We start from the raw sequence: 72,089 nt of genomic DNA, 5'->3' as shown, positions 1-72,089 counted from the left end.
CCTTTATTCAAGATATAAAAAGCCTAATTTAACACTCGTTACTGCATCTTGAAATCCATTCAGTCTGCCTTTTAAAAATAAATCGCCTTTTCAATGCCTGCATTGCACTGTAGACAGGGAATTGTTTCTTTTTACTGTTCCTCCTCCTGAGCCAATATTTTGAGTCTGAAGTGATTACTAACTTGCCACACATTAGGAATTTCCAACCACAAGTAGCATTAATAACATTTGTAGGGTTTTTGCAGGGAAAGGCAGTGTTTGCTAGCAAGGACGACAAGGGTGGCACCTTTCTCACACAAGACAATAGAAACAGCTTTTGGAGAGAAAATTGTTACAATTCATTTTTATATCGATGCGCACTCATCACTTAGGATGCAACCGTTCACCCCAAAGACTCGCTAGGTACCACATGGAACACTGACCATGGTTTGCTTTACCGCGGTGACTGCTGTTGAGTTGTTAGGTACAAATTTCATGAGAATCTCTTGGCAAGTGTTATTCCTAAATCCTTCATCTGTAAAGTAAGAATGAAGATATTTCCCCACTTCCAATTCCCAGCCCACCCCAGGACTATAGATTATAGATAGATATAGGATTATAGATTAGGATGCATACAAAGCATGGCGCTCAACGCACCCGAAATATGGAGGATCTGCTACCTGTTGCAATAGCGAGTTTTTATTTTTTTATTTTTTTACTTTTTTATTTTTTTTGGTTTTCTCTCAAGACGTTTTAGCAGTAAGGAGTTCATGTCAAGAGCTAATCCTCTATGTGGTATCTATCGATTTAAGTTACGTAACTTAAATTATAATGGTGTAAGGATGGCAGCTAAAAAAGTCAAAGAGGGCCGAGGTAGAGTCCTTTCTACAGAGAAGGTCTAAAGAGAACTTTCTACAGTGACCATTTACAGATCCTGAGGACTGATTTCATCTGTGTCTGTGAAGATGTTGAGGAGTTTTTGGAGCAGGGAGATTTCTGAGTATTCTGTTGATTCTCAGTTCCCGAAGGCAACATCTCTACTGTGGTTGGAGGTACTGACTAGGTTTCAGGAGCTGAGATGCCCCCAGTCCAAGGAATAAAGGCTGCAAGTGACCACTCCTCACTATCCTTGATGGTCTAGCACCTTTCACTTCACTCCTTCTGCTGAAAGCAACTCCTCTGTGCTTGAAGTTCCGCTACTTAAACAATAATTAATGTGATTGTCAAAGTTGTATGTGTGTGTGTGTGTGGGGGGGGTGTTGCAGTATATTTAATCACTCCATGAACCTCTGAGACTGCTATTTACTGGAAAAACCAGTTTTTAGTTATAGTGTGACTCAGCCTTAGCACACACCTTTAATCCAAGAGCTTTCTGCTTGAATACTGTAAACAGGATTAAAAAAAGTCATCCATAGGTCAAGAGGCGGGGCCAGCAACCAGTTGACAGGAAGTGAACATAGGATCATTAAAGGGAACAATCATAGAGAGGAAGAGGAGTCGGAGGATGGATAGAGAGGCGGGAAGCAGAAGGGAGGGATTTGGTTTGACTGAGGTTTTTGGAGACACTTGAAAGAGGGGCATTCTAGGTGAGATGCCAGCTGAAGAGAAGGGTCAGCTGGGTGCTTTCTCTGCCTCTCTGAGCTAGCCAGCTTTCACACTAGTGTCCGAATCTCCAGTCTTAATTGGTAAAATGGAATGATAGAGATTTTGTTAGAAAACAACAGCGGCGGGGGTGGGGGGGGGCGGGAAGTTAAATATAACAATGGAACATTTGACTTCTGCAGTAAAAGGTTTGGAAATACCCAAACTGGGTGATCTCTTTCAGAAAATTATTAAGGTCAATGTGTCTGACACCAGAGATTACAGCACAGGCCTGGGCATATGGGCTGAGTAATATCCTTTTGTGGAAAAGATGTCCTTCATCAGTTTATTTAAAAACAAAACAAAACAAAGCAACAACAAAAACAAAAAACAAAAGAAAATCTCAGTTTTTAAAAGATTTTGTGAGGGTCTAGAGAAGTGGCTCGTCTGGTAAGGAAGCATACATATTACCTTTGTAGAGGACCTAAGTTCAGTTCTCAGCACCCATAGTGGACAGCTCACAACTGCCTCTAACCGCAGAGCTAGAGGACCCAACACCCTCTTCCTGCTTACAGATGCATTCATATGAACATGACCATGCATATAGTCACACACACATGTACATTAAGACTTTATAGAGAAATGATTTTCCTAACACAATATACGTATATTATATATTTTTCAGTATAAATTTCAGCACTTTTGTGGGTAAATTTGTCAAGTTATATTCCTACCACCAAAGTACAGTTTTAGGACATTTCAGAGTGTACTTTGCTAGCATATTGAAATGTAATTGATATTTTAGTATATAAGTTGCTAACATTGTACTGTACTTTTTAAAAAACCATAGTTGTTAAAGCTCTTCTACCCGTGTATCTATATCGTAAGATTTTCTGTAGATAGAAAACCTTGTCTGAGCACTAAGAAAGATTTACCTCTCGGCAACTTTCAATTCAAATACAGAATCAAATTTGTTCCCTTCATGAGAAGAAAACCCTGGGAGGAGACTCTGCTCTTAGTCCCCACAGCCCATTGGGTTGTCCACATGGCAGGCAATGAAAACCAAGAGTTTATTGCTTGGTTTCAAAAACAGGTTGTTCCTTCACAATTATCGGCTACTTTATTTCTGCAGTTATAATTGTACATTGTATTTATGGGCTTATGCATATTTCTTTACAACTGTAATTATTCATAATAGTTCATGAAAGCCCCATTCCCAGATTAGAAAAAAAGCAGGTATGTGGCTGTCTCTTCCAAGACCTCTTCGAAATGTAGACACACATTCTTCATGTCACATGCTGTAGTGTCTACTGGGTGCCCACAGCCATGGCTTCTCAGTTGCCCGTGGAGGAGTTACTTCCCTACCTCTGACCCATCTTCTCTCTTCCTCCTTAATTTCTCAGTAGCACTTTATTTTCTTATGTCCATGAACAGCCTTGAGTGCTAACTCATTTCTAAATCCCACTCCTCCTTTCTTATTCCATTGCCACAAACCCCTTATTTCCTTTAAAACAATTTTATTTGTTTTAGTATGTGGGTGCCTGGTGTCCACATATGTCCGTCTTTTTGTGTGCACTTTTAGAATTTTACTTTATAATAAGTAAAATTCAGTCAAAAGTGTAAGAAGTACAGAGAAGGAAGTTTATTTGTGATCTTGAGCACATTGTTATATTATATCCCACATAAGACACAGATGTTGTACTTTGGGACTGACCTCAAATTCCTCTCTGAGTTCGGGATGGGAGGGAGACAGATTCTAGAGTGCTAACTCTGAGTGGAGTCTCCTGTCTTCAGAGGGTGCTACAGTTTTCTGAGAAGCCATTGCTAGCTGTCACGATGATGTAGCATGGAAGCGAGTCTGGCATGAGGCACTGGCATTTCCTAGGTACACATGAGGCATCCCACCCAGCAACGTGCAAACCTCCCCACGCAAATGTGCGACTGCCCTGCAGTTCCTATGACTTCATATCTCACTGAACATTCATGTCGATTTAAAAATATCTCCCATTTATAGTATCTAAGTCTAGAGCCTAACTTTAAAAAAAGATATACATATTGAATATTCTGAATTTTTTTTTGATTTTAAGCTCTGTTTAGTTTAGAACTTTAACATGCACTATGCACCCTTTCTGAAAAATCACACTGCCAATAGCTATGCTGTTTGTAGTGTTTCCAGTGCAACAGCAGCCATTTGCACTGCTATTTCAGAGCTTCAAGGAAAATGGAAATATATTAATACTTTTTAGAATATTCATTTTCTTAAATGCAAATCTGTTCTGCGCAGACACCTGCTCCATTGTATCCTTGGTTGAAGCCATGCACAGACATATATGTACAGAGGTTAGTATACATTATTATTTTTTTATTGTTCATTTATATTTAATACAAAACATTTTCATCTGCATGAAAGTGGATGTAGGGCTATGAGTTGTATAGTAAAGAAGAGGCAAACAAATATTTGCCACATCAGCCAGTAGCTCTTATAGGGCTGAGACTTCTCGTTGGAAGATCTGGACCTTTCCCAGGTTAATCTGGATTTCTCCTTCATTATCTAATGACATTTGCCATTCTTTTTCTTCCTTACCTCTCTTTGGAGTTGGAAAGAGCTACTCAGAACCACCTTAACGGTTTCCTTTTTTTTTTTTTGGATCCAAAGGTGGTCCATGATGTAATATCCTTTGCCCACTAGTTTTGGCATCATTAAGTCTTTTCTGGAAAGAAATATAATTTTGTCTGTCTCAAAGTTCAAAAACTCCACATTTCCTGTAGAACTAGGCAGAAGAGGACAGCAGCTTTTCGGCACCCTCTTCCTGTGGCTGCTCCAAGGGTGAGACATCCGTCCTGCCTGGTGTGCGAGCCATGCTTCCCCCCACAGCCCCACAGCCCCACAGCCCCACCCCGTGTGTGCCTTCACCTGGGAGTGGGAGGGGGCACTCTATGCACTCCGCCTTCTGCCCTCATCGCTGCTAGTTCACCAACCTAATTAGTCTCGTTAAGGGCCAAGAAAGGCAGGAATCTGTTGGATTTTTGTCTCATTCATTTCTTTCAGAGGAACTTGCAAGGAAGATCCTGTCAGCATTTGGAATGGGAATGGAATCCCAAAAGCTTGGCATGAGAAACAGCTGAAGGCGCCAGCCTTCCAGGCCAAAGATTCTGGTCACAGAGTCCCAATTCAACTTTTTCCCTTGAGGCAAACTTCAAAGTATGCAGAAATCAAAAACTCATAGAATGAAAACAAATTGAGGGTATGATACCGCACTTAGCTGGGACTTGCTTGAAACACATTCTCCTGCTCTGTCTCCAGAATGGCCTCACGGCACTCATTCAAGAGACAGACAGGTGAGGGGGTATTGGATTGACTTTATTCCTCTATGTTGTTCTTGTTCAGTTTAATTACTCTAATTTTACAGATGGAGAAACATGGAAACATTGTTAGCTGTTTTCCTTCCTTGATTTTTTTTTTAAATTCGTATTTTTATTTTTCTTACAGCAGGCTTTTGGGACAATATGCAATTACACTTTACAATCAAGTTCTTTAATGATTGAGAAACTCTGGTAGGGGTCAGAGCAAAGAACATCTCAAAGCACAGTAGTCAGAGTTATGGCTTTTTTTTTTATATTGTTTCTGTAGGTGAGGTATGAGCTACCCAAGGAACCTCATAGAGGGGCATAGACTAAAACTGTGTAAGAATTTATTTAGTTGTTAGACTCAGTTGAGCAGAATAAAATGGCACCAGGGGCTTGGGGTCTTGAATTTCTCTTGTTTTCATGTGTTCTTGGCATTGGTGAATTTCTCCCCTGTGGGGAGTTGCTCACTTTCAGGGTTCTGGTCATGGCAAGAGAAGCGTGGTAGCCTTTTGCTAACACACCAATGCACACTTTCAGAGAGCCGTGCCCGGCCTTGGTGGCCGCTGCACTGGGCCACTCACACTCCTTGCTTGCATCTACACAGAACACTTTTGTGGGGATTTGGTAACGTTATTCCGTGATGCAGATTCAGCTAGTCAGTTTATAAGGATTATCAAACGGCTCTTGGAACCCGCTGTCTGTTAAATTGAGAACTCTCGGGCTGAAGCACTTTGGCTTTCACAAAGGGAAGAAAAATAGAAACGGTGATAATTGGATGGGCCTTGCCTCATATAATTTCTCTCAGGCATGACAATTTCACCACACTGTTTTGCAATTCTGAAGCCCATGCCATTTAGATTTGGACTATTGTCAACTATCAATTAGTGGAGAGAGGTGCAGAGCTGCTCTCCTTTTGAAGCATTTTCCCAGGCCACTGGAATCTCACAGCAAGTTTGCTATGAACTAGCATGTTTAGACAATGTGGGGGTCTGACTACTCGGGTAAGGGAGGAGTTCACGAACAGGCCCATTCTCTTCAAACTCTTGGGTTTCTTTGTAAAATCAATCAGTCCACTTAATGATCTTGGAAAACAATGGGTGTGTTGCTAATACCACTGAATCTCTCCTGCAACGAGGAAGATATTTCTGTGCTTAGTATCTCATTCTGGAAAATGTGTTATTACACAGAATGCTAGTTAGAGGGCAAAAGAGACGGGGCTGAACCTCCAGCCCTCCCAGGATCTATCTACCAAGGAATTCTCATCATTTATATTTCCAAACTACATTTCTTTTCTTACTAACTACACAGGTTCTGCAGCACCCTGCCAGAGTTCTAATTCTACTTTATTCACCGGGCAGTATCATGTTTCCAGGTCTCTCTAGGTCTGTAATGCAGGGAAACCAGTAAGATTTATCATGACCTTTAACGTTCATATTATTCATATTCATTATTCATTCATATACATATAATATTCATTATTCATACAAAGGCGCCAAAGAGAATGCTTGTACCTGGTGTTAGTCAGACTGCAAGAGCTCAAAAGCACAGTCCCCAAGACTGTCCTGAGGGCAGTCTTTGACACCTTCTGCAAACTAAACATTTTCCAAATCACTGCTGATTTGGATACTTTGCTGGAAAGGACCGAGAACTTAAAGCCGCCCCACCTCATTCATGGCCACTGATTATTACATGAAATGATGCCTCTACAGTAAGAACGCACTGAAGGTGGAATATCAGTATGTGGTAATAAGTGTAGGATGTGGCAACCTGGAATGCTCACCTGAGATTTAGTGTTCATTGAGACACATAGGCAGGGTGGATTGAAAGTCTCCTCGTCTCTGAGGCTAAGCTGATACTATATAACCTCAGAGGCTGCCCATGTATAACTAAGTTAGCACAAACTGTCAGTTATAGACAAAGACTAGACAGCTCCCTGAGGCCAACTTTATGCCCCCACCTTCTGTTTTTCTTTATTACCCCCCCACACACACTTTTAAGATAAGATCTCACATAACCTAGACTTCAAATTCTTTATATATCCAAGAATGACTTTGAACTTTTTATCTTCCTGCCTCTATCCTTTGAGTACTAGGATTGCAGGTGTGTATACTACCAGACCCTGCAGTGTGGGGATCCGATCTCTGACTTCATTTATGCTAGCCAAGCATTCTACCACTGAGCTACATCCCCGACCTGAGTTAGGCCTAAATCGTTAGCACAATAGCTGGCACAGAATACGCATTCTGTCACTGTTTATGATGACTATTTTAAGTGTTTTTTTCCTTCTATAAGAAGATCAAAACACGGCATTTTTCAGCTTCTTTTTATTATGCAAATGTACAAATATACAGAAAATAGTGTAAAAAATACCTTTTTACCCACTGGAGATCCAACAGTATGCTAAACTTTGCGTGTGTGTGTGTGTGTGTGTGTGTGTGTGTGTGTGTGTATACTTTTGTTCAAGTATTTGAAAATAAATAATAGCTCTTACAACCATTAATAATTTCAAATACTCTGGTATGCAGTTCATATTAATAACTGTGATGCCTTTAGCTGGACAGCTAACAATAATCTCCTAATATGCAATAGTCTAGATAGTCTGCATGCTAAATAAAGGGGAAATCTGAGCTAATTGAGGGACCCTGGTTAGTTGCTAGGGACCCTGGTTGGTTAGTTGCTAGACTCCTATTTCAAATGGAAGAAACTGGAATTCTTACTTCTTCCTCAATCAAGTCCAAACACTGATGGGTTGTCTAGGACTGTGTATGCCTCAATCCTTAGTCTACATACCCACATACACCTTTGTACCAGTCTGTGAGTTTTGGTGCATGTTGGTATGATATGGTGAATATTGTCATTTTCTTTATTTCTACTGTTTCTCAATATCAACACCATTCCCCCCATTCCAGTCATGGTATCTCCATGTCTTTCTGATCAGATTGTGCACTCTTGTTGTTGGGAGGAGCTTTTCTGCCACCTGAACTATTGGTGGTCCCCTGGTTCAATAGTTTTCAATATGTATGTAATTTGGATTCAACCAGTGAGCTCCAGGACTACCTCAAGGGCGAGGTGATGGCTAACAGGGTGAGTCACAGTCTACAATTACATGTCTCATTGCCATGACAATATATCTGACTTCAACATCTACATTGAGGAAAGATTTTGACTCATCGTTTCTGAGATTTCAGCCTGCAGTCCTTGGCTCTGTTGCTTCTCACCAGTGACACAGAGCAGCCTCTCCACAGGAGTGTGAGAAGGGAATTGCAAGGAAAGGTAGCCCACTGTTATTGATGGAAGTGATCGGGTTTGCCCTAACCCAGTGCAGGGCTCACTTAGGCGCTTGTTGATTGACAGGAGATTTCATACCGTCTCATCTCAGTTTTAGTGAGTTAATATCAAACTTTACTGTACAAAACACCCTGGGAAGGTCTATGACCAAAGACTTCTGCCTCCTCAGAGCAAAGCCAAAGAATTACGGCCTTTAGAGTTGTGGTTTCTCTGCAGTATAAGCCTCAATATAGCCATGACTTTATTGACAGATGGTCAAACTATCTTTTTGTTTGTTTGTTTTTCTGCAATGGAGACTGAATTTAGTACCTAACATGTGATTTTCTTTTGGGGCAGGGTCTCTCAAAGTTACCTGGATTACCCTATATTGTGATTTTCCTGCCTTAGTGTTCTGAATATGTTATGGTCATACTCTAACCGGTCCAAAGAGTAAACCAGTTTTTAAGAGTATCACTCATTTCCAATTCCCCATACTAAATTCCAGTAGAGTGAAAGAGTAATTTATTTTTTATTGTCGTTGTTGTTGTCATCGTTGTCATTACTGTCGTCGTCATCATCATCATCATCATCATCATCGAGGCAGGATGGCCTGGGATTCTCTCCATAGCTAAGGGACTTAGCTCTTGGACTCCTCATCTTCTTGCCTTTATCTTCTATGTGCTGGAAATATAGTGTGCCACCAAGCATAGCTGAATAGTTTTAGAAATCCCCTTATTCTGTCTTAGTTCCTACTCTAGAGGGACTCACAAACGTCTTAGGAAAAGGGAATTTTTGGAATCCAAAGGAGACTCATCTCTGAAACCAAAAATATATCCCATCATCTCCAAGGTCAGCCGTAGCTCTGTGATTTCTATACGTGAAGCCCCTCTCCTCTGATCCATTCACGGAAAAGCTCTATTGTATCTGTTTGGCTCTGCAGATTCCTGTGGTCATTTATATGGCAGGCCATAACCATCCAGTCCAAAAGACATTAGTAGACGAGTCATGTGAAATAGGGTTAATTATTTATTGGACATGCAACTGAACCTTTATCATGCCAGAACCAAATTGTCATTTTCTTGGCAGGTACTTTATGGCAACCAGATGAATAATACTTTAAAAAATGCTACTCCGAAAGTTAACTTAGTTTCTGTGGGTTTGTTTATGGCTAACATCTGTTAGGGCCATGAGATAATAGTCCTGGAAATAAAGTCCATTAGAGGAATGTCAGAGTTTAGTGTGGAAGGGGTTAGGATTCTATAATGGCTCCTGCAAATGTGTGTTAGTTGTGTTACTATGTAATGAATGTTGGCTTCCCCATTAGAATCTAAGCCCCCACAGTTCTTGGAGACTGACCTCACTATTGTATGTAGCCCTGGTATCTTGCAAAATTCCTGGTATTTAGACATTATATTTTTATTAACATTATGAAAGACAGATTCTGATGTAATCATGGAGTGCTCTGCCCAGAATAATGTTTTATCTAGAGTTTGGGATAAACTAACAGAAGATAGGATACAATTGTGAGGCAGGGTTGGGATAGAGGATGGAGGGTGGAGAAAAGTTTTCATATAGACACTTGGAAGCCAGTTTTTACAGACTCAAAATAAGAAAATGTGCATTTCCTGTGTTTAACCTGAATGTGATTGTTTTTGAAAAAACCCTCTTATTTCTCAAATATCTGAATTTGAAAGGCTTATTTAAATACAGCACACTTAAAAAGAAAACTGTGTGTTCTACCGTAATCTCTGAGGATGGATGAGTGGCAGTGATCCACAAAGGATGATAATATTTTCAGATACTTGAGAAAGCAGAATTGACTTAATTCCTATGCCTGAGTCCAAACAGAACTGGGACTAATAACTGGAAGTGACTCAGCAGTCACTTTGTGGTGCTGGAGAGATGACTCAGCAACTAAGTGCCTACACTGCTCTTACAGAAGAGCAGCTTCAGTTGTTAGCACCCACACTGGGTGGTTCCTAATTGCTTGTAACTCCAGCTCTAGAGGATCTGATGCCCTCTCCTGGCCTGTGTAGGCACCTAGATATATGTGTGTACACAAAGACACACAGACACATACACACAAATAAAAATAAATGAATCTTTTAAAGTGATGAGATTGAAATAAACATAGTTTTGAAGTACTTTGTAACTTTCATAGTTGTTCTGGTGATAGCTCTCTCTCTCTCTCTCTCTCTTTCTCTCTCTCTCTCTCTCTCTCTGTGTGTGTGTGTGTGTATGTGTGTGTGTGAGAGAGAGAGAGAGAGAGACAGAGAGAGAGAGAGAGAGAGAGAGAGAGAGAGAGAGAGAGAGACACAGAGAGAGAGAGAGAGACAGAGAGTCTTAAGCCATCTAGGCTGGCCTTGAACTCCTAATCCTCCTGCCTCTGCCTTCCAAGTGTTATTTTAGTCATACACCAGTACAGCTAACTCTTGGCTGACAATTCCTTTTGTCAATCTGAGAAGTTTTTGCTTAGTCATATTTTAAGGGGGGATTTAAGGCATATCAGAGTGAGGGCAGATGACCTGAGGGGTTCACCCCATCTTCCAAGTTATGGCCAGGCTTCAAGGAACTCATGAGGCCTGTTAATCTATGTCCATGTAGACTATCTCTAAGGAACCATTCCCTGTTCACTAGTTAAGTAGATATATGTGTGCACACAAAGACACATTATGATCTAAAATGAAAGGTATCACAAATCACAGTATGTATTTATAGGAAAGAGTTGGGGATAGATCTAAAGTGAATGTGTATGTACACAGGCTAAATAAATATTGTCACAAGAACAGGAACACAATCAATAGAAAGGTGCTCTTAAGGTATGGCGTTGATGTTGTCAAAATCTTTATATAATCAGAAACGGAATGATGGATACAGCAGTGGTTGCAAGCCTGTCTCTTTCCTGCCCACTGAAGATGACATCCAGCTCAGCATGTATTTACTTCCCAAGACTCAAGAGACACAGGGAGAATGGAACGATTCTGCCTTCTTACCATCTAGAAACTAGTGCTTCACTTAATTCTCGTTTCAATGAGCTGTACCAATATTGGCCAATCACTGATTTATAACGTCCTATAGAGAAAACAATACTTTTATTCCCATTTATCTGTGGAAAGACTAAGGTGGCGAAGGACTGATTGAAGTGTTCATTGACACATAGGCAGCATGAGAGAAAAACAGACTGAAGTAGGCAGCATGGCTTCAACTTACAGCCTGATATTTGTAGCACAATGCCTTTCAGGGGAAGCCTGAAGCCTCTTTCTCCCTGAGCCTGCTTCAAAAGCTTAAGTGTACTTGTCCCATTCGAAGTTTACTAGTGTTTATGATGGATTGTGTTTTTGGTACTTACATTATCTGATTTCATGGTGACTTTCATTCAATCTCAACAGCTTTGTCAAGCAGATGCTATCTCTGTTGTAGAGGTGAATAAGTTGATAGGTAGATGTTCAATCACCTGTCTAGGTCCACACAATTACTGAGGAGTACCTTTGGGACTGGAACCTCAGATCTTAGAGGCTAGGGAGATGGCACTTGCAAAAGAACCAGGTTCAGTTCCCAGTGCCCATTTGACATCTCACAATCAGATATCTGTACTATATACTATAATATTTTATAGTCTTTATTTTTTATCTTTTCATAAATTGACAGACATGTGGATTATTCCACTGGGGAATTATTAAAAGATATTCTACCTCGAAAATTGACACGCCATTTCTGAACATGTTTTCCATTCTCTTCAGTTTAGACCCAGGAATGGAACTGAGGCACGCTAACTCTGTGTCGAACTCTCCAAGGAGTGACTAAACTTTTCCTCCCAAATCCTCCCAGCAGTGAATGCTCACATTTCTCCATACTCTCCCCATGCACTTGTTTCTTTCCTTGCTGGACTACACTGTGGCCCAGAGCTGCATTTTCCTTAAGGACTCATGATGAAGACTATCCTGGTTAGTTTTATGTCAGTTTGACACAAGCAGGAGTTATCTGACAGGACGGGAACCTCAAGTGAGAAAATGTCTGCATAAGACCAGGCTGTAGGCAAGTCTGCAGGGCATATTGTTAATTAGTGATTGACCTGGGAGGGCCCAGCACGTGGTGGGTAGTGTCATCCATGGGCTGGTGGTTGTAGGTTCTATATGGAGGCAGGCTAAACAAGCCCCGAGGAGCAAGCTGGTAAGCAGCACTCCTCCATGGCCTGTGCTTCAGCTCCTGTCTCCAGGTGCCTGCCCTGTCTAGGTCTCTGTCCTGGAATCCTTTTTTGATGAACAGTGATTTGGAAAGCCAAATAAACCCTTTCCTTCCCAAGTTGCTTTGAGCATGGCATTTCATCAGTGACAGAAACCCTAAGTAGGACACGGACCATCCCTTCAGAGGCCTATGACTATTTATTTGTATGTTCAAAGAAATGTCTATTTAAATCATCTTTACATTTTTAAAGCATTTTTTAAAATTTATTCTTCTCTCATATATTACATCCCAGCCAGCAGTTTCCCATCTTTTCTCTCCTCCAGATCCTTACCTCCCTTCAGAAAAGAGCAGGCCTCACAGGGATATTAACCAAACACTGCATCACTACAATAAGACCAGGCACATACCATCACATCATGGCTGGACAAGGCAAACCAGTAGAAATAAAAGGGTCCCACAAATGGGCAAAAGAGTCAGAGACAGCCACCAGACCCACTGTTAAAATTTCCACCAAAGTGTCTTTTTTTTTGTTGCTTGTTTTTTAAATGTATCTTAGGACCTGATATATTTTGGAAGCAGACGCATATGAGATATATAATTTGCAATGTTTTCTCCCCACTCTGTGGGCTGTATTTGTTATCCTAAAGGCTTTATGTTTAGATGTCATCCAAATTATCTTTTATTTGATTTCTTTGTGTTTTTTGGTTTCATACCCCCCAAAATATTACCCATTTAAAGGTCAGAAACTTTGACATATAAAGCTCATTTTTAAACTGGACTTTCTAAAACTTCTTCTCCCAGGAGGAGTGAGAGGCATCATGCAGCTTAAAGTGAGCCAGAGTCTCCATTTAAAGCTGGAAAACCTGGGTTATTTTTTACTAAAGGATAGAACACGATATTAAAGAATTCATAAATCATCTTCCAAATTAATGATTTATATGCACTGCCTATTACAAGACATAGAATGTATTCTGGCTATTATTTTAATCACTATAATTATCTGAGACTTAAAAGTCAATGTTCTGAATAAACTAATAGAAAACAATAAAGTTTGGAGCCCATGCTGAAGAGAAAAACATTCGAAGACATTAACATGTAAGTAGCTTAGCTGAGGAGGCCCCCTTAACCCTGTTTGGCTAACTAAAGAGGAGCATTTCTACATGCAGGCACGGCAGCAAAGTCTTGTGAAACTTGGAAAGTAAAAGAAATCATTTTACATCGATTCAAAAGAATTATTTACATAAATGCACACTCAAGCGTGTTTCCCTATTGTTAAGTCCTGGTTTATGAGTTTCTTCATCACAGAACAAGTAACTGGGAACTGGGAACATTAGGGCCATGTGCCTTTTAAAAGACCACTCTAACTCCATCAGAGTCCACCGGGCAACCTCAAAGGTGAGTTCTAAGTATTCAGTTTGTCACTCACGACTGTATACAGAACGCAACTCAACTACACTGGGCGCTGTTTGACTCAGTCATGAAAAGTGCACAGAGTTGTCACCATTTCAACCAGATTAACACCCAAACAGTCCGCAGGGAAGGGGGACTGTTTTTTTGTTTTTGTTTTTGTTTTTTTTTTTAATGTGTATCAACCAGCCTACAGAGTGGTAGTAGGCAGGGAGGGGCATTCCTACCCGGGGCAAGTGGCCTCAGGCAGTGTCCCCTTCCTCTGGCACAGTATACATGAGTCTTCAGGTGCTAGGGAACCAGTCCGTGGCTCCGAAGTTGATCTGCTATCTATTGGCTCTGCAGTCGTCATAGAAGTTGTGCATGAGGGGGTGAAGATGCCCACGGTCTTAGACATGTACCATTGATGATGACTCCGACAAATGGCCAGCATCTCAACAGAAAGACAGACACACATGGAACATTTAGAAGTGATTTTTAAAAATGGGTATCAAACATCAAAAAGTTAGAATTAAAGCAACAGAGGATGATTTTCATTCACTAAATGACTGAACAAAGTGCGATGCTGGCGAAGCGAAGACTCACGCATTCATCTGCTCTTGGCAGGGGTGGAAGTTAGTGTCATTTTTTGGCAAATCAAAAATGTCAAATGTATGTATTTTTTTTTTTTGATTTAAGCGTTCTGTGTTTAGAGTATTATTGTTCACATTGCTTACAGACTTAGAATTAAAGCCGGAGATATCTATCCTAGATGATACTTTACAAGTTAAATACATGAAAACCTATAGTCAAGTTCCCGCTTTAAAAACAACACATATATATCACAAATGCACAGTGACTGCCTCTGAGACCCAGGAACGAGGAAAGCATACCACAGATTCACTTCCCCAGGTACTATCGTAGCGTCTAGTATTTTTTAAAAATCATCTGTATCCTCCTATAATTCTTAAAAAGTAAATTTATGGGCATCCTAGTCCAGTTCTGCATTGGACACTAGCCAGCAAAGGGCTTCAGTTGCGCATTAACAGAATGTTGAACATACTTTTCGTAAAGTGCCCACGGGGTAGCAGATGTTTTTCCCTGAGGGGAAAGCAGCTTTGAGCACAACCCAAACCCATGAATTAAGGCACGGTTCACAATAAGATCTCAAGGAGTACCAGACACGAGATTATCCTTAGCAGAATGTGGTCGGGGTTAATGACAGATTTAGGACAATGGCAGAGGTTTAAGCGCCTAGCCGGAAACGCATGCTGGAGGAGGGTGCCTGTTTTGTGGACGTGTATGGTCTTAAGGGCCAAGAACCTCTTTTCACAGATTTCCGAGCAATGCAGCCCGTTTCCCATCTTACAAGATGTTTCCATCGAAGCAGAGCCCTGGGCAGTCAGCTCTCTGGGGGTGGGGCTCACATTCGGGGACCATTAACAGTAAGCTTTATTTAGAATAACTGCTTTGTTCCCGACACCTCTAGGCCTTTCCACAGACAGACAGACATTATCTAAATATCAGTAACTAAGGCTGGATTTCTCCCTTTCCATTATGACCCATAATCCCATTTTTCTCACCTATGAAGGAACTCTAACAACATCCTGGCCAGTGTTTCTCTCAGCCTGACACAGTCAGGCTGTACCCAGTGTGACTGTATGGGACCAAGAGCCTTCACAGCCCTGAGGTCCTCATAGACAGGAAAGCACTTTTATACAAATCTGACTTGGTGCTATTTTGAAAGTGGAAGACATTGAAAAGATGAGCGCGCGCGCGCACGCGCACACACACACACGCACACAGTCTCACTATGCAGCTCTGACTGGCCTGGGACTGGCTCTGTAGAACAGGTTGACCTCAAAGTCTCAGAGATCCACCCGTTCCTCACAAGTACTACCCTACCTGGCTTAATTTTATGCATTTTTTCTAGTTATGGTTTAACAGAACTCTATTTTGTTTTTAGGAACTTCAACAATGTTGGTATTTATTATATTAAGGCTTATTATACACAGCAACCATTATGTACTGACCATTTCTGTTACAAAGTGAGGCGGATGTAATTCCCCTAACCTAGCAGTCATACATGTTTTATGAAAATAATAATGCTAAATTCCAGGAAACTATGAGTCAGTGCTATCTATCTGACTTCTTAGAATGACGACACAGCACCAGCTGTGGATACTCCTGACGTCGTCTGCTCTAATCAAATGAATCACTTCTCCAATTTAGTGAAGACACAAACAGGTGGGTATTTTGCAGACAAGAAAACCATTTTTATTTTAAACCACAAATACTCAGCAGGTGGCCACAACTATCCATATTTCATTAAAATCACATAAATCCTAGGCACATAAGCACCACTGATTATTGCTCTAGAAAAATTGCATGAAAAATTCAAATATGCACAGTAAAAACACCACAGTCTGCACAGGACTAAAATTTTAAAGCAAGGGCATGGAATGCTGAGTCCATTTCACACGCAGCTCCGATATTAAATTGGTATTCGCTTGACTTGAGGATGATGGAAATTTCCAAAAAACATCACCGTAAGAGGATAAAATGTCCATCTTCGTATAGTTTTTATGCCGACTAATAGAGTCCTAAAAAATTAGCATTTACAAAATACTTGGTAAAAATAGCTTTTAAAAGTTGTCCCAAGAGGTACGTGAAATCGACCCTAGTTTTCCATGACAATTCATTCTCCCTCGTTATCTATAGATTCAGTTTTCTGTGCCTGTGAATGAGGGGGGGAGGGAGGCAGGGAGGGAGGGAGGGAGGGAAGGAGAGAGAAAGAGAGAGAGAGAGAGAGAGAGAGAGAGAGAGAGAGAGAGAGAGAACATCTAGTTACCAGTAAAACATGTATAAGCAAAGACAAGTCCACCCACCAAGACCACCAAGAAACACACTTGAGGTTTTGCTTCCAGGTCTTCTTGGAAACACACTTCAACCCTGCGTGGACACACAAGGCAGAAATGCATCACGGGAACACACTGCAGCGGTTATTGCTTTCTGCTTTTTAAGCAACCGCAGCAGCCTTACCTGCAGGCTCCCGTGTGCATGGTAAGAAACAGCACACTACTCTCTGCTTCTAGCCACTGCAAACATGCAAAATGTCTACTGTACCCTTAACTCTCACTGTTTCAGTCTGCCCCTTTACTGACAGTGTGCTGGGTGGGGGACTTCTGCAGGCTGAGACATTAACAGTTGAACGAGAGACGTGGATCTGCAGTAACATTACAGGCAATAAAGAGAGACGTTATGAGTGTGCTATCCGGAGCTGAAGGGCTGAGCAATGTCATTGAAGACACTGAGTCGGTCAGTGGGAGGGGTTTGTGGAAAGTACCTCTTCAGCTTTAGTGTCACCATTTGCAGATGGTGCAGTACCTTCCTTTCCCGCTTCCTGCTTTTCTTCCTTCTTCCCCTTAGCACCTCTGCTAATCTTGGCTCCAGGTTCTTTCTAATGGATCAATGCACAGGGAAACAGAACATGTTAGGCGCAGCGTGATGTTAGTGAACACCAAGGTGCCCCTGCCGGAACCCAGCCAGACACAATGGCGGCTACCGCCGTGGCCTTAGTGGAAAGTGGGGGGCCCAACTTGGCTTTTTTACCCGGGCTGCCTGCTGATCCCACTAGCGCTTCTATTCTGTGGGAAAATGGTGACTGGCGCAGGTGTTGATGGCTCCAGGGACATTTCTACTACAAGTGGTAGGGGTAGCCACAGGGCCTAGTAAAAGGCAAGAAGCCTGGGGGAAAACCCCATGCACCAAGGGCTGTGGCTTTTCCTGCTGCTGTCCAGTGTGACCAGTCAAGTGGCGCTGTATTTAAAATAAAGGCCCGGATGAAGAAATGTTGCTAATGTTATGCCTGCACCGCAGTGGTGAGCCCTGCTTTGGAAAACTGCATTCACTACCACACACAATTTCAGAGTCTGGGTGCTTTGAGGGGAACAGCACAGGACAGCCACTGTGGCTAAATTCATGGGCAGAAATAAACTTCAGTTTTCTTCATCCGTTAAACAGGATATTCCTATTTCAATAGAGTAGACTGAACTGAGGGTGACTAAGTAAAGACTCATCCAGAACATGTCTCACTCACAGTGTCAGGCTGGTATTTACTACTTGCTAGAGCAAATGGTCCCATTTTTATTGCTAGACACGGGGATGGCCATCTACTAGTAATTATATGAGGCTGTGACCCCGCCTCTGACATCTGGTGCTGGTGGCAGCCCTGGGGTCCAGGGCTGGATCTAACGGCACCAGACTACCTTGTGATTTCCTGTTGGTTCTGAGGGAACTGCCAGGCTGTTCACATAGGTTGTTCAGAGCAACTTGCCGTGCTCCCGGCACCTCACTGACCAAATGGAAAACACATTCCCACTAATATGTAAAATGGCGCCTCCCGGCTTTAAAGAAAGCCCATAATGGTGCAGACAGCTTTCTAGTCTGTGTATTTTAGCATGACTCATTAAACAGGATCTCTCCTCTGATGATTGTTAGGCACGAGAGATTATAATTTATCAATTGTTTAGAAAGTCAGGGGAGGGAAGAAGGGGAATACCTCTTACCTTAACAGATGTTTTTCTTGGTTTAGGCTCCGGTTTTGGTGGAACGGGTTTCTGCAGAAATAATTTAAATTATACAAATACTGAAACGGATGCCATTAGCACCAAAAAGAAGACAAATGGGTCGGAACAGCCATGGGTTCTCATGGTGGCTCTGTTCATTTGGGGCTGGTCCTTTGGGTATCAGGTACTATTTTCGTCCCAGGTTTGCAGATGGGAAGGAAAAGCTGACTCATTAAGGCTCTGGTCCAGTAGAGCTCTCTCTGGGGCAGGGTTAAGTTTCTCTTTCTGATATCTCTGTAGTTCCTTTTTTCACCACACCACAGCAAAAGGAGAAATTCTGGCCCTGGCTAAAGGGCTGAATGAGTTCATTCTCAGTGGCCTTTCTGACTGACTAGGAACTACAGTGAATCGCAAGCAGAGTCCACCATCCACCAATCATCAAGGATGTGATGGTCTTCAAAGCCTTATCCAAATCCCTCCCCCGACACAGATTTCAGGTTCTGTAGCCAAGCCTCTTCTTGTTTCATCCCTTCAAAGTCAGCGCAAGGTAAGAATCTAACACAAGACACTGGGCTCATTTATCTCGGGAGCTTTTTATTAAGAATATAAATGTAGCAAGCTGTCTGGCTATTAAAGTTAAGATTTTTTCTCTGTGGGTGTTTTAGGTCAAATTTTCTCTAATAAAGGTTTTAAATGTGTACATCTCTCTGAGAACTACAGGGATGTTTTAAAAATAGAAAACACTGTCCAGGATATCCCTGTGAAGAAAAATGTGTGTCCCACCCCCCCAATCCCAGTATCTGAAAAAGATTTGGAGATCATATTCAATGTACCCTTTTTGTATAAAATTTAATTGGAGACGGTTCTGTTCCAAAGGACCAGCTGTAAGAAATAAAGCCAGACATGGCGACTCACACGGGTAACCCCAGCATTCAGGACACGGAAGCAGGAGATGGCTACCAGTTTGAGGCCAACCTGGGCTACAGGAGGGCGAGTGAGATAGCAGGCAGAGGTGTTTGCTAAGCCTGATGGGGCACACATGATGGAAAGAGAAAACTCTCCTGCCAGTTAGTCTGCGACCCCCTCATGCGCAAGTAAATAAATGCACCAACAGTATTTCTTTTTAAAAGGAAAAGAAAAAGAAATGCTCTTTCAAATGAAATTTTTTTAAAAAAAGTTGAGCTTGGAAAGTGAGAAAATTTTTATTAGTCTTCTTATCCTTCTAAATCTTCAGTGTACTTTCCAAATACAGAAGCTTTCCTAGCTCCTAAATCTTCCTAACTTTAAATTTCATCATTGTAAGTTTTGACAGATCAGTGTATGTTTCTGTGATTGTTGGCAAATTGTTTCCACTTACATCATTTTCTGTGAGATAGACCTTTTATTCTGGTTCAGCATGGAGTGTTATCAAAATAGTACTAAGAAACTACGACTCTGTGTGTGTGTGTGTGTGTGGAGAGAAAGAGAGAGAGAGAGAGAGAGAGAGAGAGAGAGAGAGAGAGAGAGAGAGAGAGAGAGAAGAGAGAGAGAGAGCTGGTGTGTCTGCTGAACCACGTATGCTCCTCACCCACTCTCCGCGAGTGGCTGGACTGGCTGGACTGCCTGCTGCTTCAGGATTCCTTCTGGATTCCTCTGCCTCACTTTCCAGTGCTGGGATGCGCAGGTGCACACGCTCCCCTGGCTCTTTATGTGGTGCTGGAAATCCAAACACAGCTCTCACGCTTGCATGCGTGACAAACACCTTCCCCAGTGAGCCATCTCCCCAGTTCTCAGAGGACAGCTAGAGTCTGGGACCTGCTGGCTTCATTCAGAGGAGGCTGTGCTGGCCCATGGGCCATCTCAGTGAAAGGAGATTCTCATGTTGCTAGTTCCTGGAGCTTACCAAAGCCCTCTTTTAAATTTTGGTTTTCCTTTGACTTTCACGGGTTATTCCCTTACTGACTTGCTATTTGCGACATCCCTTTAGTCTTTTTGGTGATTGATACTGCTGTTCTACGGACTCACATGATTGAAACCCTTCAACTCACATGTGGTGTGTACGGCCACTTCCACACACATTCAGCAGGACCTGTGACGTTCAGTGTGGGGATGGTTCACCGTCAGTGAAACTTTCCCCAGTTCTATATTTTTAGAAGGTAGCTCAGGGTAAAATCCTCTTGACACCCAGAGTCGGGCTCATCTGTTTATTATAGAATGAGGAAGAATTGAGGCGCACAAGAGCCAGAGAGAGCAGCACATGCAGGCTGGCCCCTGGCTGGAGCACAGGCTGGCCCCTAGCTGGAGCACAGGCTGGCCCCTGGCTGGAGCACAGGCTGGCCCCTGGCTGGAGCACAGGCTGGCCCCTGGCTGGAGCACAGGCTGGTCCCTGGCTGGAGCACAGGCTGGCTCCGTCTCACCTCTCCATCCTAGGTTTAGTCTAACCCCATCCTCTCCTGGGCATGGCCTGCTGAAGAAGACGCCATGAGACAAAGTAAAAGTGCCACTCTTCTACGATGACCCAGGACTGGAATACAGCTGAGACGTATGGACATTTAGGGACATTCTGATCCAGGGCTAAAAGGCACACTAGTATGGCTTGTGGGCAGAGAATCTACACTCTGGATCCGTTTCAGCATTAACAGGTGTAGAATTTGGAAATCAGGATTTGCTTAATGTCCTTGTCTTGGGGATTTAGCAGCTCCAATCTGCATGGCCTTTATATACCTGATGATGTACCGGCCACTGTTTCTCACAGATAATCAAGTGAATTGCTCAGCAACATGGTCAGATTTGCTGGAAATTACGACCCCCAAGTACTTTCCAAAAGGAAAAGAAAATGCCAGGTAATCATCTTTTTTGCTTCAAACAAGGGAGCACACATTCCCAAGAAGCTACATCAAGGGGCTCTGAGGACTTACCGCTGATAATCTGGCCGACCGTCTCGTGGGCTACAAAAGAATGGAGAATTTTATTTTAGTATTTATAAACATCCAGGCTAGCTGTAAAAATTCACTCTTGATATATTCTACTTTGTTGAAAGGATGAAGTGTATGACATCCATCATCCTCTACAGGTTAACATCATGAAACATGCCAAGTCCACCAGGCTCTCCAGAGAAAGTGATGCTACAGGATACAGGCTCACAGGTAAGAGTGCTGGGAGAAGAGGGGAGGGAGGAATCCTGGCTCCACCCTAAACCACAGTCGCTTCTTTCATGAAAAACTGTCATGGTCTCTTTAAAATGGAACCAAAATCTGTAAGCTAGTAAGAGACTGAAGTAATCACCACAGAACCAACATAGTACTTTCCCATCTCTGCCATGCTGGAAAACAATGGCTGTAAATCTTACACAGGTAAGAAAGTTGTCTGTTTTGCATTGTTTTTGTTCTTTTCAAACCCAGAACAAAATTAACACAATTACCTACTTACAACAGGTTTCACTAATCTTTTCATTTCAAAAGTTTAGAAAATTGATTAGATAGATATTGAATTTAGTTGTCTTTTTTTTTTTCAGAAAACCTTTTGAGGATTGTTATCAGTTAATAGACAATGCCTTTTCTAAAGAAAATACAAAATAAAACAAGCATCCAGCATACAAAGGTGACACTCTTAACTACTCAGGAGAGCCTACTTGTCCTGGGTGAAGGGATTTAAGATCCTAAAACTAAGCCTGGCTTTCTCTGCAGGTTTTACTCCACACTTCCTGGTCCTTTCACTCACGTTTCCATCTCCAGGGGAACAGCAGATACCACCCCTCACATTCCAGAATATTTGCTGAATAAATGAACTCGAGCTTTTCCCTGACACACATTGGCTTATGAAGACTCTTGACACATTATGACAATTTCAATGCTTCAAATTGAAAGTTTTCTTAACTAGGTCAGCAAAAATGGTTAGTGGCACCTCATGCCATGATTGGGAAGAATTGGAGAAATTCTCGAATCTGTGCCATGGTCAGTCTATGTCAGTGGGCCAGGTCACATGAAGACACAGTTCTTGACATCGCCATAGCCAAAAATTTGCTTGGTAAAAGTCCCAAGAAACCCCATCATTCTTTAAACCGCAGAAGGAAATGAAGGGCCAGAGTGGCCATGAATAATTTTAACCCTGGGGTCTCAATGAACAGTCAGAGCTGGACATAAGTCAGCTAACAGAATGTGCAAAGAATAGGAAGTCGTGCCTGGGATACAGTCACTACCCAGAATAGGATGTAACAGTCAGCACACGGCTTGAGGCACAACTGCGGTCAGAAAAGAAGAATGCATGATGGATTCTCCACAGGAAACACCAAGGTGCCTGCTAGGATTCTCCTGGGTGCATTTGAGACATCACACCCACAAGTTCCTAGGCAACAGGATCCAAATCCTGTGATGCCTTTCTCAGGATGGTCAACCACGTTGAGTATTGCTGAAGAAAAGACAGTTTTTCCACTTAAACTTTGCGAACCATGCATGTCCTGTCCTTCCTCAACATGGTTTCTGAATGTGGAAGAATAGAAGGTTATCTATCCCTTGGTTACCACAAAACTCAGGTCTGAAGCTTCTGTGTGACCGCAAAACATACTCCTGCCATCTAACAGGTCCAGCAGGGAAAGCAGCCAGGTCCACAGGGAAGTGTCAGCCTCCTTGCCGGAGGGAAGCAAATAAACCTTACTGCTCGGGCAGTCACTGCAGTTTCCTACTCCATTCCTACTCCACAGCGCCATCGTTTTCTATTTCAGGACTGCCAATGCCCAGCATGGACCCCTTAGTAAGTGTTGAGGCAAATGGAAGAAGCAAGCGTCAGGAAACCACAGATTATCATGTACAGAAAGAGGCCGAATGCTCTAACCACTGTACATAACTGTCCATTTGCCAACCAGCTGCTGTTGGCAAAATCTTATTAAAGAGAGATTAAAAAAAAAAAAGCCATGTGAAGGATTTTGTAGCTGCAAACCCTCGCCTCTCCATGCCAACACTTGAACATGCAGAACAAGCTTTCCAGAGGGGTGGTGGACTCATCACAGTGCTGCTCTACAGGCCGGGCCTCCAGCAGACTGATCCAGACACAATTTAGATCCAGGATAAGCATTCCAAAAGAAACGCTTGGGAAATTGACACGACAACAGTCTCTAGAGGCTATCCAGCTCAGCCAGACTCCAAAAAGTAATTGTTTTTCCATAAAATCATTTTTATGACTTCCTACCTAAAATTTACCAGCTCTTCTGTGTCATAAAAAAAAAAAAAGGACTCTTTAAAAACTTCCTTTCCAGTAATCACCACACTGGGTTTTCTTTTGTCCCTGCAGTGAAGGCTGAGACGAACATTTCACTCAGTCAGTGCTGCGTTATGCATGCAAGGGCGGATACTTTCCTGGAAAGTTCCATCAGCTTCCATGGCCTTAACATCTATAAATGATTGGACTAAATTTATGGGATATGAAACAGACTAGACGGCTATTTATTCCCCTTTAAAACATTTAAAGCATTTGAAATATTTATTTAAAGCTCAGCCTTTATTTGGTAGAACTGGCTGGAGGGGGCGGGGGGGGGGGAGGTTCTTACAGAACTTCTCTTAATTTGTTGATTAAGTAAGAAATCATGGGAAAAAGTTGTAGAAATAGTGACTCTCAGACAGGGAATGAAGGGTCTTAGGCTGCTGGGTCACTGTGGTTTATAGATACTGGAGACACTGGAAGTGTCCTGTAAGCATTATTGATTGATCGATGGCCCGCATTTATAAAATATGGGGTCTGTTTCAACATCCTGGCTGCAAACGCAGCGCACACATTTACCTACACAAAGTTCAAAGGGAGAGGGGGATCCAAGCAGAGTCTCTGGACTTTGCCGATGACTGCTTCAAACTTGTTTTCACAAGGCAGCCCCCTGCTTCGGAGCCCTGGTACTCTCTTTTACAGCAACGCTTAAAAGCCAAGCTGCGTTTGATTCTCAGAGACAAAACAATCAAGAAATCCAGCATGAGCGGCTTTTCCTTTTCAACACTGGGAGACAGAAAGACAGAAGGACAGCCTCGGCTGGGGCAACGGAGAAGATGAAGAACTAGGAACAGTCACTCGACTGAAGCAGCGCAGAAAAGGTGGGTGGCGAACAAGGACTGGGGATCAGGGGCCTCAGATCCAGTTTCCCCTGGATCTGCTGATTACAAATTGTGACATTCGGAGAAAATTGTATTATTTCTCTAAGAACACTTCTCCTTGAGATAAAATAGGGATCACTGAATCTACTGTCTGTTATCAAACCCAGTATGGCTGGACTTTCACTGTGGGACCCACAGGGCCTAGAATAGGGCTGGGAACATTTGTATGTGCTCATACATTTTTGATAAGGAATGCTTCTTGGGCAGGGGTGTAGCACAGCGGGAAGCTGAGCATGTGTATACAAGGTGCTGGTCCCATCTCCACCACCACAAGGAGGGGAGAGACGGGGTATGCGTCTTAGGGTTACTGAACAGACCGCATACAAGAATGGAAATAAAGACTTTGCAAATTGCAGAGCGTAATGGTCATGATACACTGTTTAGGTCATTTATTGTCCAAGTCTCCTGACATTCGGGGCTCTGTACAATACCCTCCAAATACCATAGCCATAGTGGAAAATCCTCAAAAGAAAAGCTTCCGTCATAACCTGTATCTGTTCATCCTGGTTGATATACAAAACGACACACTGGAAAATTCAGTTTGAACTGACAGTTCAGTTCACTAGGGGTGGGGTTGGGGATCAGGGTACTTCTGGCAGTTCTGAGTGTTAGCCAATCATCAAGCTAACCATTGACCTTTTATTTTCAAATGACAGTTGATGTCCTCAAGGCACATGAGGAGTTTTAATCTAGGGTTGGCTCGAAAAACAGGTTTTTAAAAAAGGCACTGTCTACTAAATATTTTTGTTAGAATATAAAATAATATAAAATAAAATAATATAAAATATAAAATAATATAAAAATATGTAATATAAAATGGTAAATAAAAAGATAAAACAGAAAAGCATCAAGCATGAGAATCCTCGGGCTAACTAACATACCTAAGTTATACATACAAAACTCATGTTTATCTTTTATGTGTACCCAGCCAGTACTGGGAACTGCTTCTGGCACAGAAGGACTGGGAAGGATTTCTGCAGTCAACTGTTTCCTCTGAGCAACGGTTTTAAGGGCTCCTGATTGATCAAGCTAAATGGCAACAGGCAGAGAAAACCCAAATGCACTGTGTGTGTGTGTGTGTGAGAGAGAGAGAGAGAGAGAGAGAGACCTAAATCCAAACACATTGAAGTTACACCTTACTGACTGTTCTAAAAATTATGTCTTGCCATTTTCTGTATGTTCATCCAGTGTTGGTTGGCTCTAACACATGTGGTGACTCAACTGTAGATTTCTGATTTCATGATTATCTCCGACAGTTCCTGGTTGGTACATGGCTGATGAGGGCAGGTGGTTTTGTTTTTACATTATGGCTCCTCTTAAAGATTTTCTCCGTGGCAGAATGAATTTCCGAGTACAAAGCTTACGCAGGGGTCTGGGTATCACGATGAATTCCTCTGAATTATTAACCATAATATAAATCACCCATCAAAGGATCTGTAACTGTATATGGGTTTTGCTCTCTTGTGACCCCTCTTAGTTTATACGTTCAAGTGTAAGAGCTGACATTTTCCACACACTGGAAGGCTCTATGCAAAAGGGACTAGCTGTCATCACACACACATATCTCATTTCTGAGTTTTTAAGACATCTCCTTCGGTATCTTTATCACGGGTGAGACATGAGCATGTCTTCTTATAAGTCTTAACCTTTTCTCAGGTTTCTGTATTTTAACACAAAGCATCTTTAACTCACGGACTAATTATTTATCTGAGTAACTTAAGAATTTCCCTAATTAAAAAACACGCTTTAATATTTTGATGTATTATGAATCGTTTCATAGTCTTGTCTTTAGAGATGAATCCTCTTAGGTAAATACTCAGAATCAAAAAAAGGAATTCATAATTCATTCACTGGAGCAGAAAATTTATGAAATCAACAACCTTTCATTTTCTTGTTATAAGAAGCAGGCTCTGTTCTCCTTGATGAATTTACCTATTATCTTGCTCTCTGCCCAGAAGGAATTCTCAATACCCACTCTGACAGACAGCAAGACCAACAGGCAGAAACACAAACAATATCGGAAAATACCTTATCAGAGCATTCAAGGAAACATGCCTAAGCCTAGTGGAACCGCATGCAGACTCTCTGGCTTTTAGCTGCAGCAGACTTGCTTGCAATGGCACTGCTTCCCATGAAGACAACATGAAACATGTCATTGCTAAGACTTATGCAAGGATGTCAAAGGCATGCTTACCTCCTGCTTCGTTAGCTTGGTTCCATCTTTGCCCTCTGTGTTCTCAGGAGACTAGAAAGAAAACATTTCAGTGAATTGGATGTAGATTTGAAATCACATAGAAATGATTAAAATATACATGGATAATATGGCCACCCCAGGAACAGATAAAACAACATAGTGTTCAGGAAAGTACTTTTATTAAGTACATATTTCAAGAGTGTGTGTAGTGGGCATGCATTTGTGTTTGCATGTGTATGAGCCCTTCGTGTGCGTGTATGAAAGCCAGAGGTCAACTGTGGGTCCTCTGTGGGGTCCGTCAGCGAACTCAGAGATGCGTTGGTTTGCTGAGGCTGGGTACTCAACGAGCTTCTGGGATTGTGTATCTCTGCCTCTCAGCAGGATTACAGACAGATGCAGCAGTGCTGCTTTTTATGTAGGAGCTGGTGATCCAAACTCAAGCCTTGATATTTTTACAGTAAGCACTATATCTACTCGCCTATCTCCCGAGCCCCAAGTTGTACATTTACACACACACACACACACACACACACACACATACACACACACACACTAGCAGTTTAACTCTCCTACTTTTTAAAATTGTCTGTGGCTATGTGAACATGTATGCTGGCACAGAGGAAGCCACCAAAGGCAGAGTTAGAGGAGATTGTGAAGCCACCCACAGGTGCTGACATAAATGGTGGGAATTGAACTCTGGACCTCTGGAAGAGTGACGCGTGCTTTAACTGCTGAGCCAGCTCTCCACCTCTTAGTTTTAAAACAGGAATGGAGCAAGGACTGCTGTGCCCCCTTCTTTGCAATGCACGTGTACCTTAAGCAATTTTCATTTCTCTTGTAATAAACCTAGGACTCATTAGGCAGTGGTGCAGACTCTCTGGAATCCACAGGTTGTTGACCACCTTGTTCCAGTTACTTTGTTCCTTTAGAAAGGGGGACAGTAGGGTGATGGTGCCATGGAGGGAAAGATGGGAAGGATGGGGGTGGAAACTACCTGGGGAGAGACAGAGGGCAATGCAGAGAGAAAGAGGAAGGAGGGATAAACAACAGGAAGGATGCTTTTAAAAGCTACAGGGAAACATTATTTTATGTAGATATCATATGATTGCGTACACACACACACACACACACACACACACACAAGTGGTATCCCACAAAGAGTCACAGATTATCAAACGAAGGTCCCAGTTCGGGGAATAGGAAACTTCCCACTGAGTTATTAGTCAAGAGAGTCCAACTAATCTCCCTCCCCGATAAAGCCTATCGACAATACCCTTGTTTGCATTCTAGAACTTGAAGGTAAGATCTCATTGCTGAATATAGCACAGACTGCAGGCACCGGACTGGAAGGAATCTTTCTGGAACTGACCTGGAACCTCCTCCCCAAGGGCTAGCTCTTATAGTTCCTGACAGTACTAAGCAAGCTGTCCAGGGAGAAAATTACAGTCCTACCCAGCTATGACACCTAGGAACCACAACAACAGGCAGCATGGCAGGATAGCCCCGTAAAGGTGCAATAGGGGCAGCACTCATACATGACTTGGTAGCAGCCAACCGATGCCTAATTGGATTTAATTATGCTCTGTTTAACAGGAGGGAAATCATGCCTGGTACTGGAAAACCCATGGTGAACACTGTTATGAATCATACAGGAGAAGCTACTACCACTGTCATAAATCAGTTTCATTTCTAACTGTATTCTAAATACTTATTCTTTTACCCAGATAAGGGTAGGTTTCAATTTTCATCAAAGCAGCGGTTCTTTGAAGCAGGTGGAGACCATTATAAAAAGCCACAACTGGTCATAATACCCAGAATAACTGGCTTTGGGGTGTTCCACTGAATGGATACGTCTACAACCACTATCCCTAAACCTCAGGGAAGACTGTGGAAGAGAAGGCAAAGAGATTGTAAAAGCCTGAGGACCAAGACGTCTGTTATATGACAGTTTCTCTATACATGACAAGGATGCTGCTCCTGTGAAATATTAATAACACAGTTGCCTAAGAAGATGGTAACAGCAAGGCCAACATGGATCGAAAGATCACATGAGGCCCTACGCCCCTCTAGATGAAGAGCTATCAGCAATTAATGGATGCCAAAAGATGGAGATCCACTCTTCCCCAGAGCTGAAGCTTTGCCAGGTTATCAAACACCTGACCTCATTACACACATAGTAATGTGTGCAACACTAAATGGACTCAGGCGACTGCATTTATATATACCTATAACTATATAATAATGAAGCCAGAAATTTGAGAGGAAAAGGGGAGGAGGACACAGGAAGGGAAGAGGAAGGGATAGAAGTGATGCAAATACAATACATATGTATGCAATTCTCAAATCATCATCATCATCATCATAACAATAACAACAATAATAATAATACAGTAATAAAACAGATGCAGGATGCTCAACAAGGCCCCAGTCAAACACAGAAGCCTATGTCCATCCCATATTTGCTTTGCTCTCTAGACCATTCCTTGCTATGTTTCGATAAATGCATCCTTCATTTCTCTGCCATCAATTCCAGCATCTTTATGATACTCAGTCTCAGCGTGGCGGTCAGGTGCCCTGTCACCCCCAGATAATCTGTCTCTCAGATTGTGATCCATCTCTTGAGGCAGCACTGCACATGTCTGTGACAGTTCAAACCCGGGCACCCACATCAGTGGCTCACAACTGCCTTTAATTCCAGTTCCAGGAGAACCGAAGCTCTTTTCTGACCCCCATAGGCTTCTACATTCATGTTCACAAAGTCACACACAGACAGGCACCGGGGAAGAAAGACATCAAGAAAACTGATGTAAATCTTAAAGACAAAAGGCTAACTAGAAAATGGAACAAATTTAGTATTTTGCACAACTATGTAAAACTGGAAGGTAAAAACTATGGCACAAATAGGCAGCAAAGATGACTGGAGAGGCATTAGAAAAAGAGGGCTGGTGAGACAGCTCAGTGGGTGAGGAACCCTTGTCACATAAGTGTGACAACTGAGTAGATTCCCTGAACCTATAGTGAAAAGAGAACCAAGTCCTGACAGTCAATCTCTCACCTCCACACAACCACCATGGCACACATATATGCACATAAAGGTATGCATGCACACACACACACACTATAAACATAATATAAAATAATATAAAAATTAAAGGAAAAAACCACAAAAAGTATCAAACTGACATTTACCACCATGTTTGGCCTAGCAACCTTGAAACAGGTATATTCATGCCTCATCTGATCAAAGGAGAAGAACGCTAACAAAACCATACAGCTCACCGCTTAGTGGGGGTTGTCCCTGTAGAAACTATAAGCTTCTCAAAGAACAACCTCAGAGAGCTAACAAGGTGATAATGACGCAGTATTTCTTTGTAAAAAAAAATACTGTATATTTCTATTATACTTAAGATGGCATAGTTGGAAATAATATGCATGTTTGATAAATAAGAACGAGCTATTTCAATCACTGGGGCTAGGGAGATGACTCAGGGGTTAAGAGTACTTGCTGCTCTTCCAAAGGAGTTAAGTTCAGTTCCCAGCAACCACGTTGGCTGGTCCAGTGCCACCTGCCACTCTGGCTGCAGGTTACCCACTACTCTCTTCTGGCCTCCACAGGCATGTAGACACAGAGCGTGAATACATACTCAAGACATATAAATAAATAATAAAGGTAAGTCTCAAAAATAAGCTATTGAACTATTAATATAGTAAGATTAAAATAGGCATATGATAAAAGAATGGAAGTCTACATAAAATAATAATAATATCCTAAAGATCTTAGATTATAAAATAGTAAGCAAAGTGTAGGAAATGCACAGTCACCTTGGGACAAACAAAATATTTCAAGGCAAAGGTCACGGGGAATCCTCTCTGTCCCCTGACCTATCTGTTACATTTGGCTTGTCAGTCTATTTCTCCAGAAGCTCCCTTGCCTACAAGGCCATAGTCTATTTCCCACAGTTGACTAATTGTTTATTCCTCCAAATAGAACCTACCCTGTCCTAAAGGGACACACAATGTTCTCTCTCCTGTTCTCCACCCTTGCACAGGAAGGGCAGTGTCACAGGCCTTGTATCTGTTAGCTGAGTTCTAGATAGCAACACGTCAGCAAGTCTGACCACAGACCGACAGTGCTTCTACAGGGGTCCTTGGTTTTCCTATTCCCAACGTTACAAACTCAATGCTTCTGTCCGTCTGAATTTGCTGTCAGGCCTCTCAGTCACCATCAATCAGGGATGTTCAACTTGTAACTGATAAACAGCTAAGAAAGCATTATGCTACTATTAAAGAAATATATTCTAACATATTCTGGTTAGTTTTTTTTAACACGTTGTAGGTAAGTGTGGTTTGAAAAGAGGGTGCCTCTGCTGAGAAAATGTTCCCCATGAGGTTGTCCTATACACTAGCCTGTAGAGTATTTTCACATCAATGTGATTAATTGTAGATGTGTGCCTACTCCACTGTGGGTAGTGGGCAGTGCCAACCTGGGGCAAGTTATTCTGAGTTGTATAAGAAAGCCTGCTGAGCAAGGAAACTGGTAAGCAGCATCTTCCATGACTTCTGCCTCTGGGTTCCCATCCTGGCCCTGATTTCTTTCAGAGGTGAGGTGATCTGAGAGTTATAAGGTGAGATAAACCCTTTCCTCCCCAAGCTACCTTTGGTCATAGTGTTAATCACAGCAACAGAAACTCCAAGACTGTATATATTGTTATTATATAAATAAAATGCTAACATTACTTTCAACGCTCTGTGCCATGGATTAGGAGCAAGTAATATCATCAAGACATCAATCTTAAAACACAGATCTAATGATGTTTATATTAGATGCAACAAAAGACACTGTACTAAACAGGCATGAAGAAATGAAAATGTTAACGCTTTCCCATGAGCAAATTGTATGGCTTCGGATGTGACAAACTACAACTCCAGACAAGGCTGGTTGCTTTGGCAGTCTCTCCACGGGGAAGGGGAATAAGGAGCGGGGAGACTATTTTATCAAGCTCAGACATTTTTCAGTTAGGAAGGCACGATGCTTTCTCTGGGGTCCAGTGTGCTTCAGTGGCCTGAATATAGGCTGTGGGCTCAAAACTATGCCTTGAATCTTGGCTCCAAAAGCTGTGTCGAGCAACTCAGTCAGAGGCTAAGCCTCCACAACCAAGAATGTCTTACCAATGATATGTAACCTAAAGGGTCATGTTTGTCACTACTAAGCTAGAGGTTAGAGAAATGAGTTCATGCATTCACGACTACTATGTTATACAATAGATGATAGGGTGATCATAAAGAATCTTTTGAATTACAAGATGTGAAATTGCATTTCATGGAGGCTTAAAGTTGTACACATTTCTTTATATGCAGATTCTCTGCAAGTGGTCATCATCCTGTTGCTCCCATGACATGATGTTGCTTACATCACAGGTGTACTGCTTCGGGAAGGCCATCATTACTGGGTGTCTTACAGCACACTTCACCACTGTAACTTGGCTGTGGGGCTGGATCAAGAAGGAGGAAGCTATAGTGTGGAGGAACTGAAGCAGATTACACTAAGGAATCTGTGCAATAAGGATGAAAAAAGGAGACAGAGATTTCTTGTAGGGTGAGGGGCATTTCACGGGCTGCAAGGGATTCCAACACTAACAGGTTCTTGCCTCCCTGCCTGGTGTACGCCAGGCTCATATGAATTTGCTGAGGACCAAGAACACCTAGGAGTATGAGATCCATTGGCAAACAGGTTTCATGCATTTCCATGAGGCTCCTTCAGCTCCCAGCTGCCCTAGAACTAGCAAGGAAGGTTGATGATTGGCAGGATGGTTAGGAGGTGGGCACAACAGAGTGTTTGGCAGGTCAAAGCACCAATGAGAGTTTAGCTTGTGTTAACTCAGAGGCAGGGTGATCACTGACTTCCCAATGACTGGGTCAGGACACAGACTTAGGCACAAGCACTGAAGCCAGGCACTTGGCTGTATGGCTGGAGCGGAACAGTATCACTGTCTACAAGATGAGCTGAGCAGGAAGCTGATGGACACTGGTGTGATGCAGCTTTCTTAATCCCAGACTTTTGTGTCATGCCCTGAGAAGTTCTAAGGAAACTAAACAGCAAACAGCACAGGAGGCTCTAATGTCTTACAGTGGGAAGGAGACTTCTTAACTGAAGAGAGGCTTCCTCCATAGCTCATGTGCTACAGATACATCTCTGTACCTGTTTGCTACTGTTAAGAGTCCAGGGTTACAATTTGTCAGGACAACAATGGTGTGCAATATAGCCACATATCAGGGCTGAAATATCTTTCTCCCCAACATTCAGAGCTAAGACCAGCATGATCATTTTTTCTCCTTCTTCTCTGCAAAGGGTGTTAGGTTTTGGGTTTTTGTTGTTGTTGTTTTTTGTCTGTTTTAGTGACTGCTTATGTAAAGATAGCATCTCTATGCTTTTGCCCCAGGCTAGCCCTGGGTTCTGTTTCCAGGAACCTTTGTTGTTTCTTGAGAAGGAAAACAAATGGAGTAGGGGTGGGAGCAGGAATGCTTGGATGCTCAGTCAGACATAAAGACTCAGAAATAATAAAACAAATAATTTAGATGTAGTTAACACTTATATAGACTTGCATACCACTCTTCTAAAAAGGATAAAACATTAAAAAAACTCAAGAATACAGAAAGCATGAAAATAAAGTATATATATGTGCTACAAACAATGGTGGGTCCCTGAACAGGTTTGATTTTCAGTACCAACAATGAAGGAATAAACAAACACATACATTGCTGTAATTAAGCAAAAACTAGAGCCAACCCGCATCAGGAGGATACCAAAACACAAAATAGTATACAATAAAACAGTCTGTAGCAGTGAGCACTAACTATAGCTATGTATGTCATCAATAAATCTCACAACAGTGCTAAACTAAAAGGAAGGTATCAAGTGATTCTAACCAAAGTTTTAAACTACGTCTAAGTGCTTAACCTGTAAAAGCAGCAAGGAAAAACTACAAAGAGGCTACTTAACATGGGTTCCTTTGGGTGAAAGTAGGGCAAACAAATCCCCTGGCAATGTTGAATTCATAAGATGACGATGGTGATGATGCTGAGTTACTATTCTTATTTGAATCTCTATCTATAGAGAGATAGATTCTGTGTATGCAAATATTCTACACTAAACTTTCTTTTGACTTGTAAAACTATAAGATGTTCTGAACCAAACATACAAGGAGAAAAAAAATTCTTAATTTTTTTAAATTACAAATTTTGAGAAAGAAAAGTGGCTTATAGATTCTGAAATAAATAAATGAAAAAAAAGTCGAACCATAAATAAACTCAGTAAGGGGCCAACAAGAGAAATGACTGATTGCCTTTGAGCAATTATCCCAGAATAAAGAGATGGACAGCAGGAGAGGGGGAGGGGGGAAGGGGAGGGAGAGAGGGGAGACAGGTGGCTACCTGAGAATCTTCAACTCTAAGAGGCAGCTCAGGAGTAGAGAAAAGTGGTTCCAGTATGAGAGAAAAGACATAATGGCTGAATTGGAGGCCTACTATACCAAAAGTAGAGTAAAGTGAGGAAAACTGGAGACAAACTGAAGTGACCGGAGCTAAGGGGCAGGCTAGCAGGCCACCTGCAAATAATTCCTCCTCACTAGTAATTATAAGTACCAGCTGATATTGTCCAAGGACTCTAGGCAAACTGTCAACCTGGAATTCCACACCTTGTTGACACGCTGAGCTGGTTCAGGTTACAAACACAGAGTGCACCACCAACAAAGCCTGTCTTTCAGCATGGCTCGGTCACAGAAGGGTCAAAGAGAGAAACAGGAAAGGTGGATCTACGCGGAAGGCAGGCAGGTAAGGAAAGAAATGAGTGCCTTGGTAAATGTAATTATCACACACAGATAATACAACTCGTTATTTGTTTTGTTTTAAAAGTCTTAACAGAAATCTGGGATCACTGCCAACCTATATTACGTTACATATAGCGCATGTAATTTTAGATTTTCTGGGAGCCATATTGACATAATAAAAAGAAACAGGTGGAACTATGGATGATGTTTTAGTCAATTTGATGTATAAAATTGTGCCATTTTACTATGTAGCTAATATACAAGGTATTAGTGTGGTATTGTACTTTTTAAAAATTAAATCTTTACTCTGTTGTATATTTTACACTGCACAGACCAGCTCTACCAAACACTAATTTTTCATTGCAAATATCTGATGTATATTTAGAGTTCATAAAAATTATACTTTAACCCAGATTATTCTAAAAACACTTAAAATTTTTTCCAATAATGAGATATTTTCAGTTTTGACCAAAACTGACAATCTGTGTCCCTTCCCCCTGTCACTTGCTTATTAAACTCTGGCTAACACGCAAAACAAAGGGGTGGGGTGAGAACAATTGGGGTGGGTGTCTCTGCACTGCTACAGTCTCAGGAGAATGGGAGAGTGGCTTAGAATTAAATCTGCCAAGGGTCTGGCTTTGATTTGGAAGATAACAGGCACTAAAATAATTTTCTGACTCTCTCACCGTAAGATGTAATGATTATTATCTAAAAATTCCAGTCTATGAATATTCGAATCAGGAAGGTGAATGAAGCCAAGCTGGCTAAGGCAGAAGAGAAAGAAACAAATCAAAACCACACAATAAACAGAAGTCATACATCATGGCATTAGAGAAAGTCCAACATCTAAGTAGCCACAGTGTATGGGAGCAAAGGATACACACTTTGAAAATCTTACAACAGACGACAGATTAATACTAGGAACTAGATATGAATGAACTGTGAAAGCAGGACACACAGGAAGAGCACACCACGAACTCATGGCAGCGGTTCCCTCCAGAGAGGGTGCAGAGCCAGGGGGACAAAGGGATTCTTAAAGGAAAATTTCTCCATTCCTGCTTATTTTTTAAGAAGGTGGATCTGACACAAATAGATAAAATATTCTAATTTGTGCAATCTGGGCAGCAGCTAGATATGTTTCTGTCATTTCCTGGCTTCCTGATTTAAAATGTTTCTAAATTTTAAAAAAATGCTGCTCACATTGGGAAGAAAAATTAAAGACAATTTTGCTGTATTAAGCCTCATTTAACAACGCCATGTTCTTCCCTGACACAATTTCCCTGAGGACAGCCAGCATTACCTGTATTTTTTCCATGTGTTATCAGTCTGCTTTTCAGTCATTTCTTCACTTAGGAAAGGAAGGAGCTGGGTTTAGGATTCCTCTCTAGCTAGGGTATGAGGTGCTGGCAGAGGGAACACGGCCAACTTTAGCCACTCAGCAAGAGTTCTCAAAAGATGTCTGGGTTCTGTCCTCAAGGATACTGCAGGGAACTCACTGTGTGCTCCCTAAGTCCTTCTAGCAGGAAAAAGAAAAAGAAAAAGAAAAAGTAAAAAGGAAAGAAAAGGAAAGAGAAGAAACAAAACCTGGCGTTTCTCGTCCACAGCCCACACATCTATCAGGTGGCACTGAGCTGCCGAGATTGCTGAGAACAAATGGCGGCAACCATTCTGGTAGTGAGCCATTTTGCCCACCAAAGTCAGCAGGCCTGAGGAGACAAGGAAACCCTTTCCCGCTATGGTCATTTGTTGGGGAAGTGCTGCAGATGGCATCAGACTGAAGATCTGTGATTCAGAGAAAGTTCCTGAAGGCAAGGCAAGAAGCCACAGAAAGTAAGGCCTGTGCTTCCTGGTGCTGGAGCATGGACCATGCAGAAGAGGAAGGCTTAGAAATCTCATTAGGGAGTCCACATGCCAGAGTGCGTGTGTGCACGTGTGCGTACATATGTGTGTGTGTGTGCGCGCGGGCATGTGTGTGTGCATGTGTGTGCATGCGTATGTGCATGTGTGTGTGCATGTGTGTGCATGTGTGTATGTACATGCATATGTGCATGTGTATGTGCATGCGTGTGTGTACATGTGTGCATGTGTGTACATGCATGTGTGCATGCGTACATGTGTGTGTGTGTGTGTTCATGCGTGTGTGCATATGTGTGTACATGCGTGTGTATGCCTGCATGTGTGTATGTACATGCGTGTGTGCATATGTGTGTACATGCGTGTGTATGCCTCTGTGTGTGTGTGTGTGTATGTGTGTGTATGCGTATGTGTGTGTCTGTGGGCGTGTGTGCATGCACGCACACGTGCGTGCATGTACATACAGGCACCCATGAAGCTGGAGACTGATTCGGGTATCTATTGTTCTCATCTCATTTTTAGAGAGCAGTTTTCTCACTTAACCAAGACCGGTAAGTATCAGAACACAAGTTCTCATTCTTGAGCAGCAAGCACTTCCTGCACTGAGTCGTTTCCCCAACTCAGGAGAGACTCTGGTCTCCTGCCCAGGAGGAAACCCAAGAGCAGTAAGTGGCTCACTGTAAGAGGTCGCTTCTTTTCACCCACAGAGTATACTGGGTCTCCAGTTTTGCTAGTCAATAACTTTAAAAAACATTATTAATTATTCTACTTTTCTTTAAAGATTAATTTGCCTTTTTGTTTTAAATCCACTGCTGGGGGTGGCTATCGGAATAACCGAGAGCTTGGTTGCAGATGAAAACTACGCTGGAGCCTTAAAATTCAGATCACTCAGCCACGAAGGGAAAGGCTGAATGTGCCATCTCTTACCCTGCCCTCCTGAGCAAATATAACAATGAACTAACTGATCAACACAAGATCATTTTTCCCTCACGAGTGATACCCATAAAACTGGTAGAAGATTTCTTCAATAACAGGGAATTCCTGAAACTGAAATGTTTTCTATGATATAAACTACACTGAAGTTTTCTTCAAAGCCACAAGGCTTTATGTTTAATGTTATTGTGGTTGATTTTGTTTGTTCTGTAGCTCCAAGGCCAAGAGTCCTCCAAGCTGTACTGAATTTTATTTTTCAGTGTGTGTGTGTGTGTGTGTGTGTGTGTGTATGCATGAGTGCACAAATGCACGCACATGCCTGTGTTTGTGTGTGGGAGCGTGGTACACACATGGATATCAAAGAGACCATCTCAGGGGCTGGTCCTTGCCTTCCCCCTGGTTTGAGCTGCTGTCTATGGCCAGCTTCTAGGAATTCTCCTGTTTATGCCTCCATCTCCCCACAGGAACACTAGGATTACAGACACACAATGCTATGATTGGCTTTACCCAGGTCTTGGGGATCTGAACTCTGGTACTTGTAGGGCAAGCAGTTTAAAACAGAGCTGTCTTCCCAGCTCTACACTGGGCTGCTTTGTAAGGTTGTCTTTAGGTACTCAGCACACACCTTTAATCTCTCTGGCTGGAATACAGGCATGTCCTTCGTACACATCTTTAATCCCAACAATGAAGGTAAAGTAAGTTTGTAGAAAGAAGCATCCATGTTTGAATGTGGTGTCTAACTGAGTGGCAGACAAAGTGATGAGTCAGAAAAAGATTTGACAGAATAGGATCTGCCCAACTCTCATGAGAGAGGAAAGAGAGACAGCATAAGAGGAAGCAGTATGGAGGGAGGGAAGAAAGAAGGTGGTTTTACTGGGACAGATGTGCATAGACAAGTTTCAGAGAGAGAGAGAGAGAGAGAGAGAGAGAGAGAGAGAGAGAGAGAGAGAGAGAACAATCTAGATACAAGTGAAGACAGAATGACACAGAGAATGAGAAAGAACCAGATTAGAACATATTGCTAGTATGAGGCCAAGCAGAGCAATTCAGGAGAAATCAAGAGAATGAATCAGTCGGCATGGAGAGGAGTTTTGGGCCAGAAAAGCTGAGTTGAGTCAGCCTGCAAGAGTTCAGAAAGAAAAAAAGAAAAAGAGTTCAGAAAGACCTAGAAAGGGCAAGTTTATTCAGCAGTAAATCTCAGAGGCTGAAAACATTCTGGGCCTAGATTTGATCGTACAGAGGCTAGAAGCTTTAGCTCTAGATTTGATTGGATGGAGACTAGAAGCCTCCAGGATTAGGCCTAGGTTAGCAGACTGAGGCCTTAAGCCTCAGAGACGACAATTACATCAGGTGAATAAAATCAACTGTTATCACATTCACATTATTAACGACCAAACCCATATCAAATTCTCTGTCACCTCCTCCTGTGCTTGGCGCATCAACTTCAACTACCCATAGTGATCAAGGTCACAGCAGGCTAGCCTGCCTTCCCCAAATGTTTTGTTAAAAAAAACATCGAGAAAGGATTCTGTTTATCTACTCAGAAGCCTAGATGGATTCAAATAAACACCTGTCTTTTAGGCTGTATTTGGAGGTGAAAACATTTTATAAGAAGCCAAACATAAACAACAATCAAAAATGAACAAAAATCCTTCCTGTGTGCATAGTACATTTTCATAGGTTTAAATAAATATAATCCAATATGAAGCAATGTTATACCCTGTCTTCCTCTGTGGTCTTTTGATCAAGGTTAGCTTTTTTTGATGTGTTCTGCTTTCGTGTGTGTGTGTGTGTGTGTGTGTGTGTGTGTGTGTGTGTGTCTGTGTGTGTGTGTGTATAGGATGATGGAGAATGCTCCTGGTTAAATCAAAGTTCTGTATTCTAGTCTGGTTCACATGATGCTGTCTGAGACACACTCCTTCACTAGTGCAGCTAAGAGAGACATGCGGTTTTCATCTGACACAGCTGCTCACTTACTGATGACACTGCAGGAAAGTCCTACACATTATAGGGGTACTAGGCTTGTGGGAAAGGTCGGGGGAAGCAGAACAGAGTGACAATAGTAATGTAAATGGCAAACAGTAATACTAGTGATCATAGAGTCCAAAACATTGCTTAGCTCTCAGTGCCATCTAATGAGGCTGGGAAGACAGTGCTGTCGCCATTTTATATGAAGATCGGGGCTGGAGAGGGTAAGTACATCTTGTTCAAGATGATTTCTGTTGGGGATCTTGCAAATGATAAAGCTGAGGACCTGATATTCAAAGCAGCTCCTGTTAGCTGTCTGTTTTAAAAATGGCTGCTCATCTGGGGTACAGATAGCAAAGAACTCTCAGTCTGGAAAACAATTAAAATGTAGTCTAACCAAGGAACACATGACATATCATGGACGATTCTGTCTGTCCTCCCTGCACACATTACTTAAACTAATAACCAACAGTTCCCCACGAAGCATATATGTGGAGGTGTACATAATTTTGTTTTTGTTTGAGACTCCCAGGCCTTGAACTACTGATTCCCCTGGTTCCACCTTCCAAATGCTCAGAGTTAATGATCATATACACAGATAATACAAGTCTCTCTTTATAAAAACCTCACCGTGATGGCTAAAGAAAAAGGCAGTAAATTATTATCTTGTTTGCATTTTTGAGACAGGCCCTCCTATATCCCAAGCTGGTTTTGAACTCTGAGGCAGCTGAGGATGTCACTGAACTTTTAACCCTTCTGCTACCATTTCCAGAGTGCTGGGATGACAGATAACATGTGTGCCACCATGTCTAGTTTATGCAGTGGTGGGGACAAGGCTTCATGCAGCTAGGTGAGCCACCTACCGACTGAGCCCAGATAGGAACCAACTTTGAGAAAAGAGTAAGTAATTAGGATATTCCACTGATTTTTTTTATTAGATATATTCTTTATTTACATTTCAAGTGATTTCCCCTTTCCTGGATCCCCCTCCCCTAAAGTCCCATAAGCCCTCTTCCCTCCCCCTGCTCCCCAATCCACCCCTTCCCGCTTCCCTGTCCTGGTATTCCCCTACACTGCTGCACTGAGCCTTTCCAAGACCAGGGGCCTCTCCTTCCTTTTTCTTGGGCATAATTTGATATGTGGATTGTGTCTTGGGTATTCCAAGCTTCTGGGCTAATATCCACTTATCAGTGAGTGCATACCATGTGTGTTATTTTATGATTGGGTTACCTCACTTAGGATGATATTTTCCAGTTCTACCCATTTGCCTAAAAATTCATGAATTCATTGCCACTGATTTTTTAAAAACCAATCAGCTAGCTATGATGAAATCTATGCATGACTGCTACAGGAGCATTATAGGATTAAACATGTCACTGGGAGCTAATAAAACAAAACCAGACTAAAACACAGTTTTACGTCTACATATTGAGTACACACAGCACTGGAGAAAAGGGACTGGTTTTGTCCGGAGGGCTTTGTTGTTGCTTTGTGAAAAATGGTTTTAATGAATCCTTCCCCCCAGCTGGGCTTGAGTCTGATACCCTCATGTGTCTGCCTCCAGAGCACTGGCACAACAGGTGGGTGCTACCACGCTCATTCAGAGCGCTCTCTAAAACAGCTGATCGCCTCAAAGCCTCAGTACATTTATCTCCCACATAAATGACAAATGAGGTCTAGTATTCATGACTACTACAGCATTTAAATAATTGTGCCAGAAAAGAATGATTGAAAGGAGGGGAAGGGGGAGAAGGGGGAGGGGGAGGAGGGAGAGGAGGAGGAGGGAGAGCAGGAGGGAGAGGAGGAGGGGAGGAGGAGAAGGGGAAGGAGAGGGCGGAGAAGGAAGAGGAGGGGGAGAAGGAACAGCGGGAAGAGGAGGATGAGGGGCAGGAGGGGAGGGGAGAAGGAGAAGGAGGAGGAAGACAAGGAGGAGGGGGAGGAGGAGCAGCAGCAGAAGGGTCTGGGCCTGCAAGAAGGCTCAGTGGGTAAAAGTGCTCACCTGGCCAACCTCGGAGCCCATGTAAAGGTAACGAGAGACAACCAACTCCACGAAATTGTTCTCTGACACCCACACTATTGTGGCATATACCCATAATAACAGCATTAGTAAGTAAAATAAAGTGTTTTTGTTTTAAAGTATAACTTACACCTCAATAGGAAGAAAAAAATAAAAATAAACACATTTCAGTGTAAAGTATATATTTCTTTGTATGATTTGAAAGAAATATTGCTTTTGTCTATTTTTAAATTTATGCTTGTTATTAATGCAATGGTAATCCAGAAAACTAGAATAAAAATCCATCCAGTTCTAGGTCTAACAGATTTTCAGAGATTAACCTATTTTGTTCTTATTTGATGTATTCTTAAAACAAAAATACCTTTCTATTTTCTAAATCCAACATCTAAGTAATGGTGGCTTAATATTTATACTGTAATCTCTGACACAATAATCAAGTGTATTTTCATGTTTCTAGCCATAGAGGAACACCTCTATTACTACATATCACAAATTTAGGAACAAACACTATCCCGAACATGCAAAATTGAATGTTTTTTATTGTAGAATATGAGAAAATATAGAGACAAAGAAATCAATTCTCTGGTGGGAAAATTGCACACACACACACACACACACACCTAGAAATGATGGCAATAGCCTGTATTTCAATAAAGCTAATATTTCAAACAAATGAGCAATAACTTATTTATATAATTTATTTAATTATTTAATTTTTAGGTACCTTAGATTAAATTTTAAAAGTTAAACTTATTAGAAATAAATGAATGTGAGATATTTGATAGTATAGTAATTAAAAGGAAAAAAAACTATGGCTTAGAATGCTGATCTTCTAACTTTCTAGTTGACCCTCAACTCACTGAATCCCAATATTCCCTTCCCATGGTTGAGATCACAGACTCTGGAGCCTCTAGAAGTGAATTCGCAGCTCACAAGAGCCTTGGGGAAGTGTCAACGGCTGGTGCTTCAGTGTGCAAAATGAAGACCTGACTGGTGGTTGGGGGGATTACGTTTATAAGCAATGTGAAGTCCCCGGACAGTCGCGCTCTCAGTAAACATGTGTTGTTACGAAACTGCGGTACAGCATGTCCTCTACGCATTTCTTTCTCATAACACAGCTTCAATTAACTAAAGAGCCCAAAGAGCATAAAACACACAGCTCAAGCCTGGCACAGCCAGGCATTCAATAATGTTATTTAAATCTGAACAATAATATACATGCCCATGTTAATTATTGGTATCAATTCCATTTTGAAGATGGAAGTAATTTTCTCTATTTCCCTACTTCTGAATGGGTCACTTGCTGTCTGTATGGCCAAGTGTGCGTTTCTCTTGGGCACACCTACAAGGGTGCTCCTAAGCACACCCGTAAGAGGTAAGAAGACAGGACTCAGTAAATACCTTCACCAGCAACTACAGTGGGATTTGAGTGAATTCTTCCAAGACAGCAAAATGTGCAATAAATAAGTTGCTAGTGGAAAAAAAAAGGAATTCAACATTTTGATTTGGTTTATCTTCAACACTGATTTTTAAATTACTCAGGAGAGCAACAAACTAGGTACTGAGAAAGCAGACGCTGTCAATGGCATTTATCTCAGACACCATTGCCAAATTGCACCCTACAGAAAAGTGGAATATATTTAACTTCTGTGTCAACAAACATAGCATTTTAGGGGAGAAATATGGAGGGGAGAAGGTTATTTACCTGATTCGCTAAGGGAATTTTAATATTATATAGAGATATATTTTGAAATTCTCTTCTGCGAGAAAAACCAACCAGAGAAGAACCGCCGTGATGAAAGCTTATGTTGTTGGGACAATACGTTCATGATTTGGTTACTGAACATCCACCCCTAAGTGCAGCCCATCAGCCGTCTACTGTGAGAACTGCTCGCTCCCAATCTACTGCAGCTGTCACCAACCGGAAGCCCGATGTCAATGACAAGCCCATTATTTCATTGTGATTCTCTTAATAATTAAAGATTTCACTGTTTTAATGACGCCCATGTTTGACTCTTCTACCCATGCCAGCACCACACTAAGTACTCTCATCACCCCCATCAATTCCCAATGAGGCAGCACATATTATCATCCTGGCTTTACACATGAGGAAACTGTTATAGAAAGTGACCATGATAAAGATGCTAAGGTGGGGGAAGGGGTGGTGCTAGATAAACTGCACCAAATCATCTGGCCAGTAAACAATGAATATAAGTATATTAGATGCCCTCCCCCCCACAAACTCTGAAATAATTAACAACTACTTTCCTCTAAAAACAATTAATCTATCTTGTTTAAGAAACATGTACAACATGACTGTTAGGTGCAATGGGGAAGTAAGATTTCAAGGCTCAGTAAAATTAGAAGGATTACAAAATAAAGTTAATTTAACGACATAATCAATTAAGTAACGCGTTGATTGAGATAGATGGTGCTAGACAACAACCTTTAAAAAGTAAGAGGGCAGGGTTAGTAAGACCACTCAGGAGAATGGGCGTCTGCCATCAAGCCTTACAACCCGAGTCTCAATGTCTGAGACTCACATACCTTACACTTTGAATTCATAAAGAATTCTTACAAGTCAATACGATGACAAATACCTGTGCTGGCTTTTTTCTTCTTTCTGTCACCTGACACAAGCTAGGGCTATATGGATAGAGGAACCCTTAAGTGAGAAGCAGCCTCCTTAAGACTGTTCTACAGGCAACTCTGTAGGGTACAGTATTGATTAATGACTGCTGTGGGAGAACACAGCCCCCTGTCGGTGGGGTGGTGCGACACTGGGCAGGTGGTGAGACACTGGGCGGGTAGTCTTGGGATGTATAAAAGGCAAGCTGGGTGGGCTGTGGGAAGCAAGCCAGTAAGCAGCGGTCTCAGCCTCAGGCCCTGCCTTGAATCCCTGTCTTGGGTTCCCCTGATGAAGGACTGTGACCTGTAAGCCAAATAACCTTCCCCAAAGTTGCTTTTGGCTATGGTGTTTTATCATAGCAATAAAAAGCATACTAAGTTACAATCCAATTTAATAATGGACAAAAAATATCTGAATAGCCATAGTGCTCAGAAGTAGAATATGTACAAGGCCCTGGTTTTGATCTGCAGCACTACAACACACATGCCTGAGCACGCGCGCGCGCGCGCACACACACACACACACATACACACACACACACACATACACACACACACATACACGCACACACACCCCATATGGAGAGATGCTCATCATCTCTGGTGGTAAAACTATAAATTAAAGGTCATTACACTGTCCATAAGTAAACATCTCACAGCACAAAGTATGAGCAGAAAGGAACCCTTTCTCCATTTAGAAAACAGCCTGAAAGTTTCTTAAAATATTAAGTATAAATTTTGAAAACACTCACCATTTATTTCTATTCTTTGAAATATTGCCAAGATAAATGAAACATTATGTATCCATGTCATGCCATATACAAGTATGTGCAGAATTATCTGTAGGAGACAAAGTTGAGACAATCCTAATACTTTTCAACTTTTGAAAGGATGAGCGGGAAGGTCGAGTATCCATACAATGGAGTATTGACAGACAACAGCACGGTTAAGTCCTGCCACATGCTACTACATACATGGACCTCAAAAACACAAAACAAATCAGAAACAAAACACTATACACTGTACAGTCTCTTTTCCATGAAATACCTAGAAAAGGCAACTATAACAAGAACGAACAGCGGCCCAATGATGATAGGTGGTTACATTCTTTTTAAGGTTGTCTTTTTGAGCTTTGAAACTGGATAATGGGAATGACTGCATAGCTCTGTAATTTACTGAAAATCACTGAGTTGGGCACTCCGGATAAATTGACTCTATAGCAAGGAGACCATTCTGAATAAATCTTTGTATAAGGAATTTGTAATATCTCCGTAGTGGGAAATCATGCCTTTTTTTTTTTTTTTTAGTCAGATAAGGTTAAAGAAAACCAGATCTTATCAATTGTGAACATAGACACATTTCTAGTGAATATAAATATTTTAAAGACTTACTTATCTTTTGACTATGTGAATATGTGCATGTTGACTGCAGATGCCCATCGAAGTCAGACGAAGGCACCAGATCCATCGGAGCTGGAGTTACTGGAGGCTGTGACCTGCCAGTCATGGATGCTGGGAAGCAGGCTCAAGTTCTCTACAAGAGCAGTTATCTGAACTGCTGCACAGCCCCTACAATGAATATTTCTTATTTGAGCCTGTTTTTCCTATAACAGCATTCGCCTTCTCTACAAAGACGTGTAAGACATTCTCTTTTTAAGATGGCAAACCTCTTTTAATTGTATCTGATACAAATTTTTTTCCACAAAGTTTTAAGTTTTAATGATTTCCTCCACATTGAAATATTTCTTTATGCAGCCAAATGTATCCATATTTTCAACTATAATCTCCATCTTCAGTGTCGGGACAAGAGACAGTCTTCCGAATGGCACACTTTGAAACCTTGAATACTGTTGACTATGCCTCTCTCATGCCAAGCCCAATGCTACCAGAGCCTTCCATTAATGAAAATCACCATCATCAACAACAACACACCCCTCCAAAACACCAAAACAAAAACAAAAACTCAATTATAGTAGCTGTCCATTCCTCCAGACCCAATCCTCAGGGTTGTGCCTAGCACTGCAACAGACCACCAGCTGCAGCCTCCCCTCCCCTCCCCTCCCCTCTCTTCCCCTCCCCTCCAATTTCCTTTCCCCCACTCATCCTTGCAGCCCAGCCTCCAACACCAGCAGGCCTTCCCTGTGAACACACCAGCCCAGCATGGCAGTGACACACAACCATCACACTCTTCTTAAAAAACCAGACAGGAAACAGAAACCAGGGAACAAACCACCCACCCAACAAAGACAAACCCAGAAATAAGCGCCTAGACCGGCAACGCCCCCTACCCAGAAGCCTCATGCACACCACTGAGCCCAGCGCTTCTCCCACAGCAGGCCCTGCAGATTCCAACACCGCTGTAGCACGGGAAGACGACAGATGTGCTTATAGAGGAAATGAATAAATCCTTTAAAGAAATTCAGGAAAACACAAACAAATAGGTGGAGGAAGTGAATAAATCCGTCAGAGAAAGTCAGGAAAAACCAAACAGTTGAAGGGAAGTGAATAAAAATGTCCAAGACCTGAAAATGGAAATAGAAGCAATAAAGAAGACACAACCCGAGGGAATCCCGGAAAGGAAACATTTAGGAATTCAAAGAGGAACTACAGAGGTATTTCACCAACAGAATGAAAGAGTTGGAAGAGAGAATCTCAGGCATTGAAGGTAGTATAAAAGAAATGGATACATCAGTCAAAGAAAAAGTTAAAGCTAACCCCCCCCAAAAGAAACCAAAACAACAAAAACACCCCCCCCCAAAATCTAAAAAACAAATCCTGACACAAACCATTCCGGAAAGGTGGGGCACTATGAATAGTCTACTCCAAACCTAAGAACAGGAATAGGAAGGAGAAGAATCACAGGTCAAAGGCCCAGAAAATATTTTCAATGAAATTATAGAAGGAAAACTTCCTAACCTAAAGAAGGAGATGCTTTTAAAGGTACAAGAAGCATACAGAATACCAAATAGATTGGAACAGAAAAGAAAGTCCCTTCACCACATAATAATCAAAACCGTAAACATATAGAACAAAGGAAGAATATTCAAACCTGCAAGGGAAAAATAGCAAGTAACATATAAAACAAGACCTATCTATATTATACCGGACTTCTCAATCTTCATTGAGATTGGGACTCTAAAAGCCAGACGGGCCTAGACAGATGTCCTAAAGACTCTAAAAGACCACAGATTCCAAGACAGACTTTTATACTCAGCAAAACTTTGCATCTTCATAGATGGAGAAAATAAGATATTCCATGATAAAGTCAAATTTAAATAATATCTACCTACAAATATAACCCTATAGAAGGTACTAGATGAAAATCTCCAATGCAAGGAAAAATAACTATACCCATAAAAAGATAGGAAATAATATCATACCAATAAAATCAAAAGAAGGGAAACCATATACACACATACCACCACTACCACCACCACTACCAACAACAACAACAAAATAATATGAATCAACAATCATTGGCCATTGATATCTCTCAAACTCAAGAGTCCCAATTCTTAATAAAATGACACAGACCAACAGAATATATTTGAAAACAGGATCCTTCCTTCTGCTGCAACAGGAAACCCTCACCATCAAGGATAGACATTACCTCAGAGTAAAGGGTTGTGTAAGAGTGCTTTTTTGGGCTATTTTATTGGGTTATTATATGTACCACCCTTTCAAACCTTATTATACCCTAAACCCTTTCAACTCCCAACACTAGGTAGGAGAGAAAGAAGGTTAGAGTGGAAAGAAGGTGTAGACCTCTTTATACTACTTCCTGCTGATTAGGGACATTGAGTTCCTTGGGGCAAGTCCAATCTTCATCATCAGACTATCTCCAATTTCTTCTCTTCTCTTTGCTCACACTGCAGCGGCAGAGGGATCAGCAGCTTCCTTGGAGGGGGTGCCCAACCTCTCAGGGCTCTGACATTTATACTTTCTCAGAAGTTCCCAGAATTCCAAATCTCACACACTCCCAGAAACTATCTGCTTCTGGCAAAATCACACCCTAGCTAGAGGAAGAGAGAGCTCATAATCCCTGCCGCGAAGCAGCCTCTTATTCCCCCACACCCGAGATTAAAACAAAAACATATTCACATACATGACTGGGTCTTTTAAGAAACCAAAATTCTCACTACTGGGTTAGAAAAAGTTGTATTAAACAAATGGTCCTTAGAAGCAAGCAGGAGTAGCCATTTTAATAACTAACAAAATAGACTTCAAACCAAATCTAATCAAATGAGATGAGGGTGGGCACTTCATATTTATCAAAAGAAAAAGCCACCAAGATGATATTTCAAATCTTAACATTTATGCCCAAAACACAAGGGCACTTACATTTGTATAAAAAAGAAAAAGAAAGAAAGAAAAACTATTAAAACTTAAATCACATATTGACCCCTCACACATTGATAGTGGGAGACTTCAAAAACCAACTCTCATCAATGGACAGATTATCTAGACGAAAATTAAAGAGAGAAATATTGGAGCTAACAGATGCTATAGATCAAATGGACCTGACAGATATTTACAGAACATCTCACCCAAACACAAAAGAGTATCTCTTCTTCTCAGCACCTCATAAAACTTTCTCTAAAATAGACCACATACATGGACACAAAGCAGCCTCAACAGACACAAGAAAATGGAAATAATTTCCTTCATCCTATCAGACCACCATATATTAAAGCTGTGTATCCACAACAGAAGCAGCAAAACACAAACTCATGAAAACTGAAAAACTCTACTGAATGAAAAAGTGGTTCATGACAGAAAGAAATTAAAGACTTTCTAGAAGTCAATGAAAATGAATACACAAAAACCTCAAGCGTATGGGACACAATAAAAGCAGGACTGAAAGGGAAAGTTCATAGCACTAAATGCTTACAGTCAAAAAAACAAAATTGGAGAGATCTCACACTAGCAACTTAACAGAACACCTGAAAACTCTGGAACAAAAATAAGCAAGCACTCCCGGGAGGAGTAGGTGGCAAATATTAATCAAACTGAGGGCTGAAATCAATAAAATAGAGACAAAGAGAACAGTACAAGAAATCAATGAAACAGAGTTGGTTCTTTGAGAAAATCATCAAGATAGACAAACTCTTATCCGAACTAACTAAAGACACAGAGAGGTAATTCAAATTAATAAAATCAGAAATGAAAATGGGGGCGTAGCAGCAGACACTAAGGAAATCCAGGTAATCCTTATAAGGACATATTTTGAAAACCTGTATGCCACAAAACTTGAAAATCTAAAAGAAAAGGATAATTTTCTTGATAGGTACCACTTACCAAAGTTAAATCCATATCAGATAAACAACAGGTCTTTAAATAGACATACAACTGCCAGTAAAACAGAAGTAGTCATTAGAAGCCTCCCTACCCACAAACGCTGAGTGCTTTAGCACAAACCCAGACTTTCAAAGACGAGTAAATGCCAATACTCCTCAAATTATCCCATAAAATAGAAACAGAAGGAACATTACCCAACTCATTTTATGAGGCCACAGTTACCCTGATACCTAGACCATACAAAGACTCAACAAAAAAAGAGAATTAGAGGCCAATTTTCCTTATGAAAATAGATGTAAAAATACTTAATAAAATACTTGAGAGAGAAAAAAATAAATAACAGAATCCAAGAACACATCAGAAAGATCATCCCCCATGATCAAGTAGGTGTCATCCCAGAGAAATGGGGTGGTTTAACCAAAGAAAATCAGTAAATGTAATCAACTGTATAAACAAATGGAAGGAAACAACCAAGACATCATCTCATTAGATGCTGAAAAGGCCTTGGACAAAATCCAACACCCCTTCATGACAAAAGTTGTGGAGAGACAAGTGATACGAAGGATAGACCTAAATGTAAAGAAGGCAGTCTACAGCAGGTCGATAGCCAACATCAAATTAAATGGAGAGAAGTTAAAAGAAATTCCACTATAGGCAGTGTTGTCTACCCTCTCAATATCTATTCAATACAGTTCTTGAAGTTTTAGTTGGAGCAAAAGACAACTGAAGGAGATCAAGGGGATACAAACTGAAAAGGAAGAAGTCAAGGCATTGTTATTTGCAGATGACATGACAGTAGTGTCAATAGGGAAATTCTACATAAGTATACCATCTATGAATACTACACATAGAAAGTATACATACTATGACTGGGAACATTCCACCAGGGAACTCTTATGGTTGATAAAAAAAATTGAATACGCATGCTCCAATGCTTGTATTCCTGTGTGTGTGTGTGTGTGTGTGTTTGAATGTGTGTGTGTGTACCATAATTTAATTTATAAAGCAGAACAAGTAGTTCTTTAGTTAAGAAAATACAGAGGTATAGTATGCAAATCCTTCATGTTCTCGAGTCTCTAAATGCAAAGAGACCATTCTACATTCTATTTCTACCCTGTAGACATTGCCATGATATGCCAGGCACAGTAATTCTAGGGATAAGGAATTAGAAACAAAAGGGTGTGAGAATGTGTTTGCTGACCAGGCCAGGACTAGATGCAGCCTTGCTGGTAATGTTCCTATATAGACCATCTGATCACAACATGACTGCTGATGGCATCTGTCGACGTTTGAGCAGAACCGTCTAGAACTCAGGCAGTCATTGTTCTACCACTACCTGAGCCCACGAGACTTCGCTCACTCATTACTATTGTATAACACAGAAAACTCAACAGTATTTAAATCTCAGAGAGACATTAAAATGCTGAGAGCTGCTTAAAAAGTAAACAGCAGTCGTTGAAACTGCTTTAATCACACACACACACACACACACACACACACACAATTTACAAAGATTTGCCTTAAAATAGTTTCTAATAATATGGGTGGTATTGTGTCCTTGAAGCTGTGCAGCTGAGGAGTAATCATATTAGGATACAATACCAAGAGGCTTCCAAATGCCTGGCAACAGAAAATACTCCTGAGTTTTTCCTTGAGTCCTACCTACACTTTTTCAAGATCATCCAGCACAAATTCAACCCGTGTTCTTATCTATCCCACAGTCACTGGATCTGAACAGCGCATTCTGTAACCTATAGAAGTCCAAATGTCAGTCAGCATTTTTTTTTTTTTGGTTTGCTAATCTTATCACTTCATTGAATTAAATATGAGCTCCTAGAGAACTGTGTGTCCCCACGATATTTAAACAGTCCTAGGTCTTCAGATGTTTCTACTGACTTTATGAGTACCAACATCTTGCTCTGCAGAACTTGGAAGTTCATTAAATAAGGTTTCCATGAAACGAGGAGCAGAGATGGCAAGGCAAACACGATGTGAGTACTTTTAACACTGGTTCCCGGGTTGGCGAGATGGCTCTGTGGGTAAAGGGTTTGCCCGTCAAGCGTAAGGAGCTGGATGTGGTGCCAACACTCAGACAATAGCCGGATGTCTGCATGTCTGTAAGCCTAGCACTGCAGAGGCTGAGACGGTCAGTCTAGCCAAATCGAGGCGCTCTAGGCTCAGGGAGAGACCCTGCCTCAAAACAATAGGGTGGAGAACAACAGAGAAAGATATCTGACCTGGGTCTCTGGTTTCCATCCGTGCTCCTATGCTTGTATTCCTGTGTCTGTCTGTCTGTCTGTCTGTCTGTCTGTCTCTCCGTGTGTGTGTGTGTGTGTGTGTGTGTGTGTGTGTGTGTGTGTGTGTCTCTCTCTCTCTCTCTCTCTCTCTCTGTGTGTGTGTGTGTGTGCATACCACAATTTAATTTACGACACAGAATAAGTAGTTCTTTAGTTAAGAAAATACAGTGGTATAGTATGCAAATCCTTCAGTAATTACCAGACTTTACAGATCTCTAAGACCTATGCATGGATGGCCTCCAATTCCTTTCCCACATAGGTGTGGAGGCTTTCACTTGGGGGCAGTGATTTCTAATGTCAGTTCCAAGACTCTGCCAGGCAGCTGTAAGGCTTGACTCCTAGGTGGGCTGGCCGTCATAGCCATGAGCTCTGTGGCTTTCCCTACTCAGGTACCAAGACAGGTGTTTGGCCTCCTGTTATCAGTAAAAAGACTTCCTGTTAACCAGAGGCTTTCTCAGATGTTCTGAAGGACCCCATGAGTACACACGTATGTACACTGCTTTGCCCCTAGATGGAGGATTGGGTATTGGCTAACTCCATCGAGATTCCACTCTTTCGTTCCCTTCTTCCCCTTTAGAGATGGATAGTGACAGAAAATAAGAGTGATGGTTTCACCAGCTGTGGGCCTGGATCAAAGAAGCATCCCATTAAACCAGGAGCCATTATTCGTAAAGGGAGCCCATGACCTGCTGCTTATCCAAATGTGTTAATAATTTCCAGGAAAAGAGTTAGCCTCCATTCCGTCTCTAGTTCATTTCTGGATAATTAGTCCCTCTGATTCTACCAGAATTCCCAACATGTCACCAACCTCAGATAAAAGGCTGCAAACGGTGACATCACTCTAGAACAACAGCTCTGTAAAAACAAGGCGCCATCAAATGACAGTTGAACAATGAGTCTCACGTGCTCCTACTCAGAAGCCTGAGCTTCTTCAACTACAAGGCTCTGCATCTCCTGAATCCTTCTTGTCCCCACCCATCTCCGTAAGAAGAGAAAGAGTTAACAACGGTGTCAAGTGAGGTGAGGCCTTCGGGATCCACAGAGGCTCCACTATAAACCAATGACTGGTTAATGAAATGCTGGGCAATGAATTTTAAGACGCTGCTCAATGAGTCTAAAAGAGTTCTGTGGTTATGTAGATTAAATGAGATAAAGCACAGCAGACTCCGCTCACAGCGAGCCACGTTAAACACTGTGAAGATCCTTCTAATAGTATGATTGCTTTTCTTTTAAAGGGTGGAGATGCTTGGGCTGGGGAGATGGCTCAAAGAGTAATAACACTTAGTATAGATTCCCACATCCACACCCCACACGATAGGAGAGAGCCTACTCCCGCAATGTGGTGCCAGTGCCTCCCGTGAATACAATAAATAAATAAATGTAATAAAAATAAATTTAAAAGAAGTGGAGGTGTTTACAATAAAATTCTTAATGACGATACATAAGAAAGCAAAAGCCTCTAACAAATTTAAAGCTTCGATAGTTTTAAATAAAGAAACCACATACACAGTGCATGGTCTTGGGGGAGGGAAAGCAGGGTATTATTTGAATCAAGTTTCAACTTTAATGGCCACGATGGTTTACTTGGGTTCTTTGGGCAGGTGGCGGGAACGTTTTTATCTCCTAAGGACGCAGTTCTGCCCTTCCCTTCCCAGTCCAATGACAAGTCGAAGCCCCACCCTGAAGGAGCTGTGTGGCCCCACGTGTGGCTTGTGACGTCCCTGGGGACCCAACCCACCAGGGGCAAAGGAGAGACTAAAATGACCTCTGTTCCCTGCCTGGCCAAGTGTGGGGTTCTGGGTGGGACAGTGGCAGTGGTTTGGTGGCCTCTGACCTTGGCAGGGTCGGCGAGCTTGGCACCAGTTCCCTTGCTCGCCGCCCACCAGGCACTGCGCACTGCCCCTCCCGCCCTCGCGGCTGGTGATTGACACCCGAGTGGGTACATACGGGTCCGCGGCGCAGCAGGGCTGGCGTAGGGAAACATGGCTTTCCCTCTCCTGGCCTTCCGCCCGCATCGCACCCGCCCTGGGCACGGCTCGGGGGACACTCAGGACCCCGCCGGGCTCCTCTGAGTGCTTCCACGGTTTTCGATTTCCCTGGCCCGGGAGACTCCTCTCATTGCTTTCCCTGCACCCTGAGAACAACCTTAGTTTGCCAAGAGGAAACTCCTGCGAGGGGGATGGACACCCGCCCTGGCTGCTGCTGGCAAGAGATGGAAACCATTCCAAGCAGGAGTTGATGGAGAGGGGAGGACAACGTCCCTGAAGGGAAAGTAACACTCGGAGCTCCGTGCAGGGCGAGCGAGGTCAGCAACAGGCATCTGCAAAAGGAGCGGGCAGCGGCGGTGCCCAGCGCCTGAGTTCTTAGGCGCATCGCCGCCTCCGCGTCCATCGCAGCGCAGGGGGCTTACTCTAAGCACACTCGAGGGCTTGCGGGCAGGGTTGTTTTTTTTTTCCTCCCTGCAGGACTTACCTTTCTCTTCGGCATAATGACTACGTTGGTGCAGCAAAAAGTAAAGCAACGGGCTGGGCCGCCTGGCACGCTGCTCGATGCTGCCTGGCCGCTGCTGCTACTCCCGCAATGGGCTCGGCTAGCCCGGCCTCTCCGACCTGCACCTCCGCTTCCTCCCCCCTGGCGCTCCACACGCTCGCATCCCGGTCTCCCAATGGCAAGCCCTGCCAGCCAGCCGCGAGGCCCCATTGGCTAAGAGAACGTTCTAAATTCCACGAGGGCACGCCCACCCCCGTTCACCGGGTACGCGCAGTTGTAGTTTCCACTTCACTGGGGGAAAAAAAAAATCTGCCTGACGACTGAGCATGCCCAGTTCAACTAGTATCCTTCAGGCTGCACTATCTTGGAGTTTCATTGTTTGATGTGCCTTCTTTGGATTAAAGCAGTGTGGACCTTCATAGAAAAAAAAAGTTAAGTATTAGGTATTGATATGCTAACTTTATAATGTAAATAGGGACACGGGGTGCCTTGTACATTTGATACTCATAAAAGCTTGTTACGGGTGATCATGGTGCGGATCTGTACAGGGTAGGGTGCTCTTCTGTTCAGGAAGAGTCTTAACAGTTTCTAAGGGTCTCAATTCCATCTCTAGCAAATATCCCGCCTCCCATAGTTCCTTGGTTTTATTTTTTTATTTTTAAGTCTATGTTACAAGTCGTATATGAATTCAGCTATGTGTGAAAGTGGATATAAATGTTTGTTATGGAAATTAAGGGGAAATCGAGAAATGTAGGAACAAATCACTTCTATATTAAATATGTACATTTAAACGACACCTGCCAGGTTACATTTTGTGTCTAATGTAATGTTTCTCGACATTCTGCAAAGAATTGCAAAATACATATCTGAATTTATTTTGTGAGACCGGTTTTATCCTGACCAAAGACCTCAGACCCAGTAGGTTGGGGGGGGGGGGGGGATTTTAGGACAATATCCCTCATAAACATAGGCACAAAGACACAGACAAAATTTTAGCAAATGAGATTCAACATTTAAAAAGCTAATACATAACCAGTGAGTTGGTCCTGGGAATGTAAAATTTACTCTGTGAATCAAATCATCCTGAAAAATCAATCAGTGTGATCAGCACATAACTGTAATGGGAATGTGATCATCTCGAGGGCTGCAGGGGAATGCCAGGGAACAGGTGAGCAAGTCATGACAACTCTCCACAGTAGAATATTACTCTGTGAGCAGAGAAATGAGCTTTTCCTGATCAGATAAATAACAAAAGAAAAATGCTAAATGAAAGTCAATACAAGACACTCTACTGGGTGATTTCATTTATATGAAATTACAGGAAAAGCAAACTAAACTAAGCAAGGTTAGCCAGAGAATCATTTACAAGGCAAAAGACACATCTTAGGAAACTGCACTAAAGCCTCATACTACATAGGATGTAACCTACTTTGCTTACGGAGGCTGTGTATAAGTATTGAACAAAATCACCAGGCAATTTACTTTAATATCTACTTTATTAATTTCCAGAATAAGTGAGTTGATATCCTTGCACACTCAAGAGACAATGAATGATTTTTTATTTTATTTTATTTTTTTGGTATATCTTTTCAAACCCATGGTATACCTGGCTTTTTCTGTCACTATTTGGTGTGCTTCAATGTCCTTCTACTTTTATTTCCTTAGTAGCCATAGCTGTCCATCCTCAGTCTGAGAGTCTTCCTTTGGACATGGTCCCAGATGTCTTTGATGGATTCCTTATTCTCAGAAATTCAGTAGAAGGCATTATAGTTAGAAGAACTGAGATAAGTCCAATTCATAGCTTTAAAGATGCACAGAAACCTAGAAGTTCATTGTTTTACCATTAAATTAATATGTATAATGAACATGTCTTGGAAGAGAGTTAACTCGCCAAATGCTTGATAGGAGAAGAAGAAAAGAAGAAGAAGAAGAAGAAGAAGAAGAAGAAGAAGAAGAAGAAGAAGAAGAAGAAGAAGAAGAAGAAGAAGAAGAAGAAGAAGAAGAAGAAGGAGAAGGAGGAGGAGGAGAAGGAGGAGGAGAAGGAGGAGGAGAAGGAGGAGGAGAAGGAGGAGGAGAAGGAGGAGGAGAAGGAGGAGGAGAAGGAGGAGGAGAAGGAGGAGGAGAAGGAGGAGGAGAAGGAGGAGGAGAAGGAGGAGGAGAAGGAGGAGGAGAAGGAGGAGGAGAAGGAGGAGGAGAAGGAGGAGGAGAAGGAGGAGGAGAAGGAGGAGGAGAAGAAGGAGGAGAAGAAGGAGGAGAAGAAGGAGGAGAAGAAGGAGGAGAAGAAGAAGGAGAAGAAGAAGGAGAAGAAGAAGGAGAAGAAGAAGGAGAAGAAGAAGGAGAAGAAGAAGGAGAAGAAGAAGGAGAAGAAGAAGGAGAAGAAGAAGGAGAAGAAGAAGGAGAAGAAGGAGAAGAAGGAGAAGAAGGAGAAGAAGGAGAAGAAGAAGAAGGAGAAGAAGAAGAGGAGGAGGAGGAGGAGAAGGAGGAAGAGGAAGAGAAAGAGGAAGGGAGAAATGCCAGGGAAGATATTTTTAGTAAAATGTGTGAGAACGATGCTGGGCAGCGTCAGAGTGTGACGTGGGTTGAATTGTGCTTTTTGGTTTTGTTCTGTTATAATGGTGAACCAGCCTGGGCACGGTTTTACCACTGAGTGACATCTCCAGCCCTACTGTTTTACTTTATGAAGATGTAAAGGTGTCGATGTTAGGGATAAGGTGAATTTCCCCTTCGCTAATGAAAAGTGACTCACAAAGTTGGTTTCTTCATTGATATTTTTAAAGACCAAATAGTACATTTGAAATGTAAATAAATAAAATGACCAATAAAATAATAAAAAAATATGACCCCCCCCAAAAAAAGAGTAGCAAACAAAATTGTGATTGCTATTTAGTGTCCACAATAAAACAGTTACAATGGAATTGGAGCTTGCTAGCTGGAAAGCTGATTGATTGTGGGGCTGGAGAGTTGCGGTTAAGAACACTGGCTGCTCTTACAAAGACCCAGGTTTGATTCTCAGCACCCAGTGGGTGTGTGGTTCACAATCATCCATTAATCTAGATTCAAGGGATCTGATGCTCTTCTCTGACTTCAAGGGCATCAAGCACACACACACACACACACACACACACACACAGCCAAAACACTCACACCAAATAAAAAAGTGAATAAATCTATTTATTAAAAGCTAATTATGAAAAACTTTGAGTGTTTGAGTCTCTATGTTCACTTACAGATGCAGAATATAACTTCAGTTGAAAACAGCAGTGACCGACTGTCTCTTGCTGCGAGTTGCACCTGTGTATGCAGGACAAGGGAATAGTACATCCTCCTCACCAGATCTTGTGCCTGTTACTCTCAAGACCCAGAAAATGAACGCTGAAGGTAAGAGAAGGAGGCAAAGGGAAGGGTTAGAATCTCAGGTTAAGAGACAAAGGGACCAGAACTTGCCCACTGTGGGACAGCGGAAGAGATCACCCTGGTAAGAGGAGAGCTCACCTTTGTCCTTCGGTGTATTCCAAAGTGTGTTTCTAATGCTTTTCTGGATGATCAGTCTCTAAGACAGCAAGAGCTTTACAACAGGATGCAGATATGATAAATGAATTAAGCGAGCTGCTGTCTGAAGAAGAAAGATGGAAAAATTAGGAAACAAATTTTGATTGTATTCACGCTCAGTTTTTCCTCTGTTCTACTCATATTTGTTGGGATGGTAAACACCCTTACTTCAGCCTCCTCCAAACAGCAAGGCAAAACCATTTGTGCTGTGACTGCCAACAAGGAAAGGGGAAGGAAAGAAATGGGGCAAGGGAAAAGAAAGTCCTAGTGGAAAGTAAATTCATTGACCCTAGTAAAGGTAAGCAATGCTTTATCAAATGGGTATTTCTCTCTGGGGGATGCAACTGGAGACTATAGTCTCAGAAAGAAAAATAATGTATGTTTTGGTTTGTAGATTTGAGATATGTAGAAGTGTGTGTGTGTGTGTGTGTGTGTTTGCAAGACTGTGCTTTCACTGGGTGTATGGGTGGACTGTTACATGAAATGTATTTTCCTTATCAGTAACAATTATTTAACTGTAGCACACACTCTAAACAATCTTGTGAATCTTTGGAGCTCTAGTAAGTTGTGTCTGGAATAAAGTTGCTGTTTTCAAATTGTAGAGGGAAACTTTAAAGGAAGTTTGAAAGGAAAGATTATTTTGCAAATCCCCTCCTTACCTCTCCCTCCCCACCTGTCCTTCCCATTGTCCCTCCCCACATGTCCTTCCCCACTGTCCCTCCCTATCTGTCTCTCCCCACTGTCCCTCCCCACTGTCCTTCCCCAGGTCCCTCCCTATCTGTCCCTCCCCACCTGTGTCTCCCCACTGTCCCTCCCCACCTGTCCTTCCCATTGTCCCCCCCCACCTGTCCTTCCCATTGTCCCCCCCACCTGTCCTTCCCATTGTCCCCCCCACCTGTCCCTCCCCACTGTCCCTTCCCACCTGTCCTTCCCACTGTCCCCCCACCTGTGTCTCCCCACCTGTCCCTCCCACCTGTCCTTCCCATTGTCCCTCCCCACCTGTGCCTTCCCACTGTCCCTTCCCTGTCCCTCTCGCCTGTCCCTCCCATTGTCCTTCCCCTATTAAGGCAGGTTTAGGCAGTTTCCTTGAGGCTTTCGCTGGAGAAGTTAGATCCACAATTTGTGATATTGTTACTTTCAGTGGCTCCATACTTCCAGATCATGCCAAAGGTCTTAAGTTAATAGGGCAAAGAATGCCAAGGGGAATGGAAGTGTAACAGACAATAAAATATAAGAGAATAGGCATCTGAGAACAGAGCAGTCTAAGGGATGAGGTGGCAGCATTAAGAAGGCAGGGATAGTGCGTGCCTGAAGTACGGGCCATTCACAAATAGAATACTCTGTTTGTGTCTTACCAGTGAAGCCCTAATTTTTTGACATGCTAACTTGGGAAGAGACTACAGCAGGCAGGATATTCTAAGAACCACTGATCCTAAATCAAATGAATAACTTGCTAACTTAGACTCCAAGTCCAACACACTAAATCAGAAAATCTTACAACTGAGTCTGGGAGTCTGTGTTTCAAATAAACTTTTCACATTCTAGCACTAGAATTTGGAAATTCTAATCTAGGTCCATGCTCTCAAAAACTTATATAATGATTGCTGGAACAGTTGTTTCTAGTTCTGGGACCCTTGATGTAGATATCTATGACTGTCTCTTTATGAAATGATGTCTTGTCTATAAACATTAAATCATCTCTAGATATTTAGAATTAATACAATGTGGACACTCTGATAATAGTTGTCGTAGAGGATTGTTTAGGATATCAAATACAGTCAAAAACATGAAGTCCTCCCTGTAGACTCATTTTATGTTCCATTTTCCAGATTTGCTTGGTACCGATTTTTCCCATGTTCTTCCTCTTCCTTAATTTCAAGACACATGAAGAGTGATTAAAACCTGTACACACCCAAAAGCAAATCTATGTTCCTATGCACCATTCAAGGCAACCCCCTCATCCTCAAAGGGAAGCTAACCCTAGATTCCTGCAAGCCATACCTTTTCATTGTTTTCCTATGCTAATGATCATGCAAACATCTGTAGCTATTAATAGCAAGAGAGGCCAGGGTTCCCTGTGATCCTCTTACAGAGAGCCATCTTTTCTTTTTCCCAAATTCAATCTAATTAAACGTGTGTGTGTGTGTGTGTGTGTGTGTGTGTGCAGATAACTTACCTCAAATGTGCTTTTTATGCATCTCTCCAACCTCTGAGTCCTTTTGGATCCGATCTCTGTTTGTTTGCCTTTGCTTGGTCGTGATGCTGTTTGAACTCATAGGAGTGTAATTAATTTGCAAATGGTAGCTCCCGGATGATGATGTGAAGATAAACGAACATGCTGGGTAGCTAGGCCCAGGGAAGAAGCTACATTTTATTTTTTTGAGTCGTCGTTTTCTACATGCCCCATGCAAGGAGATGGTTGGTTAAAGGAGGGGGAACTAAGCATGGGGGAGCCCCTAACGTTTGTGATGAGGGGATAGCCAAGTAAAGATGACCACCATCATCCTAGGGGACAGACCACAAAATGCCAAAGACCAGTTAAGAGTTGTTGCCAAGCCCTCTGGCTGAGTTACACAGTTTTGGAGGGTCCTTTCATTGTCACCCGACTCTTAAATAGGACCACACCCTGTCTTGTAAGCTGGTGAGCTTGCCTACCCATTTCAGATATCTCCTGAATTTCTCCAAATACCAGAATCCCTGGGAGTTGGCAAGAGACATTCAACAACCCATCCTTGTTACTGCCCTTGTTTATGGTAAACAGTAAAGCTGCCCTTCAAACAGAACCCATCATTTCCTTTATCTTAATATAAACAAAGAAACCTAAATTAGATTTAAAAGATAAGTGAAAAACTAAGCTTAAGGTGGAGTACCAATGGTACTCCACCTTAAGCTGTAAGCTCTTTGGGGGATGGCATATCAGATATCCTCCTGCAGAGCAGATATTTACATTAAGACTCATAACAGCAGCAGAATTACAGTTATGAAGTAGCAAATAAATTTGTTGTTGGGATCGTATTAAAGTGTGGAAGCATTAGGAAGGCATTCCACTGACCTAGCTGGAAAGAGCAGCTGTACTTACTGCCTCAAAGACATCTCAGGTGAAATCTCCAACCCGCCCGGCAGCTCTTCTATGCTGCTTAACACCAGTTTAAGGGCAGGATAATTAAAAATCTAAAACAAAACCAAAACACTAGTCTCTAAGTCTAATAAAGCAGCTGTAGATGATGTTCAGACTAACTTGGTTAAGAGCTATTTTAACTGTGAATCATTGGGAAAGATTCATTGAGGCAACGAAATGAGTTTACAAGTTAGGAAAAAAATATAATGTTCACACACACACACACACACACACACACACACACACACGCACATCCAGCAGTGAAAGGTAGCCTGAAAATCCTTAAGTTTCCTTTTTATTTGCCTTTTAATTTTTACTTATTTTATAGTTAAATATTTATTGTAAAGAACTCACACATTTATAAAAAAAAAAACCCAGAAAAACCAACCTATTATTATTAGCTATGAAAGTGACTAGGGGTTAGATAGATTTCCTGATAGGAAGGAGGGGCCTTAACTAGAAAACAGAAAAGTGAACTTACGAGATGTCTGGTTTCTTTCTCACCCCAACCAGAGACCAGAGCTTGGCATCCTAAAACAAATGTTTTTTTGGAGAACTGGGTCAGCAAGTTTGGAGCTTGATCAGGACATGTTGCACGACTGTGGGACAGTCAGCTATCCTGGCTTTGTTCAAATTAACCAGTCCTAGCTTGGGAAAGGAAGACCCTGCCTCAAAGACCCTAAAAACTTGCAGCCTTTAAGGGGAGGTGGGGCTTCAGCTTCCCAGTCTCTGCTTTGAAGGGGGTCTTTTCTCTGTGTGTGTAACTTAGCAACTGTGTGTATTTCCTCACCCCTAATAAAAGCTCTTCTTTACCCACTTACTACTTACTCTGTTTGTAGTGTCTAAGACTTGTGTTGTTCATCTGTGTGTCCCATGTCATGACACCCACTCTGTACTCCCCCACCCCCTTCTTACTCCACCACCCCACTATCTTTTATACCCCAGGTTTTTCCTGCTTTTTAATTCTTAAAGTGGCAGAGACAATGAACCTTATGAAGATTCCTGGACAGCAACATATAGATTTGGGTCTTGCTTAATTTTTGTTTTATAAGCAAGAGGCCATGTGACTTCCACTAGACACCTCTGGTCTTCTATGGTAATTCCCACCCCCACTTCTACTCTTAGAAACTGAAGTGTGGGAGAGAGAGAGAGAGAGAGAGAGAGAGAGAGAGAGAGAGAGAGAGAGAGAACCAGAGAGTCCCTAGGAGTTTTCATGAGATCCAACAGCTCATCCCTGTCAGTGTCCAGAGTAAATGTGCCTTTCAGAGCAGACTCATGAAACAAACCCAGGGTTTGAGGCCTCCAAGATAGCTGCAAGGGCCAGACAACCTGTATTTGATCTCCAGAACCCAGAGTAAAAGGAGAAACTGGACTCCTGAAAGTTGTCTTCTGACCAGCACACACACACACACACACACACACACACACACACACACACACACACAATCTTAACATGTTTTTGACACTTTACTTTATCTGTTAATAATTTAACTTTTTACATGACACAATCTTGCAACTTTAGCAAAGACTAATCAAAAATTTTATGAGTTGCAGTCACTGGTATGAACTCAAGCCCCAACTCACTGAAATAAGATCACTTTAGTTGTCGCCTTGGAACCTAAATGGACATTTCAGCAATGACAAAACAGAGGAAGCTCCCAGGAGCTAAGCTAAGCTTCTAAGTGACAATGGAGGGCATTGATTTTTGGCACTAACTTAATAATTGGTCCTGATTCCTGGACAAAAACAAACTGTCAAAGCATATTGGGCTATGTGTGGATGAAGATGTTAAAATAAAAGCCAACTGAGATCGTGTTGACACAAAGGAGATCAACAAAAAGTGGACTAAAGGATTGACTTTTTCAAGCAACATGTATTTCACACACACACACACACACACACACCAGAACAGGATGGGTACAAACTCACATTATAAACTATTTGTTAAAAAAACATTCTGTAGGGTCTTTCCTTGGGTAAAAAAAAAAAATCTTTCTCTTGTAAGCAGACCTGAACTTGTGGTAGGCTTAAAGGTCTTCCTGGGTCTCAGGCTGCCTGTATCTGTCCTACAGATGAACTGGTGTTGTTTGTATAAAATTGGGAGAAACTACAGAAGATTCAGGAGAGACCAGGGCAAGTGTTGGGTTGGACATTCTCCACGGTGCTTTTTAAACTATTTATTTTGCAAAATGAAGGAAACTGTTTATCACAAAGGAATACCAATATAAACTTCTTTTCTGACAGAATTGTGTTCTGGGAATAGTTCTGGCCAAAACACAACAGACTTGTTTCCTAGCTCCACTGCAAATACAGGTTGCTAAGGGACAAGGCTGTGGTAATGAAATATATGCAAAGAGCCACAGGCCTCAATGCAAACACCACCTGCAATTAGCCAGTCTTTACCCTTCGTTCTGTGACTCCCTCCATCCCGGACGTTGCCAACAGTGTCTGAAAGTATAAAGAGTTGCATGATGTCCAAAGAGATGAGGCTACACAGGAAAGATGCAAGCTGCAGAAGATGCATTTCTGAGTCTCTGACCTGGCTCTGGATTAACCAGAAGCACAGCACTTCCTGTTTATGGAAACTAAACACCTATTTGATCGAAGTTGCTGCATGTGATGGTACTTTCTGAAAACACAATCACTAGATGACACTATGCTGTATAGGAAAACCTGAAACTGATCATCTACTGATTTAAGGGCATATACATTTGCCTGAGAGAGTACATTACATATTTTGTTTGAAAAAAATATATTTTATTTCTCCTTAGATTGTTCTTTAAATAATCAGAAACTTTTAATTTTTCTGAATTTCTGAGAGCCCGTTTTTATCCATTGAACAGAAATCTTTCAAAGTCAGAGTAGATCGGGGTGTGTGTGTGTGTGTGTGTGTGTGTGTGTGTGTGTGTGTGTGTAAAATGATAAGCAGATATTTGATAGAGATGCCCTTTGTTCTTTTCAAATGGTAAAAGTGTTGGAAAGTTGTTCAATGTCATCTTTGTTCTACCTATAGATCCTGCAGTTCCTATTGCAGCTAGAGTTTCACGTGTGATTTGCATTTAGATTATCAGACACGTTTACATGAGAACTAGAAAGTAGAAGTTACAGACAGCTGCCCCTGCTCCATCTATATGTGGATATTTTTTGCTTTCCTGTGTCAGTAAAGTTCCTAAGCACAGCTAGCCTTGCATCTCTCCAGCATCCAGTCTGTGGGCATAGCAGGCCTGTTACATGTCTTCTTCATTGAGAGAGGGTTTTGATTTGTAGAGTTAGGACTGCAGAAGAGATGTGGCTTCCTTTGATAACCAGATCTGGTGTGTGACTTTTGGGAGACTTTCCAGGTACCTAGGATCTGTTTCTTTTGCTTTAATTCTTTCTCACCTAGAGTCTTTTTCTTTAGTTCTTCCAGCTACAAACCTCTGAACATCAAGTCTGTCTCTCCTTCCATGGGTAGAGTGGGTCATTGTAGAGAAATCACAGGGTATAGAACTTTTTATGGATTAGTTATAGCTTTATGAGTTGTACCTCTTTCTACTGAAACCCTGACCGTGGAAGCAGATATAGAGAGATGTGCTATCTTTGAGTGCCATTGAGTGTCTGTGATGAACAAAGCCTTTAAAGAAACTGCTTGAATTAAGGTTTCTATTGCTTTTATAAACAACACCATGACCAAAAGCAACTTGGGGAGGAAGGGTTTATTTCATTTTATCGCTTGCAGCCCATCATTCAGGAAGTCAAGGTAGGAGGGAGTCCAGGGGGCAAACTGGTGCAGAAGCCATGGAAGAGTTCTGCTTACTGATTGCTCTCCAAGGATTGCTCGGTTTTCTGATAGCTCAGGCATACCTGTTGCAAGGTGTCACTACCCACAATGGGCTAGGTCCTTACACATCTATCACAAATTAAGAAAATATAGCATGGGCTTGCCCACAGGCTTTAAGTCTCTCTCTCTTCCCAACTAACTCTAGCTTGTATCAAGTTGACATAAAACTAGACAGCACAACACTCCAATGGGCACAGTGAAGAAAATACATTTCATATTTGAACTGCTGGGACTTTAGAAAAACTATTACTACTGAATTATACCTTATTCTGAAATGACAGAATTTAGAACCCAAGAGTAGGATGTGTCTTTAATAGTATAAACTCTAAAGTATGTTGCTTTGGTTTAATGGCTCGTCAGAGGGAATCAGAAAACTATTATTGATGACTAGAACTATAGAGATCCACATTTCCTAGTGTTGAAACATTTGTCTGCAACAAATTGAAAAGTCAAAATGCCACAACTGATTTTAGGGTAAAGGTTGAGATAAGTTTATTAATCACGGACCTGACAGATGGCTCAGCTGTTAAGAGTGCTGACTGCTATTCCAAAAGTCCTCAGTTCAATTCCCAACAACCACATGGTGGCTCACAACCATCTGTAATGGGATCTGATGCCCTCTTCTGAAGAGAGCAATGGTTTACTTACATACATTAGAGAGAGAGAGAGAGAGAGAGAGAGAGAGAGAGAGAGAGAGGAATTATTTATTGATTGCTACAAGTTGCACTTGATAAGCTATTGTAAGGGAAAATGAGTTCGTAAGGATAAATGAAAGAGACTAGAGTCTGCAAAAAGTTACTTCATAGGGTTGGAAAAGGCACACTGCCTCTCCTCCCAAAGTGATCAAAGATAAAACTACTGTGTGAGCAACAAAAGGTGGTAAAACTCAGCAAAAGTCAGATCAGCAATCGCAGATTGGGCTGTTGTACCCTGGAATGCCATTCAGTTGCCTCAGATGACTCAAAACAACTTAAGATGGTTCAGGAAAGTGCCGTTGCTAATAAATGGAAAGAGAGCTGGAGGTGGGAGGAACAGAGCAGACTAAAGACAGACACTCAGGCAGGAGCATGCAAAAAAATACACCTAGAAAGTAGGTAGAGTCAAGGAAGCATAGATTTGTAGGACAGTTTCATTGTCAGAAGGCTCCATTCTAGATTAAATGCAACCACGGTTCTTGGAGACGTTCATACTCCGCATCCCGACACGTGTAGTCAGAAGTAAGTGGCAAAGCCCTTCAACCTTTAAGGGAGGCGTATTTCCAATTCTCAATAGCCACCTTAGGCAAGGACAAAGTAAAGCCTTGCTGAGGAGAGAATTCCAGAATCCTGGAGGTCAGGGAACAATGAGCCCCTCCCAGGAGCTCAGGCAGACTATTCAGGAACCGTTCTTCACCTCCAGAGTCGGCATTCTGTAACTCCTAGCCAGTCCGTTACTGAACTATGGGTCAATGGAAGAAGACATGCATAGGTCTATTATAGACATTAGCAGCACATTCTCCTGTGTCTGAGACTTGTGAGTTGTCATTCCAAGTAAGAGGAGTAAGTGACAATATTTTATATACTAGAAGGAAAAAGAACCCAGAAGAGAAGGCTGATTATCTTGACAAGTATTTACCACATACCCCTGCTTTATGCTTTCATGAGAGAAATCTCCAGAGTGTTTTTCATCTTGCAAAATGGTCAAAGAACCAAACAACTCCTGTCCCCGCCCCCATTTCCCAGTCCTTGCAATCAGGATTCTGTCCACTGGTAACTACCTTTTGTCTCCACATATTGCACTACTCCAGGTCACCTATGTAAATGGAGACATAAAGTATTCATTTGTCTTTTTCCACTGTCTTATTTTACATAGCATAATATTCCCAAGTCTGTATGATGTCATGCATCATAGGACCTACTCCCTATTTAAGGTTGAATAATATTCTGTTATATAAATGTGTCACACAGCAATCATCCACCCATCCAAAAATAAACTTTGGGGTGTTTCCAGATCTTCACTATTATGAAGCACACTGCTTGGGTGACTCGATCCCCGAGATCCAGTGTGCAATTCCTGTATACTTTAGTTACCTTGTTGATGTGATGAAAATACCATGACCAAAAGCAACTTCTGCAATAAAGAATTTATTTCACCATACGATTCCAGAGGGATGAAGTCCACTAGTGCAGGAAGCGTGGCAGGAAGTGGCAGCCCTGGCAACAGGAGAAGGAAGCTGAGAGCTCATGACTGCCTTCTGCTGCAAGCACAAAATGGAGAGAACAATGTGGAAGTGAGGGGAAGACCTGCTCCCTTTAGCAAGGCTGCATGTCTCTAAAACCTCTCCAGACAGTGTTACCAACTGGGGACCAAGTCTTTTCTTGTTCCTCCTTCATTCATTTTGCTGTCTATATTTTAGTTTGTCAGCTTCATTGCAGCCTACATGTTGAAGAAGATTGAGTTTGGCTGGAAGCATCAAACCCTTAAATAATTGTAACTAAGAAAAGGGGAGCTGGATTTCTTCCTACCATTAAACAGTGACACATTGGTTCTAGCACCAATGGGGTGGGCTGCTTTCTCATTGACCCATCATGCTCATCACCATCACCTTCTGTATTAGGGGCTGAATGCTAGCTCCTTCTTCTCTTGTATTTGTGCATTTGAGGCAGCAGAAAGGGTAAAAGAGAAAGATATGCCTTCTCTCATCATGGTAGCTCCCAGAAGCTGCCCTTATAATTTTTTACTTCCATTTCATCAAAGGAAACTAAATAATGGAGTTCTGGCTTTTGAAGAAGAGGAAACTGATGTTGCAATACAAGTAGCTGTGGTTGGCAGAACAATTATCTCCTCATGTCCTAGGTTGCAGGGTGTTTATGTAGAAAACAAGTGCTATACATGTGTGGTTAAGGTAATGATCTAAGATGGGGGATTATTCTAGATTATGCAAGTGAACCCAATCTAATATTCTTAGATTCAATCTTAATTCTTAGAGTTCCACCTAAATTCTTAGAGGCTGGAGATGCAAGACAATGATAGAATATTTGCCTAGCATGCCCGAGGCACTCAACCTTCCTAGCGTTGTGACACTTTAACACAGTGATGACCCTAATCATAAAATTATTTTGTTGTTATTTCATAACTGTAATTTTGCTACTGTTAAGAATCTGGTGGAAGCATCTGGTGTGTAAGATATGTGATCCCAAAGGGGGTAAAGCCCACAAGGTGATAATTGCTGCTATAGTTTCTATCCTTCCGGGTGTGTGTGTGTGTGGGAGAGAGAGAGAGAGAGAGAGAGAGAGAGAGAGAGAGAGAGAGAGAGAGAGAGAGAGAGAGAGAGAGGACTGGCTGGTCTTGTGTGTCAAGTTGATACAGGCTGGAGTTATCAAAGAGAAAGGAGCTTCAGTTGGGGAAGCGCCTCCATGAGATCCAGCTGTAGGGCATTTTCTCAATTAGTGATCAAGGGGGGAGGGCCCCTTGTGGGTGGTGCTATCCCTGGGCTGGTAATCCTTGGTTCTATAAGAGAGCAAGCTGAGCAAGGGAAAGCAAGCCAGTAAGAAACATCCCTCCATGGCCTCAGCATCAGGTCCTCCTTCCTGACATGCTCGAGTTCCAGTCCTGACTTCCTGTGGTAATGAACAGCAATGTGAAGTGTAAGCTGAATAAACCCTTTCCTCCCCAACTTGCTTCTTGGTCACAATGTTTGTGCAGTAATAAAAACTCTGACTAAGAGAGGGAGGGAAGGAGAGAGGGAGAGAGAGAGCGAGAAAGAGAGAAAGGGAGGGAGGGAGAGGGAGAAAGAGAGAGAGAGAGAGAGAGAGAGAGAGACTTACTGAGCTGTGGTCAGAAAGGAGATAATGACTTCCAGGGGAGGCCCTGAAAGAGTCCATGTGAGAACGCAACCCACTGGTGTAGAAATAAGACCACGAACCCAAGAACATGGGTGACATTTAGAGACCAAAAGAGGGAAGCAAACAGTTTTCTCTGGAATCTCCAGAAAGGACTTTAGGCTAATGAATAGCCCAAGTCGAACCATACTGAACTTCTGACCAACAGACTTCAAAAACAGTTCACTTTTGTGGTTGTAAGGCATCAACCCCAAGGCACTATCTTAGTAATAGAAAGTCAATAAAGTAGCCATCTCAGCCAATCTGTCACCACAGTTTTGGCCATGTATATTTCTGTACCCTCTTTTATTCCTATGTTACATAATCCTAACCATCATATCCTAACCAAGGGTGGAACTCTTCAAATCCCACTTCATCTGTTCCAGTCTAAAGGTGGACAACAAATACATTTTCTGAAGTCATACAATTGGCTGAGCTGCAAATTTCTGGCTGGAACCTGTAATATTCTTGAGTCCTTTATGTAGCCCTTGGTGTGGGCAGTATGACGTACTTGAACTGTAAGGGCATGATGGTCACTTCCCATGGATGGAGGTTATTGGGTGTGCTCACACCCTGTGCTTATGGGATCTTCTTCTGCCTGCGAGCCTGTGTGCTAGGGTATTATGGACAGCCAATAGCACAGAAGAGGCTAGAAAACAAAATGCTGGTGCAGCACTCTTTATAGCCCCCCCCTCACCCATCAAACAATCCAGTGTCATCAGAGACCAAAGAATTGCACCACAATAAATATGATCCACAATGGTGTCCCAAGGGGTTGCAAGTTTCCAGGATGTGATATGAAATATCAAAGAGAAATTATATAGAACAGCTTTGTCGTCTCCTTCAAATGATAGCATTCTGAGGTGACAGTGCTGTAGCTCTCAGTCAAATGCAATTTATTAAATTGGCACTTAAGATAAATAGAAAATGATTTAACGAAAACACAGTGTCTAGTATAACTGATTATTATAGTTTACTATGCTGCTTGGTATAGTATGGCTGTAACTGACATTGAATTTCTCTTGAGTTATCAAACACTTTAAAATGTAATGAATGGGTCAACTTTGCCTTTATTCAGCAAATTCAGTAGCCACCTCTTATGTGCCGATTTTTCATAAGCAATGAAGAGATATTGGTGAGAAAAGCATTACTAAGTTACAGCTCTTTATAGTACAGCTGGATGTTATGATCTCAAGAACTTCGAAGGCTAGAACAGAAGCAATGTTGATTTAAGAACAGCTAGGGCTACATCATGAGACCCTGCCACCGAAAATCTAAAAGTAAATTGTCTTACTGTAAATTTAATTGTTTAAAGACCTATTTTTAATGATGGTTCTTAAATGTTTTAACCTCCCTTTTAGCCTACCACCCACTAGAGGTAGTGGGAAAGAAAAGATACTGGGGAAGTGGGCCTGTTTAGAAAGGTTCTTTGGAACAACTCCTGTCTGTATTGTCTGGAAATTGGCAGTTCAGTTCACAGGTCAGCAGTGCCATCTCGATCCACTCAAACACTTCAAGGTTACACCAGTAGTCTAGTTTGGTAGAGTCAGGTTAGTGACAGGTTAGTGCAGCAGTGACATGACCTAGCAGAGACAGCCAGGCCCCAGCTTCAGCACAAGTCAGCAGGAGGTGTCAGGAGGAACTCCAGGAGAAGTTCTCAGCTGTGCCTCTCTCAGGGAAGCCAAGATCAATGAAGACTCATGACCCACAAGTCTTGTACAACTAGCTGTACCATCCAGCTAGGCTCCGTCTTCATTACTGTCCACTGAGTCTTCCAAACATCATGTGTCCTCCATATGTCTTGCCTCAGCATGTGCCTTTGTCTCTGCCAATCAGTCCCAGTATGTGGAAGCAGCAAGAAACTTCAGAATACCATCAGAAGATTTTTGGTGCCTTTCTCTCTATGGAGTCCCAACAAATGCAGTTCAGCTACACAATGTAAGGCAGACCAATATATATGTGTGTTGTTAGGAAAGAATCCTTCATCATGTGCCCTTTTACACGCTTGCTTTAGCAGAACTTCCTTTCACCTGTGTCTACTTCCGCTAAATGTTCTTGACCGTGTGTGCCCCAACAAAACACCATCCAACCAACTTTCCAAAGATGTCTTAAGTTTCCACTTCATCTCACTTAGGGTTTTACTGCTTTGAACAGACACCATGACCAGGACAAGTCTTAAAAGGACATTTAATTGGGGCTGGCTTACAGGTTCAGAGGCTCAGTCCATTATCATGGCAGCATCCAGGCGAGCATGGTGCAGTGGTACAGGTAGAGCTGAGAGTTCTACATCTTCATCCAGAGGTTGCTAGTAGTAAAATGGCTTCTAGGCAGCTAGGACAAGGGTCTTAGAGCCCATGTCCACAGTGACACACTTCCTCCAGTAAGCTACTCCAATGAGGCCACACCCACTTCTACAAGGCCACACCTATTCCAACAAGGTCACATCTAATAGTGGCACTTCCTGGGCCAAGAATATTCAAACCACTATGGAAATGAATGGATGAATAACTAAAGAGCACAAATAAATATTACATTTAAGTGGTATGAGGTTTGTCCATATCAGCTGGTTAAAGGCAAATTAAACAAAAGTCTAAAGCAACCACTTTCTTTTAAGCAGAACAGCAGGTACATTGTCCCCATGGCTCAGTACAGTTCTACCTAGGAAAGACTCAGGCATCTGGGCTGTAGAGAGTACTGGAAGATGTTTCAGGCTATGATATCAAAATAAGGACTAGGTTGAGTATGAGTATGATTCAACAGTGCTGTAACGTTTTTTATTATAAGAACAGTTCAAAACACTGAAAGGGGAGAGTGATTGGGCTTTTTCTGAGAAATCCTGGACAGCATTGTGAGAAGCTTGGAGGGGCAAGAAAGTGGAGAGTTATGGGAGATCATTTTAGACAAGAGGCATGATAAAGATGATTATAAACCATCAATTCTCAGTGGCGATGATGTCACCCCCAACAGGAAAAAACAATAACAACAGCAACAGTAAAAGAACAACAAGCTTAGCTATTACAGTATTTTGTAGTCACTAAATGCTCGCTCAATGTCTAATGAGAGATTGTTTTGCTGAAGCAGGCATGTGAGAGGATGTATTGCTAAGAACAGACATGTGATGTTTTTCCAGAAGCTGTCTTTGTGAGAGGGCATGTGATGTTTTGAGGGGGCATGTAATGTTTAGAAAGAATGTAACTATAACCCCACAGACAATGGTGGGGGTGGTGGGGGAGGCTCTTGCATTGGTTCTCCTTGCAGCACTTTGCTGGTCTTCAAGATGACGCTCTAACACTGGAATGCTTTGCAATGCTTTGCTGATCTTCACTGATCTTTGCTTGTCATGACTTTATTGAGAGAAATGCCAGGGATTTTCTTCTGGCTGCTTGTTGCTTCCTTGGACTGGTGCCAATTTGGTAGAACCTTGCAGTTCCTTCTGGATCAAGCCACTGCTACCGATTTCGGGTTTTGTGTTTGCAGTTGGACTGGACTGCCACTACTGATTCATGTTTGAGGTTTTGGACTGGGCTGTTGATGTCCTGATAACGATGATTGGGATTATCCCAACAAAAGCATGTCCACATCTCCCTTTTCCTATTAACCTTTCTCGTCCCTTACCTTTGTTGGTAGTCTAGAAAGGAGGTTCAAGCACTTAAGAAACCTTATTAAAGTATGTTTTGAAAAATCTAAGCTTACAGAACTCAGGGACTCAAACTCTGTCCTAACCTTTCAGTGCAGGCGAACTGCAGGCTTGACCTTGGCTATGGCTGCTGTGGGGCTTTGGATCCTCACGGTCTTGTATGATTCCTGTCTT

The 72,089-nt window shown here is 42.0% G+C and overlaps 1 protein-coding gene and 1 long non-coding RNA gene across 5 annotated transcripts; one reads left to right on the top strand and one right to left on the bottom strand.

Moving 5' to 3' along the window:
- Positions 1-15,998: 15,998 nt before the first annotated feature.
- Hmgn3 (high mobility group nucleosomal binding domain 3) lies at positions 15,999-54,156 on the bottom strand. Of its 2 annotated transcripts, XM_052187734.1 has the most exons (7): positions 53,914-54,156; positions 26,622-26,672; positions 21,212-21,241; positions 18,315-18,365; positions 17,093-17,206; positions 16,873-16,972; positions 15,999-16,483 (listed from the first exon to the last, which is right to left on the bottom strand). In XM_052187734.1, the coding sequence occupies exons 1-7, from the start codon at positions 54,139-54,141 to the stop codon at positions 16,470-16,472; spliced, it is 588 nt and encodes a 195-aa protein (XP_052043694.1). In that variant the 5' UTR covers positions 54,142-54,156; the 3' UTR covers positions 15,999-16,469. The 2 variants fall into 2 exon arrangements, with proteins under 2 accessions (XP_052043694.1, XP_052043695.1); XM_052187735.1 differs by lacking the exon at positions 16,873-16,972.
- On the top strand, positions 18,444-32,341 carry LOC127688769 (uncharacterized). 3 transcript variants are annotated; one of them, XR_007978751.1, is made up of 6 exons: positions 18,444-18,861; positions 21,049-21,136; positions 21,334-21,439; positions 21,808-21,893; positions 21,980-24,367; positions 28,215-32,341. It is a non-coding gene; the product is annotated as an uncharacterized LOC127688769 (long non-coding RNA). The 3 variants fall into 3 exon arrangements; XR_007978750.1 differs by lacking the exon at positions 28,215-32,341 and having other exon boundaries at positions 21,367-21,439; positions 21,980-26,024; XR_007978749.1 differs by lacking the exon at positions 28,215-32,341 and having other exon boundaries at positions 21,980-26,024.
- Positions 54,157-72,089: the final 17,933 nt, after the last annotated feature.

The sequence above is a fragment of the Apodemus sylvaticus genome, chromosome 7 (genome assembly GCF_947179515.1).
Source record: "Apodemus sylvaticus chromosome 7, mApoSyl1.1, whole genome shotgun sequence".
In the NCBI taxonomy this organism is placed as follows: Eukaryota; Metazoa; Chordata; class Mammalia; order Rodentia; family Muridae; genus Apodemus; species Apodemus sylvaticus.
The sequence above is the reverse complement of the archived record's forward strand: the minus strand, read 5'-3'. Positions and strand labels throughout refer to the sequence as shown.

Excerpts from the sequence above, each read along its gene's own strand:
- Hmgn3 (XM_052187734.1), bottom strand. The coding sequence starts at position 54,141 with ATGGGGCCTCGCGGCTGGCTGGCAGGGCTTGCCATTGGGAGACCGGGA. Across the intron at positions 21,242-26,621 it reads CCAAGCTAACGAAGCAGGAG|CCCACGAGACGGTCGGCCAG; the intron begins GTAAGCATGCCT and ends ATTCTTTTGTAG. Across the intron at positions 16,973-17,092 it reads GTGACACTAAAGCTGAAGAG|ATCCACGTCTCTCGTTCAAC; the intron begins GTACTTTCCACA and ends ATGTTACTGCAG.